This window comes from Carassius auratus, unplaced genomic scaffold, assembly GCF_003368295.1.
Source record: "Carassius auratus strain Wakin unplaced genomic scaffold, ASM336829v1 scaf_tig00036171, whole genome shotgun sequence".
In the NCBI taxonomy this organism is placed as follows: Eukaryota; Metazoa; Chordata; class Actinopteri; order Cypriniformes; family Cyprinidae; genus Carassius; species Carassius auratus.
In genome coordinates this window covers 1-72,089 of record NW_020526290.1, presented here as the reverse complement: position 1 = coordinate 72,089, position 72,089 = coordinate 1, and the positions used below count along the sequence as shown (strand labels likewise).

The 72,089-nt window shown below is 34.9% G+C and overlaps 3 protein-coding genes, 1 long non-coding RNA gene and 1 pseudogene across 11 annotated transcripts in view; 2 read left to right on the top strand and 3 right to left on the bottom strand.

Annotated features, from left to right (window-relative positions):
* Nucleotides 1–19,829, top strand: part of LOC113082460 (leukocyte elastase inhibitor) — a 20,454-nt gene extending 625 nt beyond the window's left edge. Inside the window, exons 1-8 of one of the 6 annotated variants that reach the window (XM_026254096.1) lie at nucleotides 16,089–16,234; nucleotides 16,609–16,785; nucleotides 17,276–17,431; nucleotides 17,530–17,685; nucleotides 17,782–17,899; nucleotides 18,065–18,207; nucleotides 18,292–18,459; nucleotides 19,057–19,823. In XM_026254096.1, coding sequence (XP_026109881.1) covers nucleotides 16,618–16,785; nucleotides 17,276–17,431; nucleotides 17,530–17,685; nucleotides 17,782–17,899; nucleotides 18,065–18,207; nucleotides 18,292–18,459; nucleotides 19,057–19,461 — 1,314 coding nt within the window. In that variant the 5' untranslated portion in view covers nucleotides 16,089–16,234; nucleotides 16,609–16,617 and the 3' untranslated portion in view covers nucleotides 19,462–19,823. Of the gene's footprint in view, nucleotides 1–65; nucleotides 220–319; nucleotides 478–554; nucleotides 673–1,279; nucleotides 1,423–1,496; nucleotides 1,665–2,757; nucleotides 3,216–4,890; nucleotides 5,081–5,348; nucleotides 5,483–5,575; nucleotides 5,694–7,076; nucleotides 7,220–7,293; nucleotides 7,462–7,613; nucleotides 8,137–16,088; nucleotides 16,235–16,608; nucleotides 16,786–17,275; nucleotides 17,432–17,529; nucleotides 17,686–17,781; nucleotides 17,900–18,064; nucleotides 18,208–18,291; nucleotides 18,460–19,056 lie in introns of those variants that run through there. The other 5 variants (XM_026254097.1, XM_026254100.1, XM_026254101.1 and 2 more) reach the window with 5 other exon arrangements.
* Nucleotides 19,830–31,198: 11,369 nt separating this feature from the next.
* LOC113082461 (uncharacterized) lies at nucleotides 31,199–35,727 on the bottom strand. Of its 2 annotated transcripts, XR_003282681.1 has the most exons (3): nucleotides 34,258–35,727; nucleotides 33,520–33,638; nucleotides 31,199–32,045 (listed from the first exon to the last, which is right to left on the bottom strand). It is a non-coding gene; the product is annotated as an uncharacterized LOC113082461 (long non-coding RNA). The 2 variants fall into 2 exon arrangements; XR_003282680.1 differs by having other exon boundaries at nucleotides 33,520–35,724.
* A 3,781-nt stretch (nucleotides 35,728–39,508) lies between these two features.
* Nucleotides 39,509–42,452, bottom strand: LOC113082459 (non-histone chromosomal protein HMG-17-like). Of its 2 annotated transcripts, XM_026254095.1 has the most exons (6): nucleotides 42,243–42,452; nucleotides 41,093–41,128; nucleotides 40,661–40,690; nucleotides 40,520–40,570; nucleotides 40,351–40,413; nucleotides 39,509–40,200 (listed from the first exon to the last, which is right to left on the bottom strand). In XM_026254095.1, exons 1-6 carry the CDS (start codon nucleotides 42,255–42,257, stop codon nucleotides 40,165–40,167), a joined length of 231 nt encoding a protein of 76 aa, XP_026109880.1. In that variant the 5' UTR covers nucleotides 42,258–42,452; the 3' UTR covers nucleotides 39,509–40,164. The 2 variants fall into 2 exon arrangements, with proteins under 2 accessions (XP_026109880.1, XP_026109878.1); XM_026254093.1 differs by lacking the exon at nucleotides 42,243–42,452 and having other exon boundaries at nucleotides 40,339–40,413.
* A 1,241-nt stretch (nucleotides 42,453–43,693) lies between these two features.
* LOC113082464 (dehydrodolichyl diphosphate synthase complex subunit DHDDS) lies at nucleotides 43,694–50,028 on the bottom strand. The gene is made up of 9 exons (XM_026254102.1): nucleotides 49,863–50,028; nucleotides 49,147–49,220; nucleotides 48,957–49,073; nucleotides 48,362–48,504; nucleotides 48,155–48,271; nucleotides 46,204–46,305; nucleotides 45,994–46,108; nucleotides 44,954–45,061; nucleotides 43,694–44,073 (listed from the first exon to the last, which is right to left on the bottom strand). Exons 1-9 carry the CDS (start codon nucleotides 50,011–50,013, stop codon nucleotides 43,831–43,833), a joined length of 1,170 nt encoding a protein of 389 aa, XP_026109887.1. The 5' UTR covers nucleotides 50,014–50,028; the 3' UTR covers nucleotides 43,694–43,830.
* Nucleotides 50,029–56,180: 6,152 nt separating this feature from the next.
* Nucleotides 56,181–71,044, top strand: LOC113082458 (protein argonaute-1-like; annotated as a pseudogene).
* Nucleotides 71,045–72,089: the final 1,045 nt, after the last annotated feature.

Below are 72,089 nucleotides of genomic sequence, written 5' to 3'. Positions count from 1 at the left end.
TATGCATTTTTTATGGCTAGGTGCTCAGAATTAAAACTGCATTTATATACAATAATGCTGTGTAGGTTTTGGGCTTTAACAATCCTGCCAAACCCGATGCTGCGATTCAAGTTACTCAACAACAAGCCCAGAAGCCCCAGATGCCCTGCGGTGTCAAGGGTCAACATGAACCGCCAATGATGCAACAGACCCAAAACTTGGAACAGGTTCAGAATGAGTATTCACATGAAACACGTTCCTCATGACATTATGATTGCAATGTATTTGCGTAGTTGTGCATGTAGTCTCGGGGAATTAATTTTATATTTTTTATGTAAACATAAATCTCCTGCTCAGCAAACACCTGGACAAAAAACTGAGGACCAAATTCATTCTGGCTTCAACAAGCTCATGAGTGAACTGAAGAAACCAGGAGCGCCGTATGTGTTGAGTCTCGCCAACCGTCTCTACGGAGAACAATCCTACCAGTTTGTCGAGGTAAGACTCACTGGAGGTTCGGGAAATGTTCTCAACTCTAATTTCATTTGCACCTCAATCGATTTGCTCTGTTACAGAAATTCCTCAATGACGCAAAAAGATACTATGAAGCCGGACTGGAGAAGGTGGACTTCAAGAAGAAATCAGAGGCTGTGCGAGTCGACATCAACAAATGGGTGGAGAAAAACACTCAAGGTGAAAACCATCATGAACTTATTCAGAATTTTTAAGATACTGATTTTTTTTCCTGCACTTTAAGACATTAAGGGAAATGTTCAGCTTTGCAGGTTTCTTGAGTTGAGCTACCTAGCTAGCAAAAATATATTCTAAGAATATTTTGCTAACATTCCCTTAAAAAAGTTATTTCACAATGTTCTCTGAATGTTCAAAACTGTTAAAAACTATTTAAAAAGTAAATGAACATTCCATTTTGAAAACATCTCTGAACATTCTGAAACACATAGTAACATTTTAAAAGTCAAAATTTAAAACAACAACAACAAAAAACTTAGATGAATGTCCATCTAAAATGCTTCAGGAAAAACAAATTGAGTATATGTTGAGGGAACCTTTGCCAGAAAGCATTCCCAGTTATCTCTTTGGAGTTTAAAGTTTTGATATACTTTGATAGCAGATTTAAATTAAGCAACATTTTTGGTCTTTAAGTTAATCTCCATAAGAACGCTGTCATGAGCTTTGAGACAGATGCTTTAACAGTATTTTTGGTGATTTATTTGTGACATTCATATGTGAATGGTTTCAAACCAATGCCTAAACTGGAAAATGTCCATTTGAATTTTAGAGAAGATCAAGGACTTGCTCCCACAGGGATCCATCAGTGACTTGACAAAACTGGTCTTGGTGAACGCCATCTACTTCAAGGCGAACTGGGAGAAGAAATTCCCAAAGGAAGCCACCAGAGATGGACAGTTTAAACTGAACAAGGTGAGATGCTCTTTTTTATATTTTAAGCAGTCATGAAATATGAGTTGTGACATATTCCTGTTGATGCTTTCCAGACTCGAACTAAACCAGTGAAGATGATGTATCAGGAATCAAAGTTTCCTCTGGGCTTCATCCCAGAGTTGAACAGTCAGGTTCTGGAGCTGCGGTATGTTGGGAAGAATCTCAGTATGTTGATCATCCTTCCTGAAGAGATTCAAGATGAAACCACTGGCCTCCAGAAGGTGAGACTGCACTGTTTTTCTGCTGCTATATATAGTATATGGTGTTAGGGTTAGGGTTTGAGTTAGGGTTAGGGTTAGGGTTCAATATATGAAATTGCTTAAGCCTATAAATCCAACATCATATTTGTTTTGCTAATTTATAAAGCCTTTTTTTCATGAAAAAGTGTTGTACACAAACAACTGCATTCCTTCTGTCATCCGGCTGATAACTAATAGACCTTTTAGTATCACTTTGGAGACTTCCACCTTTAGCACGTTACATGTGTGTTTTTGCTGAACACCAACAAATTAAGAAGATATCTTGATCAGTATGACCACACATACTGCAAAAAATCACAACACAATCAAATGTAGAAATGAGCTGCAAATACACACAGACACTTGGCAAATTTTTAAGGGAATGCAACAAGTGACAAACCTGGCTGGAACATGCTTATCAAAGTCTATTCAGAAAGGTGATATTTTTGTTTATTTAAACATCCTGGTCATATGACTCCTTAGGTTTTTGGATATTATTAGCCTAAATAAGCTGATTACTGTGACTGGGAAGCGTTACGTAAGCTCGCTAACTTACTTTTTCTTTTTTACTGTATTAAGCATAGTTTAACCATGGTATTCGTACAACTGTGGTTATACAAATAGTAATCAATACACCAAAAAAACATGGTTACTAAACCTTGACTATAATAAAACTATGGTTGGGACCCCTTGAAAAATGTCCATTGTGGTCTGTGCTACTTGCAATGCTTTTCTGTATTTGGTGCGTTGTGAGTATTTGCATTTGTCAAACTGATGAAGATGTTTTCTTAATTCGCTGGTGCTTTTTCTATTTGCATGTGTTTTGTGAAGTTGCAGTGACTTGAGCTCTCTTGGTCACTGTAAAAGTTACATGATTAGTGCTGCATAAATGTATAAGTTATTGAAGAGTTGTGTTCGAGTTACTATTACATGACTTGGATTTTGTATAATTTGACTGCATTATGTATTCGATCTATCCGAACACAAAAATGATCACATCATTGATGCTGTACAAGCAGACCTCAATTCATATTCAAAGACACATGACCATTAACACGACTCTCTTATCATCCAGCTTGAGAAGGCACTGACCTACGAGAAGCTCATGGAGTGGACCAAACCCAGCAAGATGCTTCAAGAGCAAGTTGAAGTATCTCTGCCCAGATTCAAGATGGAGGAAACCTATGACATGAAGAGTCTTCTGATCAGCATGGGGATGGAGGATGTTTTTAATGAGCAGAAGGTGAATCTTTCAGGCATGTCGCTCAACAATGACCTGGTGGTGACGAAGGTGGTTCATAAAGCCTTCGTTGAAGTGAACGAGGAAGGAACCGAAGCAGCTGGAGCCACCGGCGTCGTTATCGAAGGATTCTCAATGCCATTACCCCCGAAAACCTTTATTGCAGACCATCCCTTCCTTTTCTTCATCCGTCATAATCCCTCCAACAGCATTCTGTTTTATGGACGCTTCTGTTCTCCTTAAAGATGGTAATGACTGTGTGATAATACAGACTTTGTGTGTTTCTATGATGTTCCTCTGATAAATAAAGTCTCTATCTATACTCAAGTTCAATCAATTATTTAATAAAGTACATAAATAATAGAGTACTGAGTTCTGAGCAGGCAACAGAATGGAAAAACATCAATGTGTTTTTGGCAATAATTTGATCAACATTTTTATGCTTCTAATAGGTTGCTTTATACAAGGAAAAAAAATTCTAAGACTCCCAAACCATTTTGGTTATACATTGAATTTATTGTTATTAATGATAGTGAACAAACCCATGAACAGAAAAATGGATTCACATCTCTTGTGATAGAGTTGAAGAAAAAAATAAGTCTCTAAATTCATTTGATTATTTATATACAGTCAGGAATGGATGTAAAAACATGAAAATGTATTTAAAGTAAATGTGGCATGCACACTTTATCGCCTTTTTTTCCCACAAAAGCTAGATCACCTTGTCATGATGTTAAAGTAATGCATATCTTATACTGTATATGAATAATAATTTCAAGCATTTTGTATGCTTTATACACAGTAAAATAGCAAGCTGACTAAATACGGCTGTGAATGTTTATATGGTTGTCAATGAATGGGAACCAACATTTTATTCCAAATTAAATATCTTCAATGCATTTTGGCTTTCCAAAATGTTTTTTATTATTATTATTATTCTGGTGTCGTCTGTGATTCCTGTTCTTTCTGACAGCAAGGCACTTCAATTGGAAAGCAGCATTATTGTTGATACAAGAAATCAGCTGATTAATAAAGAGGTTGACTGGCAAAATGCAAAAATAACAAACTTACATGTTTTTAAATACAAAATACTTTTATTTTTCAAATGCATTTAGATACAAAATACTGTTTTGTATTTCTAATAAGTATTTTACATGCATTCATCTGAAATACTGCCCATCCCTGTAGTACATAATAGGCTTATATTTATATATAATTATATAATTATGTCAGATAAGGAAAAGGTGTTTTATGAGGCATGCATCATGACCTGTTTTACACAACCGAACATCTACATACCCACATAGTGAAATCTACACTTCACTACATGATAAGAACTGTAATTAACTAAATGTCGTTTATAAGAGCAGTTGTGCTTGGGGTTTGTTGTTGAAGCATTATTATTTGTCTCAAATGTTTCGCAGACATGCCTAATTCCACCCTCAACAGCTGATCCGTTATTGGTTTGTACAGACATTGTGATTAAACATGACTAATTGTAATTAATACAATTATGATTCATCTTTCTTGTATTCAGCTTTTGTTTCTTCGCCTACATACTCCTAATTTACTGTAAAGAAAGAGTGAATTGAAGAATGAATCACTCAGTTTAAGTGCATCAATTAATATTAGAAACAGTAATTTGGACTTTACAGGAATGCCAGACTTGGATTAAAGGGTATTTGTTTTTTGGGCGAGGCATCATTTATTAGACTGACACCAATAACTGTCCATTCATTCAGCTCAGACACACTCGGAAACTTCATCATTTCTGCTGATTATTCCAGGTAATGATGATAAAGAACTCTGTTAAATGTACTTTGCTGTGTATTAAATGTACACCGTGTTATGCATTAGTAATTGAAACAGATGTAATAGAGTTAACAGCTTGTGTTGATGAATAAGAGGTGTCTTATTTCAAATCTGCTGCTATTTAAACTATTGTAATTTCTTGCACAGCTTGTGAAAATGGAGCGTTTATCTGCAGCAAACACCCAGTTCTCTCTAAACCTGTTCAAGAAGATCAGTGAAGGAAATGCAACAAAAAATGTCTTCTACTCTCCGATCAGCATCTCTTCAGCTCTGGCCATGGTGTCGCTCGGAGCGAAAGGAAACACAGCGGCGCAGATGTTTAAGGTGATCTCACACTTATGCATTTGTAAGAAAGTAAAAAGATTCAACAATTGAGACATAAATGGAACAAATTTGAAAAAGGACGTTTTTTTAAAGAATCTTTTACATAGAAACATTCCAATGATTCTCTGGAGTTTTTTTAAATGTTCTTCAATCTAAGAAAAACTGTTTTTATTTGAGCAGTGCATTCACAATAGATGTTGAACCTGACAGATTAGTTAAGTTCTGCTTCAACAACTCTGTGTAGGTCCTGGGCTTTACCAATCCTCCCAAACCCGGTGCCGCGACTCCAGCTCCACATGTTAAAGAGGACCAAATTCATTCCAGCTTCAACAAGCTCATGAGTGAACTGAAGAAACCCGGAGCGCCGTATGTGTTGAGTCTCGCCAACCGTCTCTACGCAGAACAATCCTACCAGTTTGTCGAGGTAAGACTCAAAGAAAATAATTCAATGTTTGTTAATGGGATTAAACGACGAGGCTCTGGAAGTATTCACCTCAGTAGGTTTGCTCTGTTACAGAAATTCCTCAATGACACAAAAACCTACTATAAAGCTGAACTGGAGGAGGTGGACTTCAAGAAGAAATCAGAGGCTGCGCGTGCCAACATCAACAAATGGGTGGAGAAAAACACTCAAGGTGAAAACCAGCTTTAATGTGTTTTTCTGCACTTTAGGTTGAGCAAAATGTTTCCAAAGACCATGTTTGGCTTGATAACTCCATGAGTTGAATTATTAAAGGTCCCGTTATTCGCGCTTTTTTCAAGCTTTCATTGTGTTTACGGTGTACAAAATAACATGTGTTCATGTTTCACGTGTAAAAAAACACAGTATTTTTCACACAATTCACCTATCTGTATACCGCTGTTTTCACTGTCATAAAAACAGGCTGATGACTTCCTTGTTCTATGAAGTCCCTCCTTCAGAAATACATAACGAGTTCTGATTGGGCCAGCGGTTCCTGTGTTGTGATTCGACAGCAGCTAAGAGCACACTGCCCTCCTGCTAACGTTATTGGGCTAGAACGCACGTGCTGAAGATGTATTTATAATCACAGGAGAGTTTTTACTGACGAGATGCGCATGAAAATCGCATTCGTTTTTTTTGCACAGCTCTAACATCTCTAAAAGCTAAACAGCGTTGCCCTTTTTGTAGTAAGTTACAGAAACTGTTAAATGCACCAACTTAAATAATAAAATACACTTACCGGTCGTGGTCCATAAACAACGCCTTCTCCAGACAAAGAGGGAACTGCTCCATCTATCAAGAATAATCTTTGTGCGAATCCGGCATTAAACTGGTTAAGACTGAGCTCGCTGTCCTCAGCAAAATCTGCTGCACATAGTTTTACAAGTTGATTATAATTTTCGGGAACCGAGTTAAACATAAATTGTAACCATTAGTCTCCAAGTACAGCGTCCCTGGGAAGCAGAAACAGAGATGATTGGACTCAGAGATGAAAATAACAGCGATTCGACGACATGGCAACAAACACAAACTTAACTCATCCTCTTCTACGTCGCACAACAAGACCACGCCCCCTTTTTGTGTATTCATGTGGGGGGAGGTTAGTCAAAACACTGTTTTAGTGACGTCATTCCTGCAGGAACTAGAGGGGTGTAGTACAAACGGGTCGTTTTTTGTAGGCGAATTCTGTTAAATCAAATATCTCGCTTGGCATTGAACTTTGAGCTTTAGATTTTACAGATATTATTTATACTCTAACAACAACATTACACACTAACTAAAGTTTAAAACATGGGATCACGAAGAAGGGGACCTTTAAATAATCTGTCTCAAAGCTCACAACTCAGAATCGTGAACTTAATAGCTAAATAAAATGTCACTGTTTCATTCACTTAATACTTAAGTTTAACTTAATACTGCTAACAAAATCAAATATATAACAAAACTTTAAACTCCAAAAGACTAGTCTAGACCTAAGTAGAGATGAAATTGAGTTATGTGTGAATAAGTTCAAACCAATGCTCAAAATGAAAAATGTCAAAATTGTGAATTTTAGAAAAGATCAAGAACTTGTTGCCACAAGGAAGTGTCAATGATGCAACGAAACTGGTCTTGGTGAACGCCATCTACTTCAAGGGGAACTGGGAGAAGAAATTCCCAAAGGAAGCCACCAGAGATGGACAGTTTAAGCTGAACAAAGTAAGCTCTTTTTTTTAAATATTCTTAACAGTCATGAAATAAAGAGGACTTGTGACATCTTTGATGCTTTGCAGGCTCAAACTAAACCAGTGAAGATGATGTATCAGGAATCAAAGTTTCCTCTTGGCTTCATCCCAGAGTTGAACAGTCAGGTTCTGGAGCTGCCGTACATCGGGAAGAATCTCAGTATGTTGATCATCCTTCCGAACAAGATTCAAGACGAAACCACTGGCCTTCAGAAGGTGAGAAGGCACAGATCAGGTGTTTTTCATTATTTGGGATTGTCAGTTAATGCTGCATTAATATATAAGTCACTGAAGAATCTGTATGACTGTATGCATCATTAATGTATTTGTAAATGAAAAACAATTAACAAGACTCTCTTATTATCCAGCTTGAAAAGGCGCTGACCTACGAGAAGCTCATGGAGTGGACCAAACCCAACAAGATGCTTCAAGAGCAAGTTCAAGTATCTCTGCCCAGATTCAAGATGGAGGAAAGCTATGACATGAAGAGTCTTCTGATCAGCATGGGGATGGAGGATGTTTTTGACCTGCAGAAGGTGAATCTTTCAGGCATGTCGCCCAACAATGACCTGGTGGTGACGAAGGTGATTCATAAAGCCTTCGTTGAAGTAAACGAGGAAGGAACCGAAGCGGCTGCAGCCACCGGCGTCGTTATCCTTGGTGCGACAGCTTTAAAGCCAGAAGACCCAAAAATCTTTATTGCAGACCATCCCTTCCTTTTCTTCATCCGACACAATCCCTCCAACAGCATTCTGTTTTACGGACGCTTCTGTTCTCCTTAGAGATATTAATGATGAAGTGATGATTCTAGCTGCATGTGTTCCTCTAATAAATAAAGTTGTAATTAGAGTGTAGTACATTTAAAAATGCTCATAATCATATTACCGTATTTTCCGGACTATAAGTCACACTTTTGGCTGTTTGGCTGGTCCTGCGACTTATAGTCAGGAGCAACTTATTTTTTTTATTTATTAATTTGACATGAACCAAGAGAAAACATTACCGTCTCCAGCCGCCAGAGGGCGCTCTCTGCTGCTCAGTTCTCCTGTAGTCTACACTGAAGACACTGAAGAGCGCCCTCTCGTGGCTGGAGACGGTAATGTTTTCTCTTGGTTCTAAATAAATGCGACTTATAGTCCAGTGCGACTTATATATGTTTTTTTCCTCATCATGATGTATTTTTGGACTGATGCGACTTATACTCAGGTGCGACTTATAGTCTGAAAAATATGGGTTGTTACTTTTTATGGATTATATCATTACATATTATTCACACAATGGCAGTAAATTCGTATTTAAATTAATCGATTTGCCCTAATTCTTCTTTTTTCTCTCATAAATTTTCCTTTCTAAATATCCTACTGTGTGTCATACCGTTTAGTTTGAACTATATTCACAAATGTCACAAAATGTTGCAAACCATGTAATGCAGGGAATTCCCTTTTTTTTTCTTAAAATATTTATCGTCTGCAATTTGTAAGTATTCTACCCTGCACTGCTAATAAATTACTTTATATAAGTGAAATTATCTAAAGTCCCAAACTAGATGAACAAAAGCAATTCGTCAAAGAGCCAACAACATTCGTAACCTACAGTAGCGGATTGATTAGACCACTAGATAAGGAACCAAATTATATATATATTTTTATTATATCAATATAATAAACTGTGCAACAAATAGACAGCTTAAGGTAGCAATAAGTGTTATGCGGTTATGCATGTGTATCTGCTATGACATCAAAATTGTGTTTCATTGTGGTATATGAAGCTGCTTGAAGTGCACTTGTTAGTAGACTCGTTCACTTGGTCACAATTAAGGGCATGAGGATCTGTCAGAATAAACGTCCCTCTTTTTAATTGTTTGGATTCAGAAGTTCAAGAGTGTGTATCTAAAAGATAACTGGAAAGCACACTATAAAGGCTAATATTGTGATTCCAAATGAGCATTTGTGGTTAAAAAGTATATACATTTTTTTCGTTTCACTAGAAAAGACGCTTATTCCTCAGCTGTGAGCGTGCCTTTTTTTATTCTGGAAGTGAACTACTCCAAGAGGTTTAGAAAAAAAAGAGGTTTGAGTGATTAATAATATCTAACCTGATTTTAAAATATATATTTATTTAATGTTATCTGCATTATATTTCATCTGCAAGAATATTGTTAAGTTTTATAAAGATACGTATTATAATAAACCTTTAAATGCATCATGCAAACACATGAGGATAATTTTGTAAGCACTTTAGAATACTGTTATGTCATTCTACTATTATCTAACAATAAACTCATTAGTAAATAATAGTTCTCAATTAAGAAAGTCAGAAAGTCATCCGCTCCCGTTAAGAATCAACCAATCAGAGCTGCGGTCCGTGACTTTGTTTGTGTTCAAAATGTAGAAAAATGTATATAATAAGCGAGTACACCATGAATCCGTTTTCCAAACCGTGTTTTTAGCTTGTCCTGAATCACTAGGGTGCACCTATAATAAGTGTTTATATTCGGACTATTTTAGATTGCTTCGGGGGTACAGCGGCGGAGTAACCCAGTACCTTTGTGATTCTTCATAGACATAAACAGAGAGAAGTAGATCCGGCTACGATGTTCTTCCGCAAGACGCAAGCAGTTCTGTTTATTAACCGCTAGAGCGTCAAAAGTTCCCGACTGCAGCTTTAATGTGAAAAATGCTAAATGTATAAATAATTCTAAAGTGAAGATCATTGTAACCCACTAGCATTGACTCAAGTATTAACAAATGCTTCAGAAGGATTAGCCTACTTATTATTTGGATCAGTATTTTAAAGTGAAAAGAGCACGATAACTCCCTAAGATTGACTTAAATCATAAGCTTTTGAGGTATGAATAAGGTTTTGGATAGTAATGACTCAAGTGCTACTACATCCGTCTAAAGAAATTACTAATGATTTGGATCAGTATTCTAAAGTGAAAATCATGGTAACTTACTAGTAATGACTCAAGTGTTACCAAATCCATCGGAAGGAATTTCTGTCCAGACATTTACAAAACGCTCAAAAGCTTACAAGTCATCATGCTTTTCACTTTAGATTAAAATTATTAGTAACTATTTTAGAAGGATGTAGTAAAACTTGAGTCACTAACATCCAATACTTCATAAAACCCTCGTAAGCTTAGAATGATTTCAGTCATTACTAGAGTTATTCACTTTAGAAACCTGATCCAAATAACTATGACCTTCATTTTAGAATTATTTATATATCATGCATTATTCATTTCTATTATGAACCTGCATATATTAGTTCTTAATAATTTGCAGATCAACATGGCATTTTTCTCATATAGCTATCATATAGGAAATGAAATGAAATGTAAGGATTTGATTGACAGATGTTTTGATTGACAGGTTAGTTTAAATGAAGTAGCATGTCTGCTACACACTCAGAAGTATGTACTTTTCTTTCCTTTTAGGGCATAAGTAGTCAAATTGGGACTGCTGAATGATGCCTAATAATAGCTTGATCACTAGATGGGGATAGAGCTCTTTTAAACTCTGAACCTTTTCTGTCCATGTTACATATCAATATTTTATGTCTGAAAGTAAGGTTAAGTGATATTGCATCATATAATATGTGTCTTTGATCTTTGTGTTTAGACATTTAGTTTGCTAGTTTTTAAAAGCATTTTATTATTAATACTAAATCGGTATTTTAGTTTGATATGGGCTACGTATGATTGCATGCAGGCTATGTTAAATGCAATGTGCATTTATGTTTAATAAGAAAGTAAAAAGCAAGCAATAATATGCAATAGGCTAATATGTTTCTGACATGTTTTGTGTTTGGCAACAATTCTTTTAACCTTAAATGATGAGCACTTTTCAATTCTAAAAACAGCTATGCTGGAAGACGTACCTTTTTCCATATTCCAGGATAACAATGTCAAGATTCATCAGGCTTATAGTGGTTGAGGGTGCATGAGGAATCATTTTCATATACGAGTCCTGAGCTCAACCCTACTGAAAGTTTTGAGGATGTGCTGGAGTCAACTTTACAGAGCAGTTCAACTCCTCAGCAAAATAAAATTATGCAATGATGGAAATAAATGTTGTGAAAGTGTCATGAGTTCTACCTATCACCACCAGAGGGCGCCGTTTCCCATTATCCCAGACTCATTTACCTTTACTCCACACACCTGGACACAAACTCTTCACACCTGTTCACTCACTCACACACACACACACACACACACACGTTTCTCATTGTCACATAATATATATTCTCCTCTCACTTACCTCTCTGTCTGGCTGTGTTAATTGTTATTTGTGTTTTGCATTTCGACTGCTTCTGCTCTTTCTCGTGTTATCTGTTTCTGTTTAGTTTTTGCCTTGTTAGCCTTTTTGTTCATTAAAGAGAAGTCTTTCCCTGCATTTGGACCCAGACCCTGTTATTTCCTCAGAGCCTTCCACCACGCCATGACAGAAAGTGCATGTCAATGTTGAATTTTAATCCTTATTTAAATACAACAACTTTTTTTGGCCAGGCAATGCATTTAATTGACTACATGTTGTTACAGTCTGATACAGATTTCTTTTATTTATTTATTTTTATAATGAATAACCACAGAACATTTGCAAAATAACTGTAAATTCATTAGTCAAATGTGACACTTGTGCAATAGCCGATACATTGTTTGGGTCAAAATGACTGATTATGCCAAAAATCAAGATCATGTTTCATGAAGATATTTTGTAAATTTCCCACTGTAAATATATTAAAACGTATTTTTTTATAAGTAATATGCATTACTAAGAACTTAATTTCAACAACTTTAAAGGTGATTTTCTCAATATTTAGATTGCACAAATGCAGTCTTAAGTCGCTGGGGTATATTTGTAGCAATAGCCAAAAATACATTTTATGGGTCAAAATTAATGATTTTTTAAATGCCAAAAATGATTAGGATATTATGAAGATATTTGTCAATTTCCAACCGTAAATATATAAAAACTTAATTTTTAATCGGTAATATGCATTGCAAAGAGCTTCATTTGGACAAATTTAAAGGTGATTTTTCTCAGTATTTTTTTTTGCACCCTCAGATTACAGATTTTCAAATAGTTGTATCTTGGACAAATATTGTCCTCATAACAAACCATACATCAATGGAAATATTATTTATTCAACTTTCATGTGATGTAGAAATCCCAATTTAAAAAAAAAAAAAAAAAAAAAAAAAAAAACTTTTTTCAAAACGGGTTTTGTGGTCCAGGGTCACAAATGTGTTGGAAACAAAACCTGAAATATTATAGACAAACATCTTGGCTTCAATTTAAAGCACAATACATGTGCATCTCAATCAAATAGAATGTCGTGGAAAAGTTCATTTATTTCAGTAATTCAACTCAAAATGTGTAACTTGTGTATTAAATAAATTCAATGCACACAGACTGAAGTAGTTTAAGTCTTTGCTTCTTTTAATTGTGATGATTTTGGCTCACATTTAACAAAAGCCCACCAATTCGCTATCTCAACTAATTAGAATATGGTGACATGCCAATCATCTAATCAGCTCAAAACACCTGCAAAGGTTTCCTGAGCCTTCAAAATGGTCTCTCAGTTTGGTTCACTCGGCTACACAATCATGAGAAGGACTGATCTGACAGTTGTCCAGAAGACAATCATTGACACCCTTCACAAGGAGGGTAAGACACAAACATTCACTGCCAAAGAAGCTGCTGTTCCCAGAGTGCTGTATCTAAGCATGTTAACAGAGAGTTGAGTGAACGGAAAAAGTGTGGAAGAAACCAAGGTCCTAGAGTCTGGAGGAAGGCTGGAGAAGCTCATTGCCCAAGTTGCTTGAAGCCCAGTGTTAAGTTTCCACAGTCTGTGATGATTTGGGGTGCAATGTCATCTGCTGGTGTTGATATATTGTGTTTTTTGAAAACCAAAGTCACTGCACTCATTTACCAAGAAATCTTGAAGCACTTCATGCTTCCTTTCCAGCAGGATTTGGCTCCTGCCCACACTGCCAAAAAAACACCAAAAGTTGGTTAAATGACCATGGTGTTGGTGTGCTTGACTGGCCAGCAAATATAGTAATAATAATATATTCAGATAGTGAATTGGTGGGTTTTTGCTAAATGTGAGCCAAAATCATCACAATTAAAAGAACCAAAGACTTAAACTATTTCAGTCTGTGTGCATTTAATTTATTTAATACACAAGTTTCCCAATTTGAGTTGATTTACTGAAATAAATGAACTTTTTCACAACATTCTGATGTATTGAGATCCACCTGTATTTGATAACGTAACAGTCTGATTTCACCAGCTCTTCAGGTCAAATCATGTATTCACAAGCCTCAGTCACTCCCTCACACTTATGCAGTATTTTACCTTTATTTTTAAGCAGGAAAGTGATTTCAAAACAGCGTCAGCCTAACCGTAAATGAATATGAACACAATCTAGAAAGTCTATGACACAATCTATACAATATTCCAAAGAAAACACACATCAGATATTAATTAGGTTACTCAAATGTATGAATATAAATGTGACCCTGAAGCACAAATGCAGTCTTAAGTCGCTGGGTTATATTTGTAGCAATAGCCAAAAATACATTGTATGGGTCAAAATTAATGATTTTTTAAATGCCAAAAATCATTAGGATATTATGAAGATATTTTGTCAATTTCCAACCGTAAATATATCAAAACTTAATTTTTAATTGGTAATATGCATTGCAAAGAGCTTCATTTGGACAAATTTAAAGGTGATTTTTCTCAATATTTTATTTGCACTCTCAGATTCCAGATTTTCTAATAGTTGTATCTCTCGGCCAAATACCACACATTAATGAAAAGCTTATTCAGCTTTCATATGATGTATAAATCTAAATTTTGACTGGTTTTGTGGTCCTTTTTTATATTTATATTTCACAGATATTTGTAAATTCTGTGAAATAACCAAAAAATAAATAATCAGTGCAAATAATCAGAGACACATTAATTGATATATGACTATACATTAAAATATAATGAATTAATGCATTCATTTAAATATAGTATAAAGTCACTTTAAGTGCAATCATGGTGTGGGAAAAAACTATCGAAGCCAAAAACTGAAATGTTTTGCAAGAACATTTAGTGGTTTGCATATTCTTAACAGGCATTCTTTAACCTCAAATAAAAACTATCTACATGGCACAAAACCAAAGACACACTGATTACACAAGGCCTACTGTTGTATGATGGTGAAAGCGTGTTTGCACAGTGGTGTCTTCATGCAGTCACACCCAAAATGACTCAAGGTTCTGACTTATTCTACCTTTATTTTAAAGTAGGTAAGTTACTTCACAACCATTCACATGAATATGGGAGTTGTGTGACTGTAGGCTATATATGATTAAGAGCATGCAAATACGAAACATCGCCAAATTTTCATGATCTAATAGGAAAATATTTAATAGAGAATGCACGTCACTTTTTATGCCAACTTTTTGAGCAATTTCACTATGCAACATTGCCGAGGTGAAACACAGGGCCAACGACTGATCTAAAGTATCTAGATAGAAATATGTTGCCCATTCTCAATGAAAAAGTGCCCAAGCATCATTGCTCAAAAAAGTTGCTTTTGAAAATTAAATCATGCACACCGGATGCATGTTTATTTATTTTTTATAAATGAATTATTATATAACAATTTTAGGAACTGCAAAATTAAAACGGTGTATGGTGATTTAAAAATTCTTTCTGACTTGCTCTCCTCCGAGCATGATGGGAAATGACATTTTTGATCATCAACTGTGTGCTTTAAAAATATGCTTTTTCCCCTATGACACGCCTTATTATAAGAAATGTTATTTATTTAATCTGCTACTTCAGTTAGCTAAATTTAGTATATATAAATGCAGATATGGGGAAAATAAGAACTTTTTTGCTTATAAAAAGCATTTGTTTGTTATTAGAAGTTTGAAAAATAAGAAAGTTATTATTGTTGTTGATGGCTGTAAATAAAAAAGTACCTACTTCAGCTTAAAAACTTCAGATTAGTTGCTGCCTTAAATGTTTAAGTATTATCAACTTTTTGAGTAATTTCAACTTACATTAAATCAACTTAAATATCTATTCGAACTTTACATAACTTCTTTTAAAAAAAAGTATTTTCTTGTTAAACACAAGTTGCAATGACTAACTGATCATATTATAATTGTATATCCTAATATCCAAAAAAAAATTAAATGCAAAAAAATTAAAAATACATAAATTTTTTATGTGTTTAATTATGCATGAATAATCATGAAAGTATAAATTCTGTATAAAACGTTTTTTAAAGAACTAAAGATTAACAGACAAAATACAGCTATCGCTTCCACAGCAACAACTAACAAAATATGTTCTCAGAACATTTACTAACGTTCACATTAAGTTATGAAAAAAAAGTTTTAGATAGTTCTCTGAAAGTTCAAGTTAATGTTTCAAAAATGTTTTCTCGGTTATGCGAACAGTAAGGAAACATTCCATCTGATCTTAATAAACTGCAAACGTTATGGGAACGATACTTTTGAATTTTCTCCCAACATTCTGAAACAACTAGTAACATTTAAAAAATGTTTAAAGAACACCCTAAACTAAACATAAACAGTATATATATATAAAATGTTTTTGTGCTAACGTTCTGAGGACATTATTAAAGACCAGATCACTTTTAATGAACATTCTATTAATGTTATAAGTATGTTTGTTCATAACTTTGAGAGAAGCCTGAGAACATTCTCTATCAGCTGCTCAGTCTTTGTTAACGCAGATCACTGATCTCCTGTCAGATGTTGAAACACCACCCTGACAACACTTTTCCACCCCACCCCTCCACTTCATCCGCCCACATTCCCCTCCTCATTCAGCTCTGGAAGTTTACTGGAAGGCTGGGCTTTAGGGCGAGGCAACATATATCAGAATCAAGGTGAATTCATTCATCTCCGACACACAAGAAACGTCTTCACTTCTGCTGAACACTCTCGGTAAAGCTTTTAATTCACTTCTCTGTTTGTACTTGAGTAACTTTTTGTATACGCTGTAGAAGATCAAAGATATTAGCAGCTTTTGCTCTCTGCTTCACTACTTTTTTTAATACGTTTCTGCATTGTTTAGTTCACTGCATTTCTAATGAGTGTTGCAGTTGCACCTTACATTTTGCATGGCACTGAGATTTTCTGCTGCAGTTTATTTATGCTACAAAAGAGCTGATATTGGGACTAAACTACTGTTCTAATGTTAGAAATGTGATGCTATATGAGACATAAAGTTTCTTTGACAAACATGAGATGTTTATATGAAAGGACAACTTATTTTTGGAATTATTGTCACTTTATTTACTCTTTTCTTTCTTGCACAGCTTGTGAAAATGGAGCCTTTGACTGCAGCAAACACCCAGTTTTCTCTAAACCTGTTCAAGAAGATCAGCGGAGGAAACGCATCAGGAAATGTCTTCTACTCTCCGATCAGCATCTCTTCAGCTCTGGCCATGGTGTCGCTCGGAGCGAAAGGAAACACAGCGGAGCAGATGTTTAAGGTGAACTCACACAACCTGAGTTTCTGCACCGACTTTTAACTGATAGAGAGAGAGACATAGACACAGAGGGTTAATCAGACCAGGAAGTGACATAAGCCTTTCGCACAAAAGATATTTAAAGGAACAGCTCACCTAGAAACGAACACTGCATTATTTACTCGCACCTCACTGTTGCAGCTCGTGCAGAATATTTCCAAGCTGCAGTCATGGATTCATGTTCAGTGGGCGTTATTTGTTAAGCATTCACAAGAAACCTGTCGTTCCAAATCTGTGATTCATAGAATATGACACTAATTCATTCAAGTCCCCTAAAAAGGCGTGTCATCCACGTAAAACAACACACGAGAGCAGGATAATGCAGAGACTCTCAATGGGGAATCGGTTCAGCACTGCAGCTGTTCAGTCAATCAGTCAGTTTTCACTTAAAAGCTGTGGTGCATGAGCTGGGAATGCTAAAAGGATTTAATTCCACTGTTATAACGCTGTGTAGGTCTTGGGTTTTACCAATCCTCCCAAACCCGACGCAGCGACTCCAGCATCTCATCAACAAGCCCAGAAGCCCCAGATGGTCTGCGGTGTCAAAGGTCAGCATGGACCGTCAATGACACAACAAACCCAGAAGTGTGAGATTCCTGCTGAACTCAAGGTTTAGTATGAGTACTTACATGAATCACTAACCGCATGACTTACAATGACAGCTGTATTTACCGGTTTGCTGGGTTCATCTGAATATGATACAAACAGAAATCTCCTGCTCAGCAAACATCTGGACAAAAAACTGAGGACCAAATTCATTCCGGCTTCAACAAGCTCATGAGTGAACTGAAGAAACCAGGAGCGCCGTATGTGTTGAGTCTCGCCAACCGTCTCTACGCAGAACAATCCTACCAGTTTGTCGAGGTAAGACTCAAAGAAAATAATTCAATGTTTGCTTGTGGTATTAAAGAACAAAGTTCTGGAAATCATCTCTAATTCAATCGATTTGCTCTGTTACAGAAATTCCTCAATGATGCAAAAAAATACTATGAAGCCGGACTGGAGGAGGTGGAGTTCAAGAAGAAATCAGAGGCTGTGCGTGTCGACATCAACAAATGGGTGGAGAAAAACACTCAAGGTGGAAACCAGCATGAGCTTAACTTTTAAAACATCTTTTTTGCTTATCTTTCTGTCACGAGTTGATTTATGACCTGGATACAAAGTTTGAAATGTGAAGTCCTTCTAGGCTGTTTGGAACAGTGTTTTTAGTATCTTTGAGATACTATTATTGTTTCCTTTGTAGAAAAGATCAAAGACTTGCTCCCACAGGGATCCATCGATGCATTGACCAGACTGGTCTTGGTGAACGCCATCTACTTCAAGGGGAACTGGGAGAAGAAATTCCCAAAGGAAGCCACCAGTGATGGACAGTTTAAGCTGAACAAAGTGAGAATTCTTGCTCTTGTACAATTAGTATATTTGAAATGTAATATTGAGGAGTTGTGACGCGTGTCAACTGATGCTTTGCAGGCTCAAACTAAACCAGTGAAGATGATGAATCAGAAGGCAGAGTTTCCTCTGGGCTTCATCCCAGAGATGGACAGTAAGGTTCTGGAGCTGCCGTATGTCGGGAAGAATCTCAGTATGTTGATCATCCTTCCCAGTGAGATTCAAGACGAAACCACTGGCCTTCAGAAGGTGAGACTGCACAGATTATACTTAATTCAGCAGATTTATACAGTACTGTGCAAAAGTCTTGAAGCGTTTTGGAGACATTGCCACAGTTCTTCTGGATTGAGTCTGTCTCAGTTTCATCTGTTTCTTCATGTTGTTCCAGACAGATGATGATGATCAGATCAGATCTCTGTGTGGAGCACTGGCTGCTCGGAAAAAAACAAACAAACATCTCACTGGATTATTACAATTAATGGCAAAAAAATAATTTTTGGAAATGTAAACTGAAATTTCTACTGACACACTACAGCAAAAGATAGAAATAACTGACTTAAAACCATTCTTGTTGGTGAAAATACAAGTGGCCTAAGACTTTTGCACAGTAGTGTACTTCATTAAAAAATAAGAACACAGAAGAACTATTTTTGGTTCCCCAAAGAACCTTTCAGTGAACAGTTCTTAAAAGAACCAGTGTCAAGAACTTTGAAAGAACCTTTTGTGGAATAGATGCCATAGATGGCGTTTCATTATTTCCTAATGGCAAATACATGTGCCAAGTTCTTATTTGTGTTGGTTTCTTATGTTCTTAAAAACACACATTAACATGACTTTCCTACTTAGCTTGAAAAGGCACTGACTTATGAGAAGCTGATGGAGTGGACGAGACCTGAAGTCATGCGTCAACAGGAAGTTCAAGTATCTCTGCCCAGATTCAAGATGGAGGAAACCTATGACATGAAGAGTCTTCTGATCAGCATGGGGATGGAGGATGTTTTTGATGAGCACAAGGTGAATCTTTCAGGCATGTCGCCCCACAATGACCTGGTGGTGTCGAAGGTGGTTCATAAAGCCTTCGTTGAAGTAAACGAGGAAGGAACCGAAGCGGCTGCGGCCACCAGCGTCGTCGTGATGTCCCGATGTATGAGGATCCCGCAGTTCTTTAACGCAGATCATCCGTTCCTCTTCTTCATCCGACACAATCCAACCAAGAGCATTCTGTTCTACGGACGCTTCTGCTCTTCGTGAGCGAATCCTGCGCTGAGAAACCCGTCCAGCTAGTTTAGTTGGTTTATCTGGATAGAATGCATAGGGAAGACTCAGGACAACTACTGAAAACTGTCATCTTTTAGTATGAGAAACATTTTTAAGAAACATTTATATGTGCCAATGGTATCAGATTTAAAACTTAAGTTAAATTAATAGTATTAAACTTTTTAAAATGATATGTGGTAAATGATAAAATGATATTATTTAAACTGCATGAAATCCTGTGTACTGATCATTTTAGATCAGGGTTATTATAACTAACAATCTATTTGAAATAAAAATAAATAATATAAAACTTATTTTAGCTAGTGCCAAGGCCACATTTATTATTTTTGTTTAGTTTAAGCTGAAGTACTAAAATAGCTAAACTAAATAATCTAAATAATCTAAAAAGTGGATAAACATGAAATGACAAAAGCATACATTTATTAAAACTTTAAACTAAATTATAAAAATTAAAAATTAAAAATTGAAAATATAAGAAATATGTATAATAAAATATAAATTATACTAAAATGGCATTTCAATTGAGCGTTACAGTTTCATTGCTGTAATCACTCCAAGCCTAAACCTTTAACTTTTTACATTTATGATAAATGTTATGACTCTTGACATGTTTAAAATTGAAGATATTAAATGCATTACAGTTGTCCTGGTCTTATCTATGATATTTGATAATTCAGATGTTGTGGTTTTTGATGAGTATCTGCATGTCATATGTAATCATAAGCATCAATAAACTTTAAGCACTTCTTGTTTCCTGCACTAAATAAAGATTGATTGAGTTCAATTATCTTTTTGCCAAAGCTATAACACAATAAAACATGTTTCAAATCTTTATTGGTATTTAATAACTGATCTCTTTCTGAATTTTATGGGGACAAAACACAAAACAGAGAGGAATATAAAGTAATATTGTAGTTAGACCATATTATTTATTTATTTATTTATTTATTTATTTATTTATTTATTATGGAACTTAATACATTAAATTAATAACTGTAATTATCTTTTGTTTTGACGTTTTGTTGAAAAGCCATTAAAAATGCAATAACAGATCAAAATATCAACTAAAACTGATCTGACAATCTTAAAATAAAATCCTACTTCATATAAATAAAATAGTGTGAAAAGAAATGGGGACTACACTGCTGTAGGGGCATGTTGTCACAAAAGGTCATTGTGCATTAATGAGATTTATCTTTTTATATGTTATTTTTTTCCAAATATTTATGTTTGAAAAAAGTAATTTTAATAGTAACCGATTTTCATTCTTATTTATTTCAGTGGGTTGCACAGGCAACATTTCTAAATTTAGTTTGTTTTTCATCTAATAGTTTTTTTTTTAATTCAGCTTAATTTTAATTACCACTGAGAGCCTGTAAAATGTTGTATTTTTAGTTAACAATAACAACACCTGCAGAGACTTTAGAGTTTGTGTCTGTAAATATATATATATAGGCTATATATATTCATTTTATATATATTAAAAAAATATTCACTGAAGTAAAAAGTATGATGATTAAAAGTATTTGAACACTTAAGCCACTTAAAATGTCTGAACATTAGATAACAAAATCTGACATCAGCTAAGTGGTTTAAATTCATTTAGTCTATGTTTTGATAATTTAATGAATTAATAATATAAATGCCTAATTTTCGTTCTTTTAAAATAATTTGTGTGTAAATTTTGTTGTGGCGTTTAAACATTAAGTGCGGCTTGAAGTCCAGTGTCCATGTTGTTTGTGACGCCCGTGTCGCGTCACGTTCAATCACGCGTCTTCACCGCCAGATGGCGTCAGAGCGCTTCGTGGACGCGCACGTCCGTCCGTCGTGGTCCGCGCTTCTCGCATGAACTTGTACAGAACATAGTGTTCTCTTGTGGAGGACCGCACGTGCCACATAATGAGTCTTTGTCTTCATTTACGTGTCTCTTAGTGTTGAGAAACTGTTCTTCTGAGTCTGCATCTGGGCTTTAACATCCAGCAGTGATGATGGGTGACTGCAGGTCAAGAGATCATTGATGAAGGGTTACTCATTATTAAAGCACGGCTAATATTCTCGTGTTAATGTACAGGCTACACACCCTAAATGCATCGTACAACATGAACTCTTGTCTTGTGTAATGTGTAAACACTAGACTCAAAGATGCATAAAGTTTCATTAATCTACACAATGCATTTATAATAAATTTACTGTTTTTAAAAAAAATTTTTTTTTTTATTTGCAAGAAAGGTGTTTTATATTTGTTTTCCAATCAATGCATTGTTTTTCTTTAAATAACTATTTGTTTTGCATTCTTTAAATAACTAAAACATTTATTTTTAATGTATTTTTATGTATCTTTATAGTTCAAACCATTATTTTGACTAACATAAATTGTAATTGTAATCTTGCCCCCGTTTATTGATTATTTTGATCATTCTAAATAATAGGCCATTATTGACCAGCATACAAAATTGAAACGTAACACGCTTTTTATATGTGACAACTTGCCCCAGTGTCACCCAATCATGCATAGGCCTACACTTGCTGACTTCGAAATGTTCAAAAATATACTAAAACAACTTAATGGTAGTCTATGCATCTGTGATGTATAAGCATAGATCCATTTCCAAAAGGAATTCACTTTTTTGTGAAATGCTGCAAAGAACAAGAGCACATTTCTCAAGGTTACACATGCTCATCAATATCATTTCTCGTGGCTTATACTGTATGTGTTGAGTGATATGTCATATATCATGGCTCTCCTGACCTATTTCTCAGGCTCGTCCTCTCTATCCATCCCTAATGTCTATCTGACACCCCATACGTCCCGCTGTGGTAAGGCTGAGCACCCAGCACTGAGCTGTAATGTATATATATAAATATATATACGCACACATGTGCATTAGTGTGTCAGCGATACAGCATGTTCCCGTTCAAAATAGCACTTTGAAAAAACAGTATGACCCTATGAGAATTCAAACACTCTGACCCTGTCTGAGATTGAATTAATCTGCTTGAACGACCACATGCATCTGTAGCAAGATTCGACCATAAAACTCATCAGTCCTGCTTTAAAATCATGACCAGTGTTACTCCTGATTGAAGTGCACCTAGAGAAAAGATACTGCGAAAGCAACATGCTTCCACTTATTTTAATTTCACTAAAACATTTTAAATTAACATAATTAAAACATGCTTTCGGTAATTCTGATATTTAAAAAAAAGCAGTTAATAGACACACTGTAGCTGAACTCAAATTCAAACACTAAAGCATGCAGTAAAACATTGAACACAACAAACCCTATGGTAATGCAATAATGCATGCAAAAGAAATAATAATAATAATACAAGACACACACACATGGGTTCACTTCCCAGCAAATATAGTCTGATCAGAAGTCGCTTGAATGTAAATAAACTCAGTGTTTGGTCTGTGGTGACTCTCTCTATGCATGACCTTTAACCTGAGAGAGGAGAGAAGAACTGTCATTAAAGTCCCTTTGGTATTTTATGTTGTACAAACACAATTGACATTATGAATGACAACTAGAGTAGTGACATTCATATTTAAATAGATATAATTAATTAGATATATAAATGTATCAATACATTAAAGCCATTTTTTAGAAAGACCCACAAGACATTTGCTTGTTTGTTTCTTCAACAGATTTGGAGAAATGTAGCATTGCATCAGTGTCTCATCAATGGATGCTCTGCAGTGAATGGGTGCCGTCAGAATGAGAGTCCAAACAGCTGATAAAAACATCGCTTTATAGTTAAAATGCCTTAATGATGGATTTGTTTCTTACAAACCTGCAGCTTTTGTCTTTTCCAGATGTTACATGGACTGGAGTACTGTGGATTATTGTGATGTTTTAATCAGCTGTTTGGACTCTCATTCTGACGGCACCCATTCACTGCAGAGCAAGTGATGCAATGCTACATTTGTCCAAATCTGATAAAGAAACAAACTTATCTGTATCTACAATTGATTTTGGGTGTGTACATTTTCTTAAAATGTTTATTTTGGGGTAAACGATTCCTTTAAGGCATCATGTATAATTACAATTATACATTTAACCAGAACAGCAACTTTCTTGCCATTTACTTTTATTTCCAGCCCATCACATTTGCATACAGCTGAGCTGAAAATGTTTGCATGCCTGTTTATTATGGGAAAATATAAGGTTGTTTTAACCAAGGTGTGTTGAAAGCCTTTAAAATTTGGTGTTTTCTCAATTATTATTATATGAAGAACACAAATTTATTTTCCACCCATCATGACATCACTGTACCGTCGGGCCGGAGTGAATTCACATCATTATATATTATATATATATTATATATCATTATATTTTGTTATCAGCAGCTGAAAAAAAAAAAGATTTCTGCAGTTTGTTGTCAAACACAGATGATGCATGCAGATCTGTACTGTGCGTTGTGTAAGTCACAACCATGTGTGTATATGTAGACATGATCATAACACACACCAGCATACATGCACTGTGACCTTTAACCTCAAGCTTTCTCTCCTCCCACCAAAAGTTTCCAGCTGACAGCAGCTCTGTAATGCTGTAGTTGCCAGAACTTTAACATGAAAAATACGGTAACAACATTTAAAGTTTTACAGACTGACCTTTACGGTAAAACTGTATATTTCATTCACACCTTAAAAACACGGGAGATTAAGAGAAAGAAACATGATAAATAAAAGTAGCTTTTACACAAACTGAGGTAATACTAATAGTTGAAAAACAAAGCTATTTATGTTTTCTTTTTTTCACAGAAAATTATAGAGATGTCAACTGGCAAACATTTCTGTGTGTACAAATCTATGCTAAATAAATACAAATTATTAAATGCAACAAAGCATATTATTATGCATAGTTTGGATAGTAAAATGAGGTGTCTATTCGGTGTCAGAAACAGGTGTCCATATCTTCTGAATAGCTCCATCATTATTAATGGTTTTAGTTTCATCATAGACCAGCAGTGGCAAACTGTCTATGCTGACCAGCCAAAAACTGAACCAGATCATTAGGGACGTGGTTTGGGGTTCAAATTACCTCAATCAGGGTATGTGTAAATCAGGGTGTGTTTATATGAGAGTTATGCATGCATTAAAAAATAACAGAATGCATATTTTAAACTTAAAAAATACAGCTTCCATGGCTCTCAAAAAAGAGCATATAATGATATAGTACAGGAGTACAGAGTGTTTTATTTACTTATTTATGAATCCTGAATGCACTGGCATATTTTATTTTGCCTCGCATGCTTTATTTGGGCTGTTCTGCTCACCAGGTCTGCATTTATTTGATTTAAAATACAATAAAAACAGTCACATTTTGAAATATTATTACCATGTGAAATAACTCCTTTCTGTTTGAATATTTTGCAAACTGCAATTTATTTCTGTGATGCACAGCTGAATTTTCAGCATCATTCCTCCACTCTTCAGTTTCACATGATCTTCAGAAAATCATTCTAATATGATGATTTACTGCTCAAGAAGCATTTCTGATTATGATCAATGTTGAAAACTGCTTTATATGTTTGTAGAAACCGTTTTTTTTGGATTCTCTGATAAATAGAATGTTCAAAAGAACAGCATTTGTTTGAAATTTTAATGTCACTTTTGATCAGTTTAATGCATCCTTGCCGAATGATAATTGTCGTATGTGTTTATCCTCAATACATTCAAGGTATGTGTTTGATGTGAATATTTTAGGACCTTGCAGTTGTTAGCACCAGTTATGAGCTCGGCTCATTTGGTCACTCAGTATTACTGTTAAAACTTCCCAAAGACACATCTCTGAACTTCCAGTGTTGTGTCTCTCTGTTTGAGATGTGTTTCTGTTTGCATTCCCTCCACCCGTCTCTGCTGGTAACTGGTTTAAACTGGTTGCGACGCAGGTTTCGCTGCAGGTTTGAGCTCACTTCTTACTCGAAGGCCTCCCGTGAGATGAGCTGGCAGCTCTGTGTGTCCAGTGGAACACAAACACATATTCATTCTTACATATCTGGAACAACTTTAGCTGCATCCTGTTGAAATGGGACCCTGGGACAAATGTGTGCAGAATAAGTTACTGAAATATCATGTGGCACTAAAGTGCAACAGCGACAGAGTTTCACTGGGTTGTGTAGGAAGAATGTGACACCACACACATTACATAACATACATAACATGCAAAAAAAGTTCCTTTCCTACACAGAAACAATGTCTGGAAGAAAATACAAAAGAAAGTGTTTACTGAGGTTTGTGCTTGAACCAAGATCCCCTTTTAAGTGCTGCTCTATAAAGATTACAACTTTTTCAACACCCTAAAATCTTTAATTTTTTATTTTTCTATTTAATTTTGTAAAGTTTGTAAACTTTTACCTTTGTTAAAAAATTTAAATTAATGGTAATACTGATATGCATATTAATTCAATATTATTTGTATGAATTTAATAATTTGTGTGTGTGTGTGTATGTGTGTGTGGTAGCAGGAATGAGTTAAGCAAAATAAACATTTAATTTTAAATAAAAAATAATGTTCATGTTGATATTGATATTATTATTAATGTTTTTTATTTATTTATTTTAGATTTTTGTGGCATCAGGGATGAATTTAGAATCTTCTCAAAGTCAGTACACTAAAACATTTAAAAAAAATTTTTACATTTTATTGATATTAATGTTGATATTGATATTCATTTTCATTATGTTATTATTTTCTTGCAGCCGCAGGGATGAATTTAGCAAATTAAACATTACTTTTAATTTTAGAATTATATTGATGTTGATATTAGTATTAATATTGATATTTATTTATAATCATTTATTTTTTATTTATGGTGTCATGGATTTAGCAACTTCTCAAAATAAACATTAAATATTTTATTAAAATTAGTACAATCAGTAGTACTGATATTGATACTTATTAACGTTTATGATTTTAGTTCTATTATTATTTTTAGTTATGGCGAATTTGAATTTTTATGCATTTTTATAAATGCACTGTAATTAGTTCTGGATGAAAATCATCTGTTAAATGCTTAAATCCATATGAGAGAAAATTTGAACTCAGAAAAGTTTGTTTACATCAGAATGTAGGACAGATTCATGTAACTCAAGTCATGTGACGTGTTTCAGCCAATCACACGGCCCTTCTACATTCAGCTGTTGTCACTATGATGAATCACACACAGAAATCCTCGTCCCATCCTCTTCAGAGCAGGGTCTGTGACTGACACATCTGCTGTAAATCTGTGTGAGATTTGGCCGTCCCCTTGTGCCAAACACATGCCAGGCCGGAATATTTCCACCTGAACAACTCAAACGTCTCCCAGCACCTGTTCCCTGAAATGATCCAGCGTTCCCGTCAGTCAGTGTTTGATGGGTTGATCTGGGTGTTGTCTTCACATGTCTTTCAGTAGTGCAGTAGTTTGGTTGCTGTAGTAATTATGAGGCTGTCCGCAGGGCAAAACACTCTGTATAAAACAACTGTATACAAGCAGAGCTCTCGCTTGACCACGACTGTTTCCCCGGAGCTAGGATTACTTCATCATGTGAGAAGAAAGAGAGTACGATATAAAGACAAATCTGTCAACACTGATTCATTCACACCTTATTCACAGATTTAACTGAGCATGAACTTGTTTACTTCTCAGAATTCAGAATTCAAAATAATTATAAAATGCATGAGAAATGTTTAGGTTCTTACTGAGAAGTTTAACTTTGATTCCAGATTGGCGAATCTGATCAAATTAAAAACATCTGAGAAGCAAGACTACAATTTTTATTATTTTTACTTTCCTCATCAACATTGAAAGCCTATGATTGCCAAACCAGGAAAAAAAGTTGTTAATAAAAAGTCAAAAGTATGATGCACCATTTCTTAATTATGAATTATGACAAAACAAATAAGGAATTGAAGATAAAATTAAAATGGTCAAATTTAACATAAAAAGTAATAATTATGAGATAAAAAGTTGAATTTAAGACAAAATTCAACACTTTTAAAATATATTTTTATATCGTAGTATTTCATAATTTTGACTTTTTTTTAATCTTACAATTGTGATTTGGTATTTCATAATTTTGACCAATTTTGAATAAAAAGCATAATTATGAGATAAAACTCGAAAATTATGACATACTAGGTCATAATTATGAGATGAAAGCTGAAACTAACAAAAATATGAGAAGTCTAAATAAATGCATAGTCATAATTTTAAGATAAAACATCAATAGTGAAAGTTATGACCTGCCATGTCATGATTCTGACTTTTTAATTCATAATTCAGATTTCCCAAAGCATTATTTTTTTATATGCCTTCCATAGTCTTATGCTTGTATGCAAATGCTTATATGAATCTGCTGAATGAAGCTTTCTGTCTTCTACTTTTTTTTTCATATCAAAGCCATGGGAAATGTGGCACAAGTGAAGTTTTATAGGCAGTAAATTAATACAGTATTGTAATGTGTGGGTTTATCTCCATGTTTTAAGGGTCACTGGTTCTCAACTGGTGTTGCTTCAACACCCAGATTTTAAATTCACAATTCAGCACCAACAATATGTATCCCACTGCTCTTGAGCCTGTATTCAATGCTGTCTGGAGCTGTAGAAATACTGATTGCATGCATGAGAATGGTGCAATATCATTACAGGTTTAAATAACTTTTTATTTTTATTTTAATATATTTTAAAATGTAATTTATTCCTGTGATCAAAGCTGAATTTTCATCAATCTTCAGTGTCACATGATCTACAGAAATCATATGCGGATTTGCTGCTCGAGAAATATTTCTGATTATTATCAGTGCTTCATATTTTTCTGGTAACCATGACTCATTTTATTTTTTTGGGATTCTTTGATGAATAGAAAGTTCAAAAGAACAGCATTTATTTGATAAATTTTTGACTATGAATTTTGAGCAATTTAATGCATTGTTACTGAATTAAAAAAAAATAGAAATTTTACAGTAGTTTATATGGAAAGTTTTCTTTAAAATTTATTTTGCTATCTTAAATATGCACAATTAAATTAGTTGCATTGCGCTGCTTATATTCAGCATTATATTTTCTTCTCAGGTCTGCAACCCACTGACCCAGATAGGAATCAATTATTTAGGACAAATGTGTGATGTAACATCAATAGAAATTAGACATATAATTGAAATGAATGTAACAACAAAAGTAGTCACTGAACGGCCATTTCAGTCCTTCATATTTTAAAGTGTCATTCTTTAATACAAATCATTCATATATGCAATATCTGCATAATATTCCAAAGTTTTCCTTCCACATTCATATCTATAAACCATCATCGAAACAAACATAAAAGACCTCATATTAAGTTTCTTTATCCCTTCTCTATTTTTGATCATTTTTATAAAGCAACCGTCGTCAACGTGATCCCGTCCATTTTGTTTCTCTAGTCTGCAGCTTGCAACTGCAACGGCATCATGAGGCATCACTGGACAGCCAATGAGACAAGTGTGTTGTGGTTCATCGCATGTCAAAACTGTCCCAGCAGTGTTTTCGTGCAAATTTGCCCAGAGATCAGTGCGGGAAGGGAGGAGCTAAAGGTGATCTGATCTGGAACAACACGTGTCATGCAATGCAGTCTCGGCCTGTCACAGGACATCACATCTGCCCAGAGCATCCATGCGAACACTTGAGAGCACATACAGACAGCTATTCTGCACTAACTGCCTGGGAATGGGGAAATCACAGTGGTTGAAGCAAACAAAGACAATGCAATCTTTTTGTGGCAGTTAAAATGCACTTCACAGTTGAGTTTTAACCCAAAATCAAATAAGCAAGTTGAAGTACATAAATTCTGCGCCACCAAATGGAAATGCAATGGACCATGGACCACAAAACCAGTCATAAGGGTACATTTTTCTAAATTGAGATGTATATATAATCTAAAGACTGAATAAATAAGCTTTCCATTGGTGTATGGCTTGTTAGGATAGGATAATATTTGGTCGAGATACAACTATTTGAAATTCTGGAATCTGAAGATGCAAAAAAAAAATTGAAATAGAGAAAATCATCTTTAAATTTGTTCAAATGAATTCTTAGCAATGCATATTACTAATCAAACAGTAAGTTTTGGAAATTTACTAAATATTTGGAATATGATATGATCTTTACTTAATATCCTAATGATTTTTAGCATAAATAAAAAATCAATCATTTTTAATCATACTATGTATTTTTGGCTATTGCTACAAATATACCCCGGACACTTAAGACTGCTTTTGTGCTCCAGGGTCACATTTATCCAAGATACAACAAAGTATGCTTCATCTATATAAAGGAACCAATGCTCACTCTTTCACTTCCAAAAAGATCCGCAGTATATAGCATAACCAGCATGAATGCAAATTGCATGACATTTCCAGCTTCCTCATGTCCTTCAATGCTTGACAGACTCAACATTTGTGCTTCTGAAACACTTCTAATGTTCTGATTTGCAGAAAGTAATCTCACTTGTCTTATTGTTGCTTATTCTGTCTGATAAACATGTTAGGTTACAGTTACTGTATAATTTGCAGTATAATTTGAAACATACTCTGTGCAGGTACACAAACACAAATGCTTTGCAAACACATGAGCACACCACACTATTTTTGCCCTACTGTGGCAGTTAAAAACCTCAACACTCAATGAGGTGATTTTTTTTAAATGTCTGCGTCATTAAACCACCACATTAACCCAGTGTTGACAATTAGGTCATAAATGATGGGGCTTTTCTAAAGTGCTTGTAAATCTCTCATTATGACATAGTTTTATCCTAATATCTTGGATTTAATCTTTCTGTCAACTTGTTTTCTTTCAATTGGCACAGGCTTTTCTATGTATTTTTTATTTATTTTTTGGACGGATTGATCATAGGCATTACCTCAGTTTCGGAGTACAAAAGTATTTTTGTGCATAATTTTGGAAAAATGTAGGTGCATGAGCTCAAATGAATGAGGCCTTTGATCAATCAGTCACAAAAAGAAATAAAGCCCTGTGCTAATAGAAAGAAAATAAGTCAATACAAATATTTAAATCCAATATTTGGTAATAATATGGCATAAGGAAATATGTATAAGCAGTTTCTGACTGGGAATACCACAAGTGTAAAAACGTGGGAGGAAATTTAGTTTGACATTGTTTTTTGGGACATTTTAGGAAGTCTGTACATTTTAGTATAATGCAATAACATTTCCTAGTGTTTTCCTAGAAGACACTCTCCAGGTCAAAATGACCAGAACACAACACGAGGGCAAGTTTAACTTATTTAGCAATGTTCTCTTAAAAATAAATAAAAGACATTTCTTTTTGAGAATGCAATGTCATATAAATGGTGCTCAAACACAGTTTAAATCACAATGACATTAAATAAAGCTTGATGACTTCTTATACTTGTATGTGAATGTTTCAGGCCTAAATTGCTTATTTCAGAGGAGTGACAGAGCAGACACACCTCAGATGTTTAACTGATGTCTATTAAATGTGGTAGGTGGGTCAGACATAAAGCCAGCTGCAGAAGGCTGGTAGACAAATATTGCGTGCATCAGAGGAAGCCGTTGCCTGAGGCTGTGCCCACTTCCTGTTCAACAGCACACTTAAAACCTGTCATATGGTTTGTGTAAAACTTGACTCAGCGGGAATTACAATTCATCAACAGCGATGAGTCAGACGAACTTCACAAGGTTCTTCTAAATCTTCTTGAAACATGATCTTGTTCAAAATATTCACAGCTTTATTTGATCTTGGGGTCTTAAAAATATAACATACAGTACACATACAGCATCAAATCACATTATTATAAAAAAGCCTTAGAAACAACATTACGGATTGGTTGCACTAAAACAAACTGCTTCAAACTCATGCGATTGCACACAAAGTCGGCATTAACATATAAAAGAGTTGAGAAATTCATCAGGACAAACGAGAAGATATTTACTTAAGTTAGAATCAAAATATCAAGTTTTGTTTGTGTAGTAAATTTCCTAAAGTGTATAGTGTATAGCAGCACCTTCACTAGAAGTCCCTCAAGGCTTTGGATGTTCTTCAACAGCATCTTCTTTTGGGAAAAATGGATTTGTGCATTGGACCTGCTTTCAATAGTTGCTTGGTACATCTCGTATACAGAGGTCCTTCACCTTAAAACACATTATGACTCAGAGTTGAGCTCCTGGTTTGCTCATGCATTGGTGGAGCTTGAGTTTTCTGCCTAAAGCAACCTATTGACTGACTCTCTGATGCATGCATCAAGTCAACCCTTCCAGATCCCATTGAGAGCTAGACTAAAGCAACCCCTAAGCAGATGTCCTGCGGTGTGTGGTCCCTGGAGGTTAGAGAAAGGTACTGTGACAGAGTCTGAACATCTTCAGTTAGGCTTCGTCTCCTCCGGATGATGTCAATCCAAGCACATCTTCACGGGGCGGGTTCGTGGTGAACCTTCTCCATCATCTGTTTGGCACTGTAGTAGGACAGGCTGAGGCCCATGATGGCCAGCATCATGGCGATCTGGTTGACCAAGCGGTCGTGAGTTGGGGCCTGAACCTCACCTGCTACCTGCCTCTGCAAGAAAAGATGATGGTTAACAAGACAAACCTCTTGAAATTATGTACAATCATCAGACTTCCTCATGAAGACCAATGTTCTGCTCATTTGTGTGTATTTAATTAAATAGTATGGCCAATAAAGTCATGTTCAGACAGCTGGAGGAGAACTGTTTGAAATCAAAAGCGCGCAACAGATAAAAGAGAGTCAATGCCAATATGATAAATAAGAAATCTGAACAATATCATGACAGCATTTTTTAAATGATCTCGAGAAGGTGACATTAAGACGATTTAACAAATCACCCTGCAATTAAAGCAAGCAGGTTTAGACGGGTCTAAGAATAGTAAAATGCTTAAGATTAAAAAAAGATTAAAGTATGCAATCATTAGGCAGGGCTTACGAGTAAGAATGCACCATGTTTGTTTTTGAAACGGTTTAAAGAAATGAATTAATTTTTATGCAGTGCAAACTTAAAGATCCAGATTTCTGTGAATATCATTGTTGAATTGGAAAGTAAGCAAAGGTTATTTAACTGCAGGAATGATTTGCAATGTTCTTGGGTGTGATTTAATAAAAGATATAAGGTATACAACAATGAATGAAGATACTTGATGGAAAAAGCAGCTATATAGGGATTAAAGGTGCCGTATTTTGAACAGGTGTGATGCTATGAAAAATTATTATTTTAATACACTGAAAATAACGGACTTCACTCAAAAACTACAAGTAAATTGCACAATTACAAAGAAATGGCAAGTAATACAATTAATTAAATGAGAAATCTTGAGGACTGAAAAACAATTTTCTTGTAAAACATACTTTACATGATTGCTTCATTTACCCCAATATTTGCCATTTCCTATTCAGGATGGACGACTGATAATGTTTTATATGTCAAAGCAGATAAATCAAGACACTTGTTTACTACCGATCCCCCCTGCGGCTTTCATGCTATTTTTATATTCCAAGTCATGAGAATTACATCCAGCTCATGAGGGATGAATCTAAACCCATGTGTAAACAGCCTTCATTCAGCGCTTTACGGTCATTGTTCGTATAATCAGAGTTCAGTCGCTTTAGCCAGGAGGAATGCAGTGGGCACCAGTCTGATCTACACGTCCACAACTAACATTAAAAGCCATTATGTAGGCGTCATATATGCATGCATTTTAAAGGAGTTATATCATACTTTATTTTGATGCCATTTATGGTGAATGCCGGATGGGTGTAGTTCAATGTCGAATAGTTCATGTTGGGTCTCTGATGTCAGAACAATCGTTGAAACTTGATTAAATAAATGCCGTTTTTCACTCGGAAGGAAGTGGAGTTTTGAAAGCTACAATATGATGTCATAATACAATAAAACACTTTTATCTCAAAAGATTGAAGGAAATTTGGTTCCTCCGATTTGACCGATTTAAATAAGCAATCTAAAAAAAGCCATTCTTCAAAGACTGAACCAAGTTAAAAGATTTGATCAAATGCACACCTGCAGGAGACGGAAGTATCCAGGTGTCAGTCTGCCGAGTCTGATGATCATCACTGCGGTATTTGTGCACAACACAGCTTAAAAATAATCCTGAAGGTTGTGTAACGCCAAGAGTGAACCTGTAGAACAGAGAGCACGAGTCATTTAAACACCCATCCAGAATGCATTGGGAACATAATCAGTGCACCAACGAATGACTTACTGTCATTCTGACTTTAAATTGTGCATTAGATGAATGACAAAACTTTCAAACCTTGAAAATCACCTTTGCATGCTTCAAACAGCAAGGGTTAAAAGCAAACACTAGAAGAGTTTGTTTTTCCATGAACCAAATATGGCTGATGCAAGAGAAAGGGAACGGTTCTAGCCCTAGGCACAATCCTAAACAAATGTAAGTCCATCTCACTTTGCTTTCAGGGAACCACGACCGTGTGACAGTACTCTGTTGTCTGAAAATACATACTGTGCTAGTTTAAACTGGACCTACTCTGCCCCAAATAAGAAACATCAGTGAAACCATCCAAAGCCTGCATTACTCAGAACAGATCCACAAAACAATGAGCCCAACTCATCAGCCCCCCGAACGATTCACACAGTGTTTTAGACTAATAACTTTAAATGTTCTGCTCTAAAAGCATGATAAGTAGATAAAGAGAACTAAAACTACACTAACCACTTGAAAACTGGTAAGGAGTGAGAAGGCAATGGTAGACACATGTTTGGGATGCATCTACCAACCTTGCTGAAATTGCACGTTTGTTCAGGAAAAGGAAAAGTGACTCCGTTAAAGTTGCTCCAGGGCAAAGTCCAAACACAACTGGAATGGAAAAACCAGCAGGACCTTCAAAGTTTATCAACATGGAGAAAATACAGCATTTCTAGCAGCCAAAGTTGGTCTTTAAATGCAGGGGACTGACTGCCAGCCAGACTGTGAACAGCGAATGAAGAAGCAGCTTGAAGAGGAAGTTTTCTCTGGAGCTCCGCCCTTTTATACGGATTGTCTTGCTCTCTCTCTCTATCTCTCTCGATGCACAGCTGTCAGAATGCATCATGTGCTCTTTGGCTTTCACAAGAACACACCCACCTGGCCAACCACCACGATATTATGGTTTTGAAACCCTATGAACTTGTCAGATTTTTTATATTTTCTTACTTCTTTGACCACAAAAATCTGGATAAACAAGAATGGTGTTAAATCAGCGTGCATGTGGAGATTAAAAAAAAGGGGGGAGCATACAATTACCATTTTATAAGATCGTACAGTCCAAATCAGATGCAACATATTGTCAACTTCGTACTCCATTGTCCTGCCTCCAAATGAGGATGGAGTGACCGCATTCATCCACCGTTATACTTCTACATCTCAGACCAAACGGCTGTGCGCAGTGTTTTCGTTATGTAAGTCTATTCCACTTCACTGTTCTGAATTACCAAATGCACCATTGCAGATTTTTCCAAAGTATGATGTAACAAAAGATCATCTCATTGCATAGGGATGGCCGTAATTCCTCAGTCTTCAGTAAACATCCACTTGCGTTAATTTGAAACATGCAAGAGCCAATAAAACAGAGTTATGGAAACGTAATGCATGTAAAACCTGAGCGTCCTTTGTTTCTCATGATTAAAAATAAGTATGAAAATATGCACTACTGTGATTTCAGTGAAAGTAGGAAATACCACAGCCTCTGTAGGGGGCCTTCAAATATTCATAATTTGGGACCTTGCGGTTACAAAGGTTGAGAGAGAGAGAGAGAGAGAGAGAGAGAGAGAGAGAGTTTCAGTAAGGTTCTTTTTTTGGAAGGGGGTGGCATGGTGTGATTAAGGGAAATATTTATTCTCTTTAGTGAGGAAAAATTTGTTTTCTTATGGCTTCTGGTTTATTTATTTATTTTTAATAAGTGATAAGATTGAAAATGGTAAAAAGCATTGCAGAACATTAAAAGTCTCACTCATTCAAAACAAAAATCAGAATGGGATTAATCTGACAGACATAAAATCTAGATCATAAAGACTGTTTTAACAGCCACAGGGAACATCAATTACTTCGTCACTTCATGGTCGATTAGCCTCAAAACAATCAAACTTTCAGAGTCATCCTTCACATTTTCCCTAGTTGATTTTTTACGTGATTTTAAATCTGAATTTTAAGGGCTCAACTAAAATGATCTGAATCTCTGAGGCCGGTCTCGTTGACACTTGCCATAAAAATTTAGCCATACCTACAAAAAAAAAAAAAAAAAGCAGAAAAACAAAAAAAACAAAAACAGTGGAATCTAAAAAATGTGCAGTAAAACAATGCTCTTCCAACTCTTATCTAGAACAAGATCTTTTAACTCTTGATTTTGATTACTGTAAGTACAAGGGTGAATCTCATGAAACCGGTCCAGAACATTCCCAAAACCAAAGAGAAAAATAAGAATTATATTTTAGGGACAATGGGATATTTTCCACTGTGACATTTTCATGAATCATGTGTAATGTGAGAAAAATCACCATTTATACCAGAAACATAATTATATATACACACACATATACATATATATATATATATATATAATCTATCAAGCTCTGTTCTGTGCCATATAAGGAACAAAAAGATAATCCTCCACAAAATAAAATAAATGATTACAGCAGTGATGCATAACTACAAAGCCACATAAATCTCCTGTAAAACCAACTGGATTACTGATTTTGGAAAGCAAATGTAGCACATCCCCCTCTTTCAGTCTTCAACAAACACCCCCCCCCCCCTCCCCATATTCCCCGCCCCCATGTTTAACTCCGCCCCCATGTCTGGGGGCTTCCCTTCTGTTCTCATACACTGGCACCAAAGCAGACTGGAGTATCAGTGATGCTGCACATCACTAGGCTACATCATGGCCCAATAGGGCAGACTCCCAGCCAAAAGCATAACTCCCACTCCTCAAAGCCTAAGCTCCGCCCACATCCTAACCACTCACGTTTGTGGCATGTGCACAGTTTCTATGCTTTCTTTAACAATGCACATCGCAGCAGCGGCTCTCTGTGTCATCAAAACAATCTGCATCATCTAACATACTCATGATTTGGAGCTACATATTAATCAGTTTATCAATCATCCACAGTTTAACATGACCAGTAAATGCACATTTGTATGAAAGCAGAAACACACATGCATATCTTCTATATGCATGATATGAACACACAAGATCATGTGAAGCACATCCTTATTTTAGTTAATATACAAACCTCATCACATTTATCACAGAAAATTAACTTATTTTCCACTTTATAACCATATAGCAACACGTCAAAGTTATACATTAAATTTTTAAAATCAAAAGACCCTCTATCAGACATCATAAGTTGTCGAAAAGAGATGCATTTAAACACGACGTGCAAAGATGTTTGACCATTAGTGATCCGATCATTCAAAACAGACTTCACTGGTGAAGAGTGGGAATATTCAGCCTCCTGCAGCTCTAGAAACATGTAAACAATAGTCACCAACAGCCAACTTTCACACTTCTACATTAATGACAAGAGGGCAGGAAAATAATAATGAATTAAATATGCAGGAGTCATTTCGTCTCGAAGCTGACACTCAATCAATGGAAATGTCCCACATTTATGTGCAATTGACCTGCATGCATTTCAAAAAGTAATAATTGTTCTAATCAGATCAGTGGCTGACGTCATGTAAAGTTTCTGCATGAGAAATGTAACCACTATATCTATAATCACTATATGGTTATGCTCAGACCAACTTTTAGACCCAAAAAATGTTTAACGCAAGGCATCTCTACTTTGTCTATAAACAAAGATCTAATTAAAATTGTGAAAATAAGTATAAAATAACAGGCCTACCATCAAAACTCAATTTCTAGCAATGTTATTATGACGCTTTAGAAAAGTAAACCATCATGCAATATTAGAGTGATCACTTTCTTATTTTCCTGCATTTCAGTTTTTCAAATCTGCATTCAATAAGAGTTTACTTTGTAGACTACTTATTTTCGCAATACCTGAATGAATTGGCACTAACAAGAAGATCCACAGTGATCAACCTGAGGTTTACAACAGTAGTTTAACTAACCTTTTCATATAATTTTAAGAAATTTCAAACTTTCGATTAAAAAAGTAAACAATAACGTGTATAATAAACAGACTTATAAAGTAGTTTTTCCAAATGGTTCAAGTTAAAACAAGTACAAGGACGATCTGACATTTGATTTGACACTTTTTTCTACTTGTGCACTGCATGAATTAATACACTCACCCGCTTTATGGTTGCAATGCATTTGGTTATGTTCACAACCAGTAGCAGCAAATATTAATATCAATAAAAAAGACGTTTTACAGCCAAAATCCCAATTTTCGGTGAAGCAGTTTTGCGGTTTTTGCGCAAACATAACAGTCATGTAACTCATTTAATCTCGTGTTGATCTCTGTGTTTCTTCTTACCTGGTGACACGAGCCGCAGTGAGGTGAGAGTGCCAGAAATCTGAAGGCACACAATGTTCCTCCACGTTATATATGAAGCCCTTCTATAGATTGAAAAGGGGGCGGGGCCTCGGCTGAACACGTTGAAGCCAATGACTGTAAGGTTCAAGCCCATGTGGACGTGCAGACCCCCAGTTGACTGACGATTGTGTTTAGAACACAACCTGCAGGTTTGTTGTGTTTTTTACATTTCAGACGCACTTGGAACATTGTTGACCGGTTCTTATTGATTTCCATTCAATAATTAACCGCTATGTTGGATTGTCAATAACTCGTGCTTTACTCATAGTGTTATCATCTCACTTGGCATTTACGTGCAAACGTGGCTTTATTTTGCAATTGATTTGTTTTTGTCCTTGTTTTATCAGCACACATTCCTCTGACGAAAGATGCTTTCGCCTCAGTGTGTTTAAGGCGTAAAAACTTTCCATGTTTCTCTTTATAGATCTAATGTTGATTTTAGGCCACAAACCAGATTTGACCGATTTGTGTACAATCCCAAACAGCACACGTACATCTGCAAGAGGTCTGTTAAAGATCGCTTCATCTGAAGGCATCTGCTGTGCACAAACATCTGATTCTAAATCATCTTAAAGACATCTCCTAAACATCAGATTGACATCTGATAGGAAACGTCCTATAGACGTATTGCAGATGAGTATTTAACGCTGTAAACATTTCTTAGTCGGTCCATCTAGAAACCAGCTACTATGTTTCAGAACAGTTTAAGATGAGAAATGTATGTTCTGTTCACAAACGTTATTAGGTGTGTTTGCCTCTTACAATATCAAGGATATAAAACCATAAAATCACTGTGATATTCAAGAAATTACAAGAAATACTGTTTTACAAGAAACTACAGAACAGAATTACAATAATAGTAGAATTACTACACTAATAGAATTACAAGAAATACTTGTCTTATGACTTTTAAGGATGATAGCCTACTTAGAAGGGTCGTATCTCTATTTATTAGAAAAATATTAGTCAAATTCTTACCGGCGTTTACAAATACTACTTTCAGGTTAGTTTTGAGTTGCACTACATACAGAATTGAAATTGCACGTTATCACTTGATTATTTATAAACATGTATTTTAATGAGCTCAATGACTCTATAGGCCTTTTAGTTATTTGATCCTACCAACAGGGTAAAAACGGTTGCCTATTTTAGTGAACAAACAGCACCACCTGTCGGACAGTTAATTAATTACAGTTTGAATCGATTTTGCGCAATTTTTACACTGCAGCGACATCTAGCCAGAAACAAATGTAACTACAACCTGTGTGCTTCGTAGCATTTAAAAACTTTTAAACTGGTTTCAAGAAAATAAATACGCATTTTAATTAATTATTGTGACTGTCATTGAATTGCACTTTACTGTAATTTTGCTTTTATTAAAAAGCATATGTGAATTGCTATGATTTATCATTGGATAATGATATTTTAAGTGTGAACTAAGTATTCAATACTTTACATATATATACTACACACACACAAGGAATGATTTATTTTTTTCTGGACAGTTTTATGTATTTTTTTATTCAAAACCATTTAAAACAGCATTTTAAGAGTCATTGAATATCCTTCCACAGTTGCAGAGCATAACTTAATAAACAAGACAAGCTAAGAACACACAGCTCTAAAGAAATTGAAGGTTCACATAGTAAATTTACTCAAGATTGCTGCCTCATTTACTTTTTTTTTCTCTCCTAGTGACAATTTCATTGTAATTTCTTAAAAAAAGAAGGAAAAAAAAAACTAAAAACACAGTATTTGTATGTTTAAATGCTAACAACATGGTGAAAACCCTTTAGGAAAACAGTTTAGAAACTCTCTTAAGCTGCCTTTTGAGAATGTTTGGTGTTTAAAATCCAAAGATAAACCAAGAAAGAAAGAAAGATAAAGCAATAAAACAAACTTTAGGACAAAATTTGTATGTTTCACCAACAGATTTAACTGTTTTGGCAAGATATAGACGGCTTGATTAAAAAATGGGATATGAATGAAATACAGAAGCTCCTGTCAAATCAATCAGTACATAAAAAGCGAGTCAACAAGTCAACTATAAATGTAATTCTTAATATAAAACTTGGTAAAAAATAGTTATTTCAAACTGTACAGTCACCAAGTACATAGAAGGATCAGACACCGGTTATCTTCTCATTTAGCATCGCCAGTGGCGTCAACCTTTTGTGCCTAGAAGAGAGTGATGAAGAAAAGTCAGTTCAACAGCGATTTGGGTGAGCAATTGCCAAACCTTACACGCTCCAGTAATTAGTTGCTGTGCCAGAGCAGTTAAGGGTCTGATATTTATGTATTTATCTCTCTTCTAACCGCTTTTCAGACCTGGTCTGCCTTGGCATCTCCGTTTTCAGCAGGGTTGCTGCCCTTCTTCCCCTTGGCTGGCTTCTGTGTGACCAACAACAATATACAGGTGTGCATAAATAATAACAAACACCAAACCTAGCCGTTTGATGGGCAAGGCATTGTATCGTCAATGGAACATATTAAATACCTTAGGGGCGGCTTTTTTGGGCTTTGGCTCTGCTTTAGGAGGAGCTGGTTTCTGTTAATCAATTCAGAGATTAATTAGACAATGAAAACTTTAGCATTAAAAGTTATTTATTTTATAAAATGATCCAAGAATGAAACTTACAGCAGACAACCTCGCAGAGCGTCTTGTTGGCTGCAAAAAATAACACTGAATCAATACCAATCAAGGATCTAACCAAATAATCAATGGATATGAAATGTATATTATTATATTTCACTGAAGAAAAAAAAAAAAAAAAAATGTGTTAATTGTCTATTAAAGTGAATATGGGTGATGTAAATTCATGTTATGTTAACTAAAAACAACAAAAAAGTTCAAGTCGCTATTTATATAGCACAAGCTGGATACATTTCTGCTAAGAAATTTACAAAAAATGTACATCAATATAATTTAATTAATTTTTACACACATAAATATATTTTGGTTGAGTTTCATAAGACTTTATATAAGCGATAAATATAATACATAAAACAGTAAAACATTAAAAAAAAAATACATATAATATTTTTAAAAAATCTACATAAATGGACAAACCTCCTCCTTGCCTTTGGCGGCCTTCTCACCATCAATCTGTAAGAAACAAAAGGGTTTAGAAATATAAAATCTAAATATATATATATATATATATATATATATATATATATATATATATAACGAAAACATATTCTTCAAAAACTAAAAAAAAAAAAAGAGACAGAAAGACCGTCTTCTGTGACAGTTGCGCGCGTTACGTCATAGACGAGAAGCCGCAGTTGTTTTTCATAACGGATTACTTTATTTCAGCACTGTCTTCCCGCGCATATTCAAATTCAAATCCGGGCTGTCAGTGCGCGCGGGCAAGACCGCTTCCTTTTGTTTGGCTGCATCGCTACGCGCCTTAAAAACGACCGAGGGGCGATCCTCGGCGTACAGTCCCTTTGTTTTCCTCACGAAACCACTGTAACTCGCACAAAAGCACATTTGGACGCCGAAAATAAGATGTGAAAATAACATTTACACGCAGTCCGAGCGCGGATAACCAGTAAAGCACTATTCTTATGAAGACCCAGGTGCTGTAAAGATGGCAGCTTGACGTTTCGAGCACATCAACAATGACAGAAGCAGCTGAAGTGACTCGATATAACATTAGCACAGATTAAAATAAATAAAACACACTTTAGGACCGAAAATATACGCTCGTGAAATTTTATGATTTAACTGTGAGAGAACTTTAAGCACAATCACTCATCGGCAGTGTTAAAATATCAATATCTTATTAAATTTGAAGGTTTATTTTTATAGCAGCAACAGGAGTTCAACAAAGACACTCAAGTTCCCTCCTTTTGCATTATCTAGTGATCAGGCGGGTCTCACAGGATGTTACGGATTTTTTTACGCGAATAATTATCCGAATATTAATGCACATGATGCACAACATTACAGGTTACAGGGTTTTAAAACGCCCGTTTGATTTTATTTTCCGTTTGTTTGTTTTTTTGCTATTGTTTTCGTCAGAGCGCGGTAAGATTGACAGTCCCACTGACAGTGAATATGTAAAATCGACTGTCCGCCATTAAAAAAACAACAACCACACGATCGTAGAAGATAACAACAAAAAATGTAAAACAAATATATACAGGCACGTATGCACAAATACCAAAATTAATGATTTTTCAAAAATAAAAAAATATCACAGTGCACTTACCTTTCTTTTGGGCATCTTGGTTACAGAAAAACGCTGGAAAAATTTCTAAAAACCTGAATAATTGTGTAAATATTATATTCGTGAGCAGCAACGCCCTGCACACCTCACAGCGTATCGCGTAAAATACAATAACGGCTGAATATGTTTTATTAAGTTTTTATATTGGAATTTAAGATAGAAACCGGTTTAAACCAGATTTTGCATATCCCGTGCAGCCATTGGCTGCGAGAGCGATCACGTATCGCTGGGCGTCGCTTATCTCTTAAAGCAACAGTGACCGAATTCCCCGCTCGGGTTTCAGAGCTCAGACGGAAGCTCTGCTCGTGCTGGTAAGAACGGCGCCTCTGCTGGCCAACAATGGAATTACAGCGGGAATTTTATAAAAATAAATAAAGGCTCACTCATTATTTATTTACATAATTATACAGTGTTTATTTATAAACCTTTTTAAGTCGAATTCAACAAGATTCAATTGGACACAATAATCTCATTTATATGGTTTTGTATTTGCAACACTTCAAAGTTAAAAAAAAATTCAAAATTCAACTACCAACAGATCTCTATTACTTTTTAATTCATTTCACATCAAGCTTAAGGCTTGTTTAGTTCTGCTCCCAACTGCAAGAACATGGAAATAACTTTTAAAAGTGATGTTCTTTAAGTTATTTAAGTCTAGTTTTCCAGTGCAATTGTCTTAGGATTCTTAAATCAAAACACACTCGATAATCAAAATTAATTAAGTCTTGTTTTATGAGAAAATTATGAAAATCAAGAGAGTTTATGATCAAAATGAGAACAAATGTCTGCAAACAGAGAAAACTCAACCATTCAAAAATTAAAACAAATTGTCTTTCTTTATAAATAAATTCCCTTACTGTCCTTAGTTCTCAAAACAAGTCTTTCAATTCACTTTGAATCTCAAGTAAATTTATCTTGATTTAAGGATTTGTAGATATTTGTATTATATTTGTAAAAAGACTAAAATACAGACATTTTTTAAAATTTAATGCCATGACTTTCTGCTCGAATTTATATATATATATATATATATATGTGTGTGTGTGTGATCCAACTCACCAATAAAAAATAATAATACAAGTAACAGGTACACAATTTAAGCAGATCCAGGTTTTTAAGGTAATGAAAAACATGCATTCAATCTTTTTACTGCTACTGTAATTTACCTGTAGAACCTAAAATGTAGTCAATTAAAAGTTGTAGTCTGATTTCTTTTTTTGCTCTTTCCTAAAAAACTTCCTTGTCTAAATGCTTTCGGTTTGAGTCGATTTTGCTCACAACAGGCCAGTAATATTTGAGTTGTGAAGTAATCATTCTCTGCTTCAAGAATTTTCAAGAACAAAAAACCTCAAAAGTAAAAGTAAGATCAATCAGGTTTAGCCTGTTTTGTTGTATTTTCTAGTATTTCTTTAAAAAAAAAAAAAACCAGCCCATGGGGTCAATCAAACTGAATTTATTTAAGCTCATTTCTATTTCGATTTCAAGCATACATATCCACTGCCCCATAAAACGGGGTGAAACAACTTCCAGATCTAAAGTATTTACAGATCAGTAAACAAAGAGTTGGAAGCTACGCCACGACAGCCTGGCTGCTTAAATCCCTGAAGACAGTGTCTCTCTTGAGCTGAAGGGCGTTGAGAAAGCAGCGAACCCTCTCCTCTCGGCCGGCGGTGTACTTCAACAGTTCTTTCTGTCGACTCTGAGCATCCAAGGGCTTTCCATTCCCACGATGCTGCAGGAGCTCAGCCACACAGGAGCGATCCGCTTCCATCTGCTGGAGCTCTTGGCCTTCTCTGTGCAGAGCTTGAGCTTTCTGCAACACACAACATGTGCACTCATGGAAAAATGAACGCAACGGTATTTGTGATTGGATTATAATAGTGTTTATGCTTTTGCATCTTTATTAAACGTTAGATAAAGTTCTGAACTTCCTAAAATGATGTTTAAGGAAATCATTTAGGGAAACAATCATAGTAACGCTTACAAAAACTTACTTGTGCATTAAGCAACAACTGTACATGCTGTAAGACAATATCCTGTGCCTTCATGTCACATGAAATGTTCAGACTTCTAGTATAATGCCTTTTTAATTCTTACAATAAGGTTTTTTTTTTTTTTTTATCTAAGCAGCATTTATGACCATGAATAGTCTGAAAAAAAGTAAATAATAATTGCATGGATTATTTTGTATTTGTATGGACAGAAGAACTTCCTAAAAAAAAAAAGTCTGCATATTTGTTGTTAACTTTGCTCTAATGTTAATAAATGCATCTAATGCATTTTATAAATTATTATAATAGTTTTTAACATTGATAAACAGAAATGTTTCTGAAGCATGAAAATCATCACATTAGAATGATTTCTGAAGGATCATGTGACACTGAAGACTGGAGTCATGATGCTGAAAATTCAGCTGTGCATCACAAAAATAAAATACACTTTATAAGATATTCATACAGAAAGCAGTAGTTTTAAATTATAATAATAATGTCACAATATTACTGATTTTACCGTATTTTTAAACAAATAATTGCAGCCCCTAAATGAGTAAAAACATCTGTTTGCAGATTTTAAGCACCGTTTCATGCACAGTTAGAGAATGATACCCAATGTTTCCAGATACCAATGCAGCAGTTACCGTAATAAGCTGTAAATCACCATAAAAACCGGGTAACAATACAGTTATGGCGTACCTGGAGAGATTGATAACTCAGCTGGTACTGTAAAACAGCTTCACACAGATTCCAGAATGAATATTCCGGCCACAGGACCGACTGGAACACTAGACAGGAATAAGAGGTCTGTGGAGAGTAAGACGATGCAGGAATATGAAAAACATCAATCATTTCAAAGCTGCAAGGGAATGTAAATATTAAGAGCAATATGAGCTTAATGCACAATGGACCAAGCAGATAAATGACCACAGGACCAGTGCCTGACTTTCACATGCCTTTAGTGCTGATTTGAAGGGAAATCTCATTTTAAAAGGCAGTGTTGTGAATTATTCAGCTCTTAAAGAAATTAGTTCACACAAAAATGAAAGTTTGCTGAAAAATTTACTCCGCCTCAGGCCTTCCAAGATGTAGCTGAACTTGTTTGTTCATCTGAACAGATTTGGAGAAATGTAGCATTGCATCACTTGCTCTGCAGTGAATGGGTGCCGTCAGAATGAGAGTCCAAACATCTGATAAAAACATAATTCCAACCACTCCAGTCCATAAGTTAACATCTAGAGAAGACAAAAGCTGCTTATTTATAATAAAAAAACAGTCTTGGATCTGTGCAGATTTTCTCTCTTGACCACTTTTTCACTGGAGAAACCAATATTATGGTTTATGGACTCAACAGGAGCAACGTTTTGAAGTTAAAAATGTCTTGATGGATTTATTTCTTACAAACATGCAGCTTTTCACTTCTCCAGATGTTAACTGATGGACTGGAGTGCTGTGGATTATTGTGATGTTTTTATCAGACTCTCATTCTGACGGCACCCATTCACTGCAGAGCAAGTGATGCAACGCTACATTTCTCCAAATCTGACGAAGAAACAAACTCATCCTAATCTTGAATGTCCTGGAGGTAATCTCCATTTTGGGGGAAACATTCACTTTATAATATTCATAGTGAAAGACTCGATGCAAACAAAAATTGTCCCACAGTGAATCAAACTAAGACTGCCATCTAAACTGAAAAATGTATGGAAAGATACTGGGAATAATGGGATCTCCATTACCTGCCACAGTAGGAAATCACTAAGGCGCACTTCTCCAGACGTACGGATGAGCAGATCTGGGTTTGGAGAATTACTGCTATACAGACACTCACCGAGGAGCACCTCAGACACATCACTGACCAATCACACAGAGAAGAACACAATCTGAATATCATACAGGTATTAAAACAGCTGTTATTAGGAATCAGCAAATCATTTGCTTTCTCACACCTGGGTTTTATCAGGCCCTGCTCTACTCCCCAAGCCATTTCCTTCACCGCATTTGCAATTTCATGTCTTGAGGTATAAGCAAAGCACACGTTCAGAAAACACCTGCAACACAAGAGAAGAGCAACTGCATCAGATAGAGACCATGCCTTAAAACCGAAAATCAAAAAACTGCAGGCATTATTTTTTTCTTTTGAAACAAACTGATAATAATGCATTAATGCATGACCAAAGATTACAGTGAGGACATATAGAATGTCACAAGATTTCTATTTTAAATAAATGCCGTTCTTGTGAACTTTCACAGCACAACTGTTTTTCAACATTGATAATAATATGATTTATTCCTTGAGCAGCATATTAGAATGATTTCTGAAGGATCATGTGACACTGAGTGCGTTTACATGCACATTATTAAGCTGATTATTCTTAATAAGCTGACAACGCATGTGGTCACATTTCTTTTATCGGAGTAAGGTCATAAACAGCTTAAGCATAAACCAGTCAACACTAAGTTTTTTTTTCCTATTACCCTGATTTCGTTAGGGTAAAGTTATTAGGATTTCTTAGATCACAAACACAGACTCTTTCATGACCCAGAAAATGATAAAAATGTGCTGTCATCTCGTGCTGTAGAAGTGGTTCACCTCGAGGTGCATGAGAGGATAATATATGAGCACTAAGTCTCCCGCTGATATGGTGCAAGCTTTATTTAACATCACAACGAATGGAATACTACGAGTCAGATACAGAAATGATTGTTTTGACATCACTATAGGGAAATAACCTGATTTATTCATAAAGTCAAGTACACACGGTTTGTCAGGTTACTGAAGTGCATGTAAACTGGGAAATCTGTTTATTTTAATAAGCTGATATTTGTGAGTTATGTAAATGTGCTTACTGAAGACTAGAGTAATGATGCTGAAAATTCAGCTTTGCACCTTAGGAAAAAATTTCATTTAAAAAAATATATAAAAAATATGAAATTGCAATAATATTTCACATTTTTACTGGTTTTACTGTATTTATCAAATAAATGCAGCCTAGGTGAGCAGAAGAGATTTTTTTTTTTTTTTTTTAAAGCCCCAAAATGTTACAAACTTTTGAACAGTGTTGTATATTATAGAGTGCAAAGTGTACTTGTTTATTGAGTAGGGCTAGGCAATATTGCAAAAAAAGGTCTATATTTTGATGAAAATCTACAGTGGCATGTGAAAGTTTGGGAACCCCTTGCAACAAGATGAATTAAGATCAAAGTAAATTGTACTTAATTTGTGTTCCAGGAAACATACAAGTATCTTCTGTTGCTTACGAAGGGCAGAACTAAATGAAAAAATATATATATTTCAACAAAATAAGAAAAATTTTGACATCTTCATCCTGTACAAAAGTTTTCAACCCCCTTGCTCTGAATGCATCTTGTTTCCTTCTGGAGCATCAGTGAACGTTTGAATCTTTTTAAATAGTTGTGTTTGAGTCTTTCAATTGTCCTCAGTCTGAAAAGATGGATCTCAAAATCATACAGTCACTGCTGGAAAGGGTTCAAATATGCAAAGAAGCTGGAAAACTGAAGAATCTGCAGGACCTTAAAGATTTTTCTGAAGAACACTGCTCAGTTTAACTGTTCAGAACAAACAAGGAACTCATGCACAACCATCACAAAACAGAAAGACAGGCGAGGATCATCAGGTAACAGAACACAGTACTAAAAACCATGGAATGAATGGGGTCATTTTAATAATTTCAGCAATGTTTTTGTCTTGTGGACTAAATGTTAATATCTTTTATGTACAATATCTTACTCAGGACAGTGCTAAATAAAAAATAACATTTAGCATTTAGTAAAATGATTCACATTTTCACAGATTCTGCAAGGGGTTCCCAAACTTTTGCATGCCAGTGTACAGAACAGAAGGTCAAACCTAATAAAACAGCATGATGCAGTGCTTACTTGTTGTGTGCTTTAGTTGCCACCACAGCTTTGGCAATGAGCTGCTGCAGATCTGCAGGCAGAAGAGTCAGATCTCCCAGCACACGGATACACACACCATGCTTCTCCAGATTCTCCCTAGAAATTAGGACAAATTCACATGTAGACCGCATAGAGTTTAGTTCAGCCAACAGACAGACCAATGGATCTTGTGAAGGAGTGACTTACTGCTCTGTCAGCAGCCGGCTGAACTTCTGTCTGGCCAGCTCCATCAGACCATCCACCTCTTCTTTGGAGCGCTTGAAGTTCTCAATGCTGAATGCATACACCGTCACCTCATGAATGCCCAGGTGTAGACACCAGCGCAGCGTCTGAGTCAGTTCAAACAGTGTGTATAAAGAGATTGAGCGTGCATATACACTGTTCAAAAGATTGGGGTCAGTTCGATTTTTTTTGAGGGGGGGGGTTATTCAGCATGCATGCAATAAATTGATCAAAAGTGACAGTAAAGACATTTATAATGCTATGAAAGGTTTCTATTTTTTCTTTTTTTTATGATATTCTTTTGAACGTTCTATTCAACAAAGTATCCTGAAAAATTAAATGCATCACAGATTCCACAAAAATATTGGGCAGCACAACTGTTTTCAACATGTTTCTTTAGCTGCAAATCAGCATATTATTCTGATTTCTGAAGATCATGTGACACTGAAAACTGGTTTAAAAGGAAACGATTGATAATTATGTCAATCGATCGGTCATTCAAATTGGGCAAATATTGTTAAATGAATCCACATCGGTCTGTCATTATCAGCACACTCACCTCTGCCAGTTTCTCAAAGCCCTGCGAGTGACCCTCCTGTCTCTGCACATGTGCTTTTTGGGCGAAACGCCGGTTACCGTCCATGATGAAGGCCACGTGTTTGGGCATTGGTCCTGCCTGAGACACAAAGAGAGTTTAATAAAGTAATGATTTCAGTTCAGTTCACTTTAAAGCTCCTCAATAAAAGCACCTTTAGGATGTTGCCAGTGAGTCTTTCTATAAAGGATGGTTTCTGCTCTCGAATCCATGACATGATGGTGCTTTCTGTGAAAAAATAAGAAGAGTTACGGCTACAAGCATTTGAGTTATAAACCGGCACATTTCTTATATTCAAAACTTTTATGCATTGCTATTTTACTTCTGCAGAAATCTTGAACTATATATGGTAAGTAGCTAATTTATGAAGTATATACGGTAATAAAAATTTATAATATAATTTATTACAATTCAATAAAAGCAGAAGCGCTGGATTTAGATGAACACTTTCTATGTACTTTACATATTTACTCATAATTTAAGAATATAAATATAATGTCACTATAACATTATGACACTATTGTCCTCATGAGATTAATAACGTGTTAATAAATCATGATGTCTGTTTCAGTATCTCTTGACAGCTAGAAAATATATATGTATATATTTTTTTTTTCAATTAAACAATGTCAACCTGAAAACACTGACAACTTTAACTACACCAGTCAATAAACACATTAAATTCATGAAACATATATAATACCAGTTCGTGCTTGGAAGGCACCGAGAGCGCGCGTTCTATCCTAAATATCACGTCATTGCGATATTAAAATAGAACCTCGCTGTAATCTCATTCATTAAAAGAAGGATTTCATTCAAACAAATCGAAATCAGCTTGATTCTTTAAGAAATAATAAAGCTCCAACTCACCGTCTGTCTGAAGGATGACGTCTTCTTCCTCTGACAGGAAATGACGACACAGAAACGCGACAGCAAACGCCAAAATAATCAAATAATCTCCCACTATTCGACTAATACAAAACCTCCCAGCATTTTTAAAACTTTTTAAACTAAGTAACATGAATAAAAATGTTTCCACATTTCTGTTGTGTTATTTTCAGATTTTTAGTTTTTATTAAATGCTAAAAACTGAGGGGCTTGTAAAATCTATCTATCCATCTATCTATCTGTCTGTCTGTCTTTCTGTCTATTGATATATCTATCTAGATTTTTTTTTATCAAAGCATTTACTTAACATTCAAATAAATGAATACATATCATAGGCCTTAATATTTTACTCATCTATATTTTATTCTAAATATAAACATTTTTTAACTACACAGAATAAACAGAAATTCAACTGATTTCAGCTACTGATGAACACATAGATTTTTTTTATTTGCATTATCATTCAGTGGGTTATTTTACCATGTATTGCTGTGTCTTTATAAGGCTTTTGTCTTTCAAAAATGGACACATACACACTATTTCTTATTTGCATGTAATGCATCCCCAAAATTTCACCCAACCTGAAGTACTCCTGCGATTTTAAAATAAATATTTTAATAATTAAATCACATTTGAATGTACACAGTTCTCTGAGGTTGGTTAATGGACACCTGGCATGCAAGCAGGGGTGGATCTAGAAAAATATTGATGGGGTGGTGAGAAGGTAGCAGGAATTTTTGAGGTGGCAACATATGGCAGACGTATATATACTGAATGAAAGTGAAAGTGAAGAGACATTCAGCCAAGTATGGTGACCCATACTCAGAATTTGTGCTCCATCCGAAATGCACACACACAGAGCAGTGAACACACACACACACACACACACACACACACACACACACAATCTTTGAGCACACACCCGGAGCAGTGGGCAGCCATTTATGCTGCGGCGCCCGGGGAGCAGTTGGGGGTCCGATGCCTTGCTCAAGGGCACGTGGTATTGAAGGTGGAGAGAGAACTGTACATGCACTCCCCCTACCCACAATTCCGTCCGGCCCGAGACTAGAACCCACAACCCTTCGATTGGGAGTCCAACCCTCTAACTATTAGGCCACGACTTCCCTGTGATAACTGCACACTACAAAAGGACACAGGCTATCATTTACAAACTTAATCTCATGCAATCAATGTCTTGCATTTGAAACAGTTCATAAAAGGAATAAGTGACCATACCCCATAAGCACCACACACTCACTAATACATACAGTATGCATCAACATGTAATTGTAAACATGTAAAGAGCATTATAAAAGGTTCAGTGTTATCAATATGTCAATTTATTATAAGAAACACAAGATTTTAACATCCAATTACATTTCCAGCTGGGGAGACTCAACTGATTTTCTACTGTTTAGTGTTAATCACCATCTAACTCAACCAGTCAAGAGCTAGATTTACCCTAAGATGTTATAGGAATATGGTCCCTGAAGCATAGATTTTATTAGCTGACAATAATAAATAAATAAATAAATATTATAGGCACAAATACAAATGTAGAATATTCATATGTGTGATATTCCTTTAAAATATTTTTTTAGTATATCTTTTAAGTATATTTTACTTGATGTCTGTTTTTTTTTTTTTTCCTTTTAGTTTTCTTTTCTCTTCGCTGGATTGGATTCATCCATCAATTATTCAGCCGCAAACATGAGGTACGAGTGGTGGCGAGCGCGGATGGGAGAATGGAGGAAGTTTTTTTTTTTTTTTTTTTTTTGAGCAACTGAGATGGTGCCCCCTCTGGGAGTTGGTGCCCTAGGCAGATTGAGTCAGTTCGGGAGTTCGGAGCGGGATCGCGAATCATTTGAGTCAGTTATGGGGATCGAGAATCATTTGAGTCAGTTTGGGAGTTCGGAGCGGGATCGCGAATCATTTGAGTCAGTTCGGGAGTTCAAAGCGGGTTCGCGAATCATTTGCGTCAGTTTTGGGGATCGCAAATCATTCGAATCCGTTCGGGAGTTCAAAGCGGGTTCGCGAATCATTTGCGTCAGTTTTGGGGATCGCAAATCATTCGAATCCGTTCGGGAGTTCAAAACGGGTTCGCGAATCATTTGAGTCAGTTTGGGGATCACGAATCATTTGAGTCAGTTCGGGAGTTCAAAGCGGGTTCGCGAATCATTTGAGTCAGTTTGGGGATCGCAAATAATTTGAATCAGTTCGGGAGTTCGGAGCGGGATCACGAATCACGAAAGATTCGCGCTCGTAAATTTTCAAATTGGCCATAACCTTTAATTCGTTGCTGCCAACTGGGGTGGCAAGGCTTTCTTTTAGGGTGCATTTGCCACCCTATGCCACCCTGTAGATCCTCCCCTGCATGCAAGTAAACAAATAACAGTATTTCATTTTGTTAGTAAGTGTTTTGATTGATGCAATTTTTAAATTATTTATTTTTAATATTTTATGATAAAATGAATTATTAGCTTTTCATTGAATTCACAAACCCCACTGCAGTTCCTTTACAAACCCCAATTTGGGAAACCTTGATTTAATGTAATTTAATGTATAATGGATCTTGTGTTGTTAATTACAATGAATGGAATATTTTCTTACTTTTTATATGTGTCCTTGGAGCACAATCAGTCTAGGTCTCTGAGATATATTTGTAGCAATAGCCAAAAATACATACAATGTGGGTCAAAATTTTTTTCTTTAATGCCAAAAATAATTAGGATATTAAGTAAAGATCATGTTCCAAGAAGATATTTTGTAAACTTCCTACTGTAAATATATATAAACTAAATGTTTAATTAGTAATATGCATTGCTAAGAATTCATTTTAACAACTTTAAAGATGATTTTCTCAATATTCAACTCACAGATTTCAGATTTTCAAATAGTTGTATCTCTGCCAAATATTGTCAGATCCTAACAAACCATATGGAAAGATTATTTATTCATCTTATTTATTCAGATGATGTATAAATCTCACTTTTGAAAAATAGATTTTTTTTTGGTCCAGGGTCACGTATTTTCTATCAAACTTGTAAAAGACTATCCTATTTAAATAAGTTAGTGAAAAGTGAGTGAAGTGACATTCAGCCAAGTATGGTGACCCATACTCGGAATTTGTGCTCTGCATTTAACCCATCCGAAATGCACACACACAGAGCAGTGAACACAAACACACACACTGTGAGCACACACCCGGAGCAGTGGGCAGCCATTTATGCTGCGGCGCCCGGGGAGCAGTTGGGGGTTCGATGCCTTGCTCAAGGGCACCTATATGGAGTTAGAAATGTGTCTTTATTACATGCGAGAAAATAAAAGATCTGAGAGAAAAAAAAAAGTTTGAGAGAAAAAGTTATCACACTGATAGCAAAAAAACATTTCATGAGAGAAAAAAGAATATTTGAGAGAAAAAGTTTTCATGCCAATAGCAAAAAATAATAATATTTGAGACTAAAAAAAGTTTTGAGAGAAAGTATTTTCTCATAGAACATAAAAAAATATACATTTGAAATTTTAAAAATTATTTCTGAGAAAAAAAATCTCTCTCAAAAAACTCTCAAATATATATTTTTTGCTATCAGTGTGAAAATATTTTCTCAAAAAAAAAAGTGTTTCACTCGAAACGCTTTTCTTTGCTCTTGATGCAATTTCTTGCTCTCGTGTCAGGATTTTGCTTTCACTGTGAGAATTGTGTCATGGGCGGGGCCACGTTCCTATTGGCCAGTCGGGTGAGCATCGTCTTGTCTTGGGAGTCGAACTGATTCATAACACCATTGTTCGGTTCACCTGCATAGATGCCGCCTCTGCCTTATGGCTAGTTAAGTTGAGCAGTGAGCACAGACACTCCAATGTTTGGGTAAGATGATGACACACAGCTGGCTGAGCAAGTTCAGTATCACTGAAGATTAAACATTAAAAAATAGCACTCATATTAATGAATGTGTATTATATTATTTGCTTGCTAATTGCTAGTAAAGCTAACCAGCCATCATGCTAGGTAAACTTGCAAACTCACCTGGTTTATACTATGTTTAAATCAAATGCCAAATTAATGTTTTGATTTAGATAGTTTCACGCCTTATTTAGTGAGCAGTGATTGATATACCGTTTGAAAGTGTCCCAACTAGTTTTGTTTAAAATAGTCTTTGTATGGTTGTTGCACATGTTTAGCTACACTGCATGTATAGCTCGCAAACTCAGCTACACGGGGCTTATTCTAAATATTTTTTACCATCTAGCTGAGGTCTAGAGCTGACAAGGTAAATTGCAGGTCTAGGACTAACTCTTACATTAGCAACCCACAAATATGTTTGTGCCTGTACTGTCATGGTAATTATTTTTTCTTTTAAATCTTTCAAACGGTATGTCAATCACTGTCTAACGTTAGCTAGTTGTAGGGTTGCCACCTTCCATGCATACTAACGTTAGTTGAAAGTTGTGCGGGAGGTTGTAAGAACAAGCAGTTACTCTTCAGGTGCTTTGAGGCTAGCAAGTGCAAAGGTAGAAACTAGCTCACTACTCACTAAATAAGGCGTGAAATCTAAATCAAAACATTAATTTGGCATTTGATTTAAACATAGTATAAAACAGGTGAGTTTGCAAGTTTACCTAGCATGATGGCTGGTTAGCTTTACTAGCGATTAGCAAGCAAATAATATAATACACGTTCATTCATTAATATGAGTGCTATTTTTAATGTTTAATCTTCAGTGATACTGAACTTGCTCAGCCAGCTGTGTGTCATCATCTTACCCAAACATTGGAGTGTCCGTGCTCAACTTAACTAGCCATAAGGCAGAGGCGGCATCTATGCAGGTGAACCGAACAATGGTGTAATGATTCAGTTCGACTCCCAAGATAAGACGATGCTCACCCGACTGGCCAATAGGAACGTGGCCCCGCCCATGACACAATTCTCACAGTGAAAGCAAAATCCTGACACGAGAGCAAGAAATTGCATCAAGAGCAAAGAAAAGCGTTTCGAGAGAAACACTTTTTTTTTTTTAGAGAAAATATTTTCACACTGATAGCAAAACATATATATTTGAGAGTTTTTTTCAAAGTATTTTGAGAGAGATTTTTTTTCTCAGAAATAATTAAAAAAAATTCAAATGTATATTTTTTTATGTTCTATGAGAAAAAAAATCTCTCTCAAAACTTTTTTTAGTCTCGAATATTATTATTTTTTGCTATTGGCATGAAAACTTTTTCTCTCAAATATTCTTTTTTCTCTCATGAAATGTTTTTTTGCTATCAGTGTGATAACTTTTTCTCTCAAACTTTTTTTTTTCTCTCAGATCTTTTATTTTCTCGCATGTAATAAAGAACCAAAACTCACTCCATACACCTAAGTCGTGGTATTGAAGGTGGAGAGAGAACTGTTCATGCACTCCCCCCACCCACAATTCCGTCCGGCCAGAGACTCGAACTCACAACCCTTCGATTGGGAGTCTGACTCTCTAACCATTAGGCCACGACTTCCCCTAGATCAAAAGTTATCTCTAAAAGTAATCAAAAAAGTAGTCGGATTATATTACCTAAAATGTGTGCGAGAGATTCAAACGTAAAGGCTAAAGGTTTTGCTAAAGGTTAAGAGATTAAAGAATATAACAAATTTAAACGTCATATGAAAAGTGAAGGAGGACAAATAAAATAAATTATCTTGCTCTATCAGTGCAGTCACAAGTGAAACTTGTTCAAGTAAGATTATACATACATACATACATACATACATACATATATATATATATATATATATAGCGATAGAGACTCAAACATGTAAGGTCAGATTTTTTAAATAGTCCTATCTATTGATACTACAGTTTATTTATATTACATGATCTGTATACATTAATATTTATTTTAAATAAATGATTTATAATAACTGTTAAACTAAAGTTGCTTGTGTGTAATAAATTATAATAAAAATGTGTAATAAAAGATAAATTATAATAATACGAATCATAATAAATATACTGAAATCATAAAATGACTCAGTAATTATCATTAAAGCCAGAGTTCTCTCTCTTTTTTTTTTGCAATAGTGACCTCTAATTTGGAGCAAGATAGCAGGTTAGCCTTGGAGTGTAAGTTACTGTGGCAATGAATGCCGCTTAAAGCCAAGCCACTTACATGCTACCTAAAACCCAGGATTGGTGCAAACTAACCTGAAATTTACCTGGGCAGCCAGCTTATCCAGCTTCATGGTACAGATCTTTAACAGTCGTCTTGCAGACGTACGTGTCCTATCTGGGAGTTTGTTTGTAGTATGCTTGGATCCTAAATGAATGTATTGGGATTTTCAAGCGCACACTAGAGGGCGAGCACAAAACAGACAAGCAGCTCTGAAGAATCTCAGCAGTGGGAGGAGAAGAAGCAGAAGAAGAAGAAAAAGAAGAAGAAACGGGGTCTCGGTCTGCGGAGGGGGGTGACGGACGGGCTGAGCGTTTTTTGTTCCCCTGGTGGATCCTGCATAAACGGTGAGCAGGAGTCTCAGCGACCCGAACCAGAGCAGCCCGACCCGGACAGAGCCTTGAGGAGCTGGTTGTCACAGATCGGGACTGAGGCGCTTTTGTTTCTCTCTCAACTCCTGCGGGTTTGTGGGCTCCAGCGGCGGCGGCGAAGACGATTCTGCTCGCCCAGGGAAGGAGGCTGGAAGTCGGGGACGCTTCCAGCCTGCAGGGCCGGGCGCCGTGGCGACAGAGCATCCGGGATTTGGTGAACCCTTTGGGGCTGAGTGGATGGGATGGAGCCGGGACCATCTGGCGCTGGTGGGTTCTGATCTTTTGTAATCATACAATGTTTCCGCGTGATATTATTACTACACATTGTATCATTTAATAATGAAACATTGTAACATTCCATCATGACACGCTGTCACATTCTTTAAGGATATATTGTAGCATTCCGCAAACACACATTGTATCAGCACTCCACAAGAAACATTGTAACATTGTAACAGTCCATTAGAATGTTCAGTACTATGAAAGTTAGATGGTAATCTGTAAAGGGATAGTTTTTATGTGCTTGAGGGGAGAATAATGCACGGAATCGGGGAGATTGTCCCAGGTCAGGGGTCAAGGGGAGACTGAGGTTGAAGCCCGCCCAGTGACCCCCAGGGGTCTTTATTGATCCTGCTCAAATGTGACTCAGTCCAACATTACCAGTTTCACTTCCATTAACATTATAAATGCACGAGCCTGTGCGGATATGAACAGATAAATGATTTATTATTGGAGGGATAAAAGCTGCCTTACTGCTGTGGGTGTTTTGGGAATACTGTATGATTTTATTTCATTTTACGTAAATATTTAGTCGATAAATTATGAACTGTTTCAAAGGACCTCTTTAAATGCAGGTAAAGAAAATTGTCAATTTGACACAAGTTGCAATGGATGTGTAAAGCTGTGTGCAAAATGGTTAAAATGGTTTCTTCTCATGGAAAGTAGGTAAAACTGTAATTAAAAAATACCTGGTCAATGTTTTCGTGTTCCATTTCACTGTTTTTGACTTTGAAGTGTTTACTTGGAGATCAAACTTTTAGATTTTAAATCAGAGCTCAACAGAATTTACAAATGAACTTTTTTGGTGTTGGATTTGAATAGCCCTGACGATTGATGATTTTAATTTTTATTGCATAGTTTTTAATGCATTAAAGTTGAGGTTGAAATTGTTCAGTGTTGAAATACTCTATCCCAGTTTATCATGCAGAGAATAGGTTGAAGCACTGACTCTTTCAAAAGCATCATAACAGCATAACATTGACTCAACCAATGGAGTGAGTTTGGGGCGGGACTATCTGTTGCTCTGACCAATGGCAGATGATATGGTTTGTTTGAGAAACCTGTTTGAAACATTTTTTTTTTACATTATTTAATGCATTAACTAACAATGAGCAATATAGTGAACAGCATTTATTAACCTTAATGTTAATATAACATTTCATTGAACATTTGTTATTTCACAGTGCATTAACTAATGTTATCTGATATAATTTAGATCTTAAACATGTTACCAAGATTTAAAGATTAACTAAGATTGCGAAATGCTGTAAAATATTTTTACTTCAATTTATTTTTAGTTCAATGTTGGCTAATGTAGTTAACTAATTTTAACAAATGAAACCTTATTGTAAAGAGCTACAGATCTTTTTAATGAATATATATATATATATATATATATATATATATATATATATATATATATATATATATTTATTTATTTATTTGGTATTTACAATGTTTTCTCATCTGCATTTATTAATATAAACTAACAACTGTTTTTCTTACTGTATTATAAACTGTAATGTAAAGTTAGTTAATAGAAATGTGTTTAAATTAACATTATTAAAGATTAATAAATGCTGACGATGTATTATTAAAGGGGGTAGGTCACCCAAAAATGAAAATGATCCCATGATTTGCTCACCCTCAAGCCAGCCTAGATGTATATGACTTTCTTCTTTTAGAGGAATCCAATATGAGTTATATTTAAAAATATCCTGGCTCTTCCAAGCTTTATAATGGAAATGAATGGGTATTATTTTTCAATTGTCCAATAAACTGCGTTCATCCATCTTAAAAAGTGCCTCACTTGGCTCTGGGGGTTTAATAACGGCCTCCTGAAGCGAATAGATGTGTTTTTGTGAGAAAAATAATCATATTTAAAACTTTATAAACAGTTATATATGTTATAACAGTTAAACAGTTATATTGGTTTATAAAGTTTTAAATATGGATATTTAAATATGTACTTTTTATGATGGATGGACACACTTTATTGGACTTCTTGTGGACTATTGTAAAATAACACCCGTTCACTGCTATTATAAAGCTTGGAAAAGCTAGGACATTTTTAAATAACTCATATTGTGTTCACCTGAAAGAAAAAAAGTCCTATACATCTGGGATGGCTTGAGGGTCAGCAAATCAAGGGGTAATTTTTAGTTTGAGTGAACTATAACCTAAACCTTATTGTAAAGTGTTAAAATCCTGAACAGAAACTTCCATGAAAATTAGACCATTAATGCCAAATAAGTGGTAAATCAGAGATTTAAATTATTCGTTGATATGAACAGTTTGAACTGATGCAAAGAAATGAATCAAGTTCTAACAAATTTAAAATGCATTAGAATGGCTGTGATATTCATGTTAATTTGATATCCCAATCAAAATAATTGGAAAAAAATTAATTTATCACCAGTATTCAGCATAAGAGACAGAAACAGAGCTGGACTATAGTCTTTAGTAAATGTATTGGGCAGACACAAACTGCACAGTATTCACAATGATGCTTAGTTTTATATCAGCAGCAAATATGTTATGTACACATCTATATATATATGTATGTATGTATGTATCTGTTAGCCAGCCCTAACAGAGAGCTGCCATTGTTTACTGGGTTCTTGAGATCTGGCGCCATTTCTAGCCATCTGCTGCTGTTTGTATTTGCTCTGGTGTAGGAACATAGAGTTTAGCCATTGATCAAGACTTAGCAGAGTATATATCCTGGAGATAAAGTGTACGAGAGTTCTCAGAAGCGCCTCTTAAATCACAGGCCAGCTATAAAGTGTGTCGTGTAGGATAAGACTGATAACCTTGTCTCGTGTGATGTCGAGGTGTGCACTGACAGCCAAGGTCCGGCTCTACCAAAACCCCCACATATCCCTGGGTCTCCTGATCTCCTTGACAATGTGTGTTGCTGTGGAGAGGATGGGAATGTTTTGGGGCCCCTGTGTTTGTGTGTGCTGATGTGGAGGCGAGGGGGGCTCTTCTGCGTGTTCGGGGGCAGCTGGGGTCTTTGTTATGATGGAGGGAGTCTGCTTCATGGGCAGAGAGGTTAAACAACCACAACCACTCTTGGTTTGGGAGGCAGATTTTACTTTGGACAACAAATCTGGTTCAGAATGTTGCCGTGTAATTTCTCTTCCACCAACATGAATTGGCAAATTATTTTCAAATGGGTTTTCCAAATATTGCCATTGGTCAAATGTTGTAGTGTCAGGCTGCTTGATGTACCTAAGGGTGATAATTATCTGTCTCTACTTATCAAATTGGGGTAGAATAAAGTATTTTAACATGGAAAACAATGACCCATATCAATTTTAAACACATAAGTGTTGAAGTTACCATGATCTATACAGACCCAACCAGTAGTGCTGTGTGATATGGGGAAAATATCTAATTGTGTTTTTTTTTTTTTTTTTTTATTGTGAATGCGATTTGATTTGTGATTTTAAATTTGCAAAGTCAGGCTTCAGCTCAATATTGTCAATAATGTGCAGCACAGTATGAGTAACCATTACAAAATATTAAACCTTTACAAAATACAAATAAAAAAGCACAAACATACCAACCATCATACAAAATACAACTACTGAAAAAAAAAAAAAATACATATATATATATATATATATATATATATATATTATATATATATATATATATATATATATATATATATATATATATATATATATATATATATATATATATATATATATTATCTATAAAACTGTGTATGACAAATAAAATAAAATAAAAAATCTAAAATATATATATAAGCTTAAGCTTTAAAATATTAATAAATAGTGTAATTCATATGGCAAGTGTATCTTGTTTGTTGATGGTTTCGAGGGCAAGGCCTGCCACAGCCGTTGACATCTGTCTAATTTGACTTGAAAAGTACAAATACATTTCAGGGAAAACAAAGTAGAGTTTAATTGGACCCATGACCTTTGACATTATCATTTACAACAAGAACACATACTGAGAAGATCTCTACACGTCTATATGTTTATTATTTGATTACTATTATTTATTATCATTTGATTAAAAACACAGCAAAAACAGTCAAATTTGGAAATAATATTATAATCTAAAATAGCTGTTTCTGTGTGAATATCTGTTAAAGTGTAATTTATTTCTGTGATGCACAGCTGTATTTTCAGCATCATTGCTCCAGTCCTCAGTGTCACGTGATCTTCAGAAATCATTCTTTTTTTTTTTTTGAACCTGTGATACTTTTTTCAGGATTCTTTGATGAATAAGAAAAAATATGAAAAAAAGAACCATTTATTTAAAATATAAATATTTTCTAACAATACACACTAGAGTTCAAAACTTTCTTTTAATTTTTTGGTAAAAAAAAGGAACGATCTCATAAATTCATAAGAAGTGATAGAAAAATATATATTGTTAGTAAAGATCTATATTTTGAATAAATACTATTCCTTTTAACTTTTTATCCTTCAAAGAATCCTGATAATAAATCAGCATATCAGAATGATTTCTGAAGGATCATGTGACACTTAATACTAGAGTAATGGCTGCTGGAAATTCAGCTTTGCATCACAGAAATAAATTATATTTTAAAGGATATTAAAATAGAAACCATTGATTTAATATTGTAATAACATTTAGCAAGATTACAGTTTTTTTCAGTATTTTAGATTAAATAAATGCAGCCTTGATGAGCAGAAGAGACTTCTTTAAAAGTTTTACCAATCCCAAACTCTAAAACGGTAGTGTCTAAATCTAATCAGATGTGCACTAATGTCACATAATCGCAATGAGGAGTGTGTTTAGAGTCTCCGAGTATGAACTGTTATAAATTATAAACTGTTGAATGAATAATGATTGTCCGAATGGCTGTCGATTCGATGCAGTTCACTCTTAAGTGTACTTTTACCCCCATCCTCCCTGCTTTCTTTTGTCAGTTTTTGCCTTCCCACCCCCTTCCCGTTTTAGTCACCATCCTCTTTGTTCCTTTTTCCCACTTTTGTCCCGTTTCCATACTCTCTTCTGTCACCATACCTCTAGTCCCATAATCCCCCAAACTCCCCCCGAACTCGTCCTTTCAGCGTGTCTCGCTCTTATAACCTCTGATCTTATAATGACTCTCTCTCTCTCTCTCTCTCTCTCTCTCTCTCTCGTCCACAGTGCCCATCGGGCCGTACCCCCCGCCCCTGCAGCAGGTGTTTCAGGCGCCCCGCAGGCCGGGCATTGGCACCGTTGGCAAACCCATCAAGCTGCTCGCCAACTACTTTGAGGTGGAAATCCCAAAAATGGATGTGTTCCACTATGAAGTGGACATCAAACCTGATAAATGTCCTCGACGGGTCAACAGGTAAACGCTCCTAGGCATGTCACCTATATACACAAACACACTTTTTGTTTTTGTGTAAAGTGTGTTCATCCCATAGGTGTAATGGTTTTTATTCTGTACAAACTGTATATTTTATGGCCCTTCACCAACCCTACACCTAACCCTAACCCTCACAGGAAACTTTGTGCATTTTCACTTTCTCAAAAAAACTCATCCTGTATGATTTATAAGTGTTTTGAAAAATGGGGACATGGGTTTTGTCCTCATAAGTCACCCTCTCCTTGTAATACCTGTGTCATACCCATGTCATTATATACACACACACACACACACACACACACACACACACACACACACACACAAATAAGCTAAATAAAAATATTTAAAAATACAATATTTACAAACGTACTAAAATGAAAAAACACGAAAATATAAAAATAATAGCTAGTAAAAAAATGTCAACAATGAATTTGGAAAATTTGAAGTTAGAATAACATGAAAAATAGTAATTTGTGTTCAACTTTATTTTATAGTTGAATATAATGGTCTCTGTTTGTTGTTTTTGATTATTGAAATGAAGCTGAAAAATATAAATATTAAATGAAGAAAAAAATAATTTATATATATATATATATATATATATATATAAAAGATTAAGTACTAAAATGCCTTAAATTGAAAACAATATAAATGATATCTAAATAGAAAAAAATGAAATGATAAAATGCCAGGCACAACATTACTAAAGTTAAAATGACAATTAAAACTCTGTGTTTGTTCCACTTTAGTCCAGTTTGCATTCCCACTGTCAAGAAAACAAAAGACATTAATAGTCAAGTAACCTGAAATTCAGACTGAATGTAGCTAGTCTTTTATTTTTCGTAGCCAACAAAATATTTCCAGTAGAACAGATAATAATAATAATGTTCACTTGAACATGCATTGAGGTAAAGTTTCCCTATTATTAGCCTTTTCTCTAAAAACACTGAGGTCAGTAGAATCAAACCCTGCTGATGTGTATGTCTCGGTGTAGCAAGGGCTAAAATATTTTAGTCACCTCACTTACATAAAGCATGACCTAGAAAGAAACCTCCTCATGCTGTTCTTCCCTGGAAGGTTTGAGGATAAATCGTTCCTGAATACTGCTCATCCCTTAACTCTATTTCTGTGTATGTCTCTCTTCCGAGTTAAACACAACTTAAGCCTGGTTTATTCCTGACGTCTCTGCACAAGTGTGAGGATGAGTGTGAAAGTGATGCCATCGTGCCGAGCCACAATCTGAGCACACTACAATCCCAATCAAACCTTAAATATCAAACATAGGAAGGATGCAAATAATGTCAAAAAGTGAAATAGTCTGTGACATCTCGTCAGTTGTTTATATATAGACACACATAAGTATATAGTGTATATGTTTTCATTGCCTTTTGTTCACATATATTCTTTTACAAGTAATTAAATGAAAGTTTAAAATATAGGTTTTTTTTCATATAAAATATATAAGTATTAGTATAATTTAAAAAATGTGTAATGCATAAATATTAATATAAAATATTATTATTAATTATTTAAATAATTAGTAAAGATTTTGCAGTCAGACATATTTTTTAAGACTAATGTTTTTTAGTTGCAATGACACATTAAATTATTCAAAAGTGACAGTAAATACAGTTATAAAAAAATTATAATTTACAAAAGATGTCTTTAAAAAAAAATGCTTTTCTTTTGAACTTTCCACAGAAATATAAAGTAGCACAACAACAAATGTTTCTTGAGCAGCAAATCAACATATTAGAATGATTTCTGAGAGATTTTTTATTTTATTTTATTTGTCGTACACAGTTTTATAGATAATATATATATAAAACCAACAGTGAAATGTAAAATTGAAGACTGGAGTAATGATGCTGAAAATTCAGCTTTGATCACAGGAATAAATTATGTTTTCCAATATCTTCAAATAGGAAATAGTTATTTTAAATCGTAATAATATTTCACAATATTTGTCAATCTTTTTACTCTGTTTTTCATTAAATAAATTCAGCCTGTGTTCAGTTAGCCAGTTATCATCACAAAAATATTGTTTAGCTGAATATATTATATAACTTTTTTAATTTGTAGTATAACTAAATAACCCTTCTAGGCTGTTGGTGTCTGTGTTTAATTATTATTATTTTTTAAATGACACAGGATTTTGTGACTTCCTGCTGTTTCTATACTCAAAAGCACCAATATGTATTACAAAAGTAATTTTATAATAATAAATCCAGAAGCAAGGCTTGAAGAAATTAGGGAGTTGAAATGGCATCTGAGCTGATCCTCTGCTGCCATCTACTGGTTATAATACTAAATCAATTTCATTTTCTTCTCAAAAAGTCTTTGTTTTCCGCCAGGAGACACATATTTGGCACATTTTTTCATGTGATCTTCATGAATGATGAGTGAATCTTTAAAGTGAATTTCACTCCAGCCACACAACTAAAGTTGGCAACCCTGTGTACATATTCAGTTATATTCACGATTATAAAGGAAAGCTGTGGGAATACCATTATGATGTTGTTTACAAGAAATCTTCACCAGCTAGCTAAAGTTAACTTGTGTCAGCCGTGTCTCTGATTACTCTATGGGATTACCATATAAAATCAGATGTTGTTAAATAACATGAAACTGTATGTTACTGCCGTTTCATAATTTACAGTGTTGCAATTATTCTGTTTCTCAGTTTCTGAAAAGAACGAGGCAGGAGAGGCTTCTGTGAGGGTCTCAAGAGTCTCTACCCACAGTATATGTACAACAACATCCATTGAGGCTTCACTGGAAGTTTACCAGCTGTCTTATCTTAATGCAGAAGTACTAAAGAGCGCTCCGTGCATATGGTCTGCTAAATGTGACTCTTCGCAGGGAGGTTGTGGAGTACATGGTGCAGCATTTCAAACCGCAGCTGTTTGGCGACCGAAAGCCAGTGTATGATGGGAAGAAGAATATCTACACTGTTTTAGCGCTGCCTATAGGCAGTGAAAAGGTGAGTTAAAGAGATGATTGATTAGATATAGGGCTGCCGTTTTCACTGCAAATGCCATTTAGTCTTTAGACAATTAGAAAAGAAGATAATGCATTTTAAATATGTGTGACCTTGGACCACAAAACCAGTCATAAGGGTCAATTTCTCGAAATTGTTATTTATACATCAACTGAAAGCTGAATAAACAAGCTTTCCATTAATGTATGCTTTGTTAGGATAGGACAATATTTTAAAATCTGGAATCTGATGGTGCAAAAAATCATAATAATGAGAAAATCATCTTTAAAGATGTCTAAATGAATTCTTAGCCATGCATTTTACTAATCAAAAATTAGATTTTGATATATTTACGGTAGGAAATTTACTAAATATCTTCATGGAACATGATCTTTACTTAATATCCTAATGACTTTTGGTATAAAATGGAAATTTATAATTTTTTTTGTCTATTGCTTTTTCACATATGGTATTTAATTAATGTAATAATTAATTGATAATAATGGTTTAAATTAATGTACCGTATTTTCCTGATTATAAGTCACACTTTTTTTCATAGTTTGGCTGGTCCTGCAACTTATAGTCAGGTGCGACTTATCAAAATTAATTTGACATGAACCAAGAGAAATGAACTAAAAGACATGAGAAAACATTACCGTCTGCAGCCGCCAGAGGGCGCTCTATGCTGCTCAGTTCTCCTGTAGTCTACACTGAAGACACAGAGCGCCCTCTCGTGGCTGTAAACGGTAATGTTTTCTCTCGGTTCTTGGTTCTAAATAAATGCGACTTATGTTTTTTTTCCTCATCATGGCGTATTTTTGGACTGATGCGACTTATACTCAGGTGCGACTTATAGTGCGAAAATACGGTAACTATTGAAACTTTTGTTCGTCATTTTATAAAACATTTTGGCTCTGAACTGTAAATCATTCTTTTTATAGTAATTTTAATATGTTACTATAGACATTGCAATACCTCGCTCATATGGTATTCATTTTATTTTGTGCAGGTCTTAAAAATACTTAAATTCAAGCTTAAAAATCCTGCATGTAGCGTGTAGATTTTCAGGCTATTATTTCATAAGCCAGGCTTTACAGGGTTAAGAGGTGAATATATATTGATTATTGTATATGCTTTTATTTGGCATGGTATGATTCAGTTTTGGATTCTTTTCTGTGAATCAGTTCAAACTGTCTGTGTGGGTGATTCAGTTCTACAACTCTGACTCAGTGATTCGTTTCAGAGCATCATCATGAGTTTTTTCTGGAACACTTCCTAGCTGTAATTCTTGTCTGATGTTGTAGGTTGATTTCGAGGTGACCATCCCCGGCGAGGGAAGGATCGCATCTTTAAAGTGTCCATTCGCTGGCTGGCCAAAGTGTCATGGCGGCTGCTGCAGGAGACGCTGGTCAGCGGACGTCTACAGGTCCCGCTGGACTCTGTCCAGGCCCTCGACGTGGCCATGAGACACCTGGCCTCCATGAGGTACGCTGGCTCACAGACATTAGGGTTACTTCACCCAGGAATGAAAAGTATCCCATGCCATCTAGACTTTCTTCTTCAAGACGAATCCAATCGGAGTCACATTTTAAAGATGTCCTGGCTCTTCCAAGCTTTATAATGGAAGTGAATGGGTGTTTCTTGTCAGTAGTCCAAAATAAATCTGATTGGATTCACCTGGGGATATACACCTGGGATGCTTGATGGTGAGTAAATCATGGGCTAATTTTTATTTTTGGCGTGAACTATACCTTTAATTATTCACATGAATTACAAATACATTTAAAACAGTGTTATTTAGGAATCACTGGTATTCTTTTACATTTGAATTATCTTTATTTATTTATTTTTACATATTTTATATCTTCTGTTTTTATTTTAATATTTAAGTTTTAATAATTTTGCTTATATCATATATATATATATATATATATATATATATATATATATATATATATATATATATATATATATATATATATATATGTATATGTATATGTATATGTATATGTTTATGTGTATTAATGTTATTTCCATTTTAGTTTATTTTAGTACAATTTAAACTAAATGAAAATGAGAAATGTTGTGAAAAGTTTTTTTTTTTTACTTTAAATTTGTATATAAAAATTTTATTTTTTAGTTGGCAAAAATATCCTTAAATTGAAACAGTTATTTCCGGCAAGAAAAATATGGAAAAAATTAAAAAAAAAATGGAATGAATTAAAATTGGTAATTGTGATTCAGTGTTTATAAAAATGTATAATATAAATGTATTAAATAACTTGCAAATTATTGCAGATGGTGTGACGTTGCAATTTTATCCTAGATTATCAATGTTAGTTCTATACCAAGAAACCTCATGGAAATTAATACAATTTAGTAAAAAAAAAAAAAAAAATTTATATTCCAAGTTGCCAGTATTTAATGCTTACTTGGTGCAACAAACATTCCTTAGTATTTGTCTTTTTCTTTTATTGCCTAAGACAAATTAGGAGAAGCATTTACGTAATCCTTCAAAACCCAGAATCATTATTTGAAAATGAATCAAATCAAATCATTGGGAAGCTGCTCATTCAATTAATGAATGAATTAATTCAAACCCTAGTAAACATGCATAGACTTTAATTGTCATGCTTCGCTCCCATCTGCAGGTACACTCCCGTGGGACGCTCCTTCTTCTCCCCTCCTGAAGGCTACTATCATCCTCTGGGTGGAGGCAGAGAGGTCTGGTTCGGCTTCCATCAGTCTGTTCGGCCGGCCATGTGGAAGATGATGCTCAACATTGACGGTATCACACGTCCTCTATCATTTCATGTTTGAAATAATACATGCATGCATACACATACACTAAAACTCTCAATTTCTACTGTCCTCAGTGTCTGCAACAGCCTTTTATAAAGCTCAGCCTGTCATTGAGTTCATGTGTGAAGTTCTGGACATCCGTAACATCGACGAGCAGCCGAAGACGCTCACCGACTCGCAGAGGGTTCGTTTCACCAAGGAGATCAAAGGTGGTTTCTCAACACCTTCGCTTCATTCGAACAATCAGAACATTCACTACTAAACACCTGTAGGAACTGCATAGGGTCAAAATTAAAGTTTCGCCAGCATTTGGCTATTTTGTGGGGTTAGGTTCGGTATGCAACCAAGTTTTGAAGTTAAGTTTTGGTATGATTTCTGCACGACAGAAAAAAAATCCAAACATTAAAATAGCTTCTTTTGTATTTTTATTAATAGTGATTTATGGATTAAAGTCAGAATATATTTTTATAATATTTTTTTCATCCATGTTTTAATTTATTTATGTTGTGCAGCATCTTTATTATTTTTGAATAATTAATTTAATTTTTTTTTATTTTTTATTTAATTTCAATTTGAAAATATATTAAGATTGATTAAAGTTGTATCTATTCATTTCATTAAACACCATTTTGTTGATACATTTCTATTAAATCATAAAAAAAAATGAATCCAAAAAAAAATGCAGCATTAAATTAAGATCTTCTCATTTTGTGCCTTTTCATGTTGCACAAAATATATATTTTAGTCAGAATATATTTTTATATTTGTATATATATTTTAATTATTTAATATTTGTCATCCATGTTTTAATTTATTTATAATGTGCAGCATCTTCTTCTTATTTTTAATATTTTATTTACATTTAATTTTATTTTTTTTTAATTTCATTTATTTTAATTTGATTTATTTTGATTTGTGTCTGTTCATTTCATTAAACACCATTTTTGTTGATACATTCTATTAAATCATAAAAAAAAAAAAAATAGAAACCAAACAATAGAAATAAAACGCAAAACGCAGAATTTAGGGAAATAAAACCTACGTTTAAAGGTAGCTACTTTTTAATTGTGAACGAACAAATCAGGTTTGCATTCATTCTCAAGGTCTACCAAACATGTGGAAATCATTCTCTTCCTCATTAGTGCTAAGTGTATATTGTGATATCAAAAAAGAAAAAACTATTTTGGACCACCTCACCCAGCCCATATGGATGTGTAACGTTTTGCACATGCATTAGTTAAAACAACACTGCATTCAATCACTACACTAAACAGAAAATGTACTGCAAAAAGTGTTATTTACACCGCTGTGAGTTTGAGATGAAGTCACTGGACGATCTCAGCATCCTGCACGGCTTTGTCTTGTAATTTATTTGTTGAAGTGGCTAGGATGAGTCGATTTGATATCATGCTTTTACACAGACATGCAATCCTGAATCCTGAAAACATCTTCATGCATGAACCGTCCTTTCATTTTAGTCTTAAACTGAAGACTGTAATTTCTGCTGTTTGGAAGTGGCAGCAGTTTATTAGTTATGCTGCTGAAATGCTGAAATGGGGTGCAGGAAACTGCGAAATAAAGTGCTGCTGACAAAAACAGAATAATCTGTCAATTAAATCAGGTGCCTGAAGTATAACACAGTAATGAATGATGATTATCAAGCTTCACACCGCTGGTAACGTCATGTATTTGTGTGTTTTGTTGCTGTCAGGTCTGAGGTGGAGGTTACACACTGTGGTCAAATGAAAAGAAAGTACCGCGTCTGTAACGTCACACGACGTCCTGCTAGCCACCAAACGTGAGTATTGTGACGTCTGAAACCTTTAGCATTCATAGTGTCATTTACACGTGGGGTTTCAAACGTATTGCATGTTCATACTTCAAGTAATTCATCCTGAATCATCAGCTTAGTGGTGCACCGAAGTCTCAGCAACTGAAATATTCGGAGGGTTAAAATCATTGACCGAAACGATGAGGTTTAATTAGCTTTGCCTCATCATTGTTTCTATAAATAAGTATTTTGCTAAATATATCCATTCATTATATTTATATTTTTTTCTTAACATTATTTAATGTTTGTTTAAATAAATCTCTCAGGAAAAGTTTTTTTTTTTTAAAGCCACCATTAAAATTTTTATATTTCATCAACAAATTCTAATAGAAACATAATTATATCATAAACAGAGTTCTATAATAAATAATAAAATTAAATAAAATGAATAATTTTAAAAAACTTGACTAAAACTTCTTTGAACTTCGTTTGAATGTTTTTATTTGAGTGTTGATTATTAAATAAATGCATGTTTTCGGTTCTGGGTTTTAGATTAATAAATTAATTAAGTTAATTTCGGTCACTGATTTCTCATTGTGCACGGGTAAATTAATGTGGTTCTTTGCAGGTTTATGCAGCAGTGTTATTTAATCAAGTATCATTGAGATCCTTTTTTAGTTTATGTAATATTTTAAATAGATTTTATTTTTTATATTTTCTGATTTCAGTTCATTTTAGTCAATTGTGTTTTTTTTAAATGTTTTTATTATTTTTTCAGTTTATTTCAGCAATTTTCATTTTAGTGCATCAAGTGAAATTGAAAAATGTCAAGTCATTACTTTTAGATTTTATTTAAGTTAACATTTATTTTAATTTTTCAATTTTTTTTTTTTTTTTTTTTTTTTTTAGAATTTTAGTTTGAGTTAACCCTGTAATGTACAGTTACTTCTGTGTCTTTATGAAATGCATCTTTTTTCTTTTTTCATCTGTTTTGCTAATAACTCTGATTTCAATCTTGATTTGAGATCAGTGAATTCATCTCTAGTCATCGGTGTGTGTCCGGTTTCCTCTGCAGCTTGAGAGCGGACAGACGGTGGAATGTACCGTGGCTCAATACTTCAAGCAGAAGTACAGCCTGCAGCTCAAGTATCCTCACCTGCCGTGTCTCCAGGTGGGCCAGGACAGAAACACACCTACCTGCCCCTGGAGGTCAGTGCTGTCACACACACACTCTCAGAACGGGCCGAGAAGACCTCCTCTGTTCTCATATGGTGTGCTGCTGTTCTCCAGGTGTGTAATATTGTAGCAGGGCAGCGGTGCATCAAGAAACTGACAGATAATCAGACGTCCACCATGATCAAAGCCACAGCGAGATCAGCTCCAGACCGACAGGAGGAGATCAGCAGACTGGTGAGACACCGGAACACGCCAGCTTTACATTCAGAGAGCACTGGCTAGTGCATTGGTGTCATACGCTGGGTATTTTTACCCATGGGATAATATAGAGCTGAAAAATACAGCAGAAAGAAAGAAAGAAAATCAAAGGAATCATAAAATCTCTCTCACACACACACGTATATATATATATATATATATATATACATTTATTTTTAATTGTTTTATTTTTTCTACTTTATTTACTAGTTTTATTTTACTACTTGTTTTAAATGGTTTGCTATTACAATTTTCAATCAAATGAACCTTCATTTCAACCAAAGCCATTTTTTCCAACCAGAAATATTTGAGATTTGTAATATTTGTCACACTTTTAATATACTTCAATATTATTGCATTTGCTATTAAATGCCTTAAAAGATCCGTCATTTCAACCATTGAGAACAAGTGGCTCAACAAGATACATATTCACATTTGTAACATTTGTCACATGAAAAAAAAATCATAACATTTGTGAAAAATTATTTTTCTGCCCTCTTGATGATATTTAATATACCTCTCAATATTTACGCATCTATCTGTTTTTTTTGTTTTTCTTTTTAAATAAAAGTAATTTATTACATTTTAACCAAAGCTATTGTTGCCAAGTAGCTCAACAATGTACATGTCATTTAAATTTTTTTTTACATTTGAAACATTTGAAAAAATGGTAACATTTGAAAATCAAAACATTTGTTAATTAAAGAAAACGTTAGCTGTGGATTGCAGAACTTTGGCGTAAAAATATGTAAGCAACATTAAAATTTTTACAGATTGATGTGAATTTAAGTCAGCAGCCGAGTTCACAATTACATACAATTTTTATATTAATAGTAATCTTAAAATGTATGTAAATAGCATCTTTGTAGCTGAACAAACCACCAGAGTTTAATCAAAAAAAAAAACCATGAAAAATATCGAACTCGCGTTCACAAGGTTCTTTCTTCTTTTACAGGATGGAATAAATATTATTTATTGTTTAAAAATCCATTTATCACTCAGATTAATGAACACAATTCTTTTGATGCAGATTCATTTTAGTTCACTATGTCTTTAAACAATTTCCAAA

Coding starts and splice junctions, on each gene's coding strand:
- LOC113082464 (XM_026254102.1), bottom strand. CDS start 50,013: ATGTTACTTAGTTTAAAAAGTTTTAAAAATGCTGGGAGGTTTTGTATT. Junction 48,505..48,956: donor GCTTTGAGAAACTGGCAGAG/GTGAGTGTGCTG, acceptor GAACTGACTCAG/ACGCTGCGCTGGTGTCTACA. Junction 45,062..45,993: donor GTGATTTCCTACTGTGGCAG/GTAATGGAGATC, acceptor TACTCTCCACAG/ACCTCTTATTCCTGTCTAGT.
- LOC113082459 (XM_026254093.1), bottom strand. CDS start 41,124: ATGGTGAGAAGGCCGCCAAAGGCAAGGAGGAG. Junction 40,691..41,092: donor CCGCCAAAGGCAAGGAGGAG/GTTTGTCCATTT, acceptor TATTTTTTGCAG/CCAACAAGACGCTCTGCGAG. Junction 40,414..40,519: donor CCAAAAAAGCCGCCCCTAAG/GTATTTAATATG, acceptor TTGGTCACACAG/AAGCCAGCCAAGGGGAAGAA.